At 40.3% G+C, this 72,089-nt stretch overlaps 2 protein-coding genes across 9 annotated transcripts; one reads left to right on the plus strand and one right to left on the minus strand.

Moving 5' to 3' along the window:
- Positions 1 to 12,894: 12,894 nt before the first annotated feature.
- Positions 12,895 to 47,485, minus strand: LOC145111908 (putative carbohydrate esterase At4g34215). 8 transcript variants are annotated; one of them, XM_079048318.1, is made up of 4 exons: positions 46,712 to 47,485; positions 25,637 to 25,842; positions 21,013 to 21,077; positions 12,895 to 13,094 (listed from the first exon to the last, which is right to left on the minus strand). In XM_079048318.1, exons 1-3 carry the CDS (start codon positions 47,300 to 47,302, stop codon positions 21,050 to 21,052), a joined length of 825 nt encoding a protein of 274 aa, XP_078904444.1. In that variant the 5' UTR covers positions 47,303 to 47,485; the 3' UTR covers positions 12,895 to 13,094; positions 21,013 to 21,049. The 8 variants fall into 8 exon arrangements, with proteins under 8 accessions (XP_078904444.1, XP_078904333.1, XP_078904517.1 ...); XM_079048207.1 differs by having other exon boundaries at positions 21,008 to 21,077; XM_079048391.1 differs by lacking the exon at positions 12,895 to 13,094 and adding an exon at positions 17,721 to 17,872 and having other exon boundaries at positions 25,657 to 25,842.
- Positions 47,486 to 66,606: 19,121 nt separating this feature from the next.
- Positions 66,607 to 67,407, plus strand: LOC145113250 (uncharacterized). The gene has a single exon (XM_079049364.1). The coding sequence runs from the start codon at positions 66,607 to 66,609 to the stop codon at positions 67,405 to 67,407; it is 801 nt and encodes a 266-aa protein (XP_078905490.1).
- Positions 67,408 to 72,089: the final 4,682 nt, after the last annotated feature.

Raw genomic sequence — 72,089 nt, forward strand, 5'->3', positions numbered from 1 at the left:
GCAGGGACTAAGAAGAAGTGAGAATGTGGAGCATGGAAGAATAAACTTAGTCATGGGGAATAGGAAAGCTTTACCTGTCACCAAGATTGGAGTTTATACTTTATTGCTAAGTAGTGGGTTTAGTTTAGATTTGAATAAGTGTTGTTATTCGCCTGAAATGGCAAGAAACGTTATTTCCTTTCATGCATTGTATAAACAAGGTTTCACCTTTTCATTTGATAATGAAGTTGGTTCGATTAATGCTTTCTTTAATAATGTTCTTTATTTTAAAGCATTACCTTGTGATGGCGTGTATGAAACTGTATCTGTGGTTGATAACTTAGGAAATAATCTATTGTGTATTGATTCTGTTAATAATAATAACTTGGATAAAGCATCATTATGACATTGTCGTCTTGGACATATAAGCAAGAAACGCATAGGCCAACTCCAAAAGGATGGAGTATTGGAGTCATTTGACCTAAAGTCAGATGATAGTTGCGAATCATGCTTACTTGGAAAAATGACAAAGTCACCCTTCACAGGTTCTTGTGAGAGGGGTGAAGGTTTGTTGGATCTTATACACACAGATGTGTGTGGGCCCTTCAAACATGCCACAAGGGATGCTAATCGTTATTATTTTGACTTTTACTGATGATTACAGTAGATATGGATATGTCTACTTAATCAAGCATAAGTCAGAGACTTTTGAGAGGTTTAAAGAGTTTAAACAGGAAGTCGAGAATCAATTGGGCAGGAACATTAAGATGCTTCGATCCGATCGAGGTGGTGAGTATCTTAGTTCAGAGTTCCTCGACTATCTTAGGGAATGTGGGATTGTCTCACAATTGACACCTCCCAGGACACCGCAGTTGAATGGTGTAGCTGAGAGGCGTAATCGAACCTTGTTGGATATGGTTCGTTCCATGATGAGTCGAGCTTCGCTACCAATCTCATTTTGGGGGTATGCCTTAGAGACTGCCGCCCATATCCTTAATCTAGTTCCCACAAAGAAAGTTGCCAAAACTCCTCATGAGATGTGGACTGGTAAAGTACCCAAACTAGACCACATTAATATTTGGGGTTGCGAGGCTTTCGTGAGACGCGAGACTCATGATAAGCTCGAACCTCGAAGTGAGAGGTGTATTTTCATCGGCTACCCACAAAAATCCTTTGGTTACCTCTTCTACAGACCTAGTGAGAATGTGGTCTTTGTAGCTAGGAGGGCTTTCTTTCGAGAGAGAGAGTTCATAAGCCAAGGAGACAGTGGGAGGCAAGTTGACCTTGAAGAAATTCAAGAGTCAAGTGGTGAAGAAACTTCAAACCCTAGCACTCAACTTGAGGAGGAAACTCCTGTTGAGCCAATTGACAAGTCTGTACCTCTGAGGCGTTCCACAAGGGTTAGGAATGCACCTGAGCATTACTATGGATTCCATATTACTGCGGAAGGTGATACACTTATCAGTGATGAGACACTGATAGGTCTGGATGAACCTAACAGTTACGCGGAAGCCATGGCAGGCCCTAAGTCAGCCAAGTGAAAAGAGGCAATGGACAGCGAGATACAGTCCATGTATGACAATCAAGTTTGGAACTTGGTTGAGAATGTACTAGGTCGTAAGACTGTAGGGTGCAAATGGATCTTCAAGAAGAAGACCGACATGGATGGTAATGTACACACTTATAAGGCACGACTGGTTGCAAAGGGTTTCTCACAAACTCCGGGAGTTGATTATGATGAGACCTTTTCTCCAGTGGCCAAGATTAAGTCTATTAGGGTTCTGTTAGCCATAGCTGCATTTCATGACTATGAAATATGGCAAATGGATGTCAAAACCGCTTTCCTTAATGGAAAGTTGGCTGAGGATGTTTACATGAGTCAGCCAGAGGGTTTTGTCAATACAGAGTACCCTAATAAAGTGTGTAAGCTTGAGAAATCCATTTATGGGTTAAAGCAAGCACCTCGCAGATGGAATCTTTGCTTTGATGAGAAAGTCAAGGAAATTGGCTTTTCTAGGAGTGAAGATGAATCTTGTGTATATGTCAAGGCTAGTGGGAGTATAGTTAGCTTTTTAGTATTGTATGTGGATGACATACTACTCATAGGAAATGACATCCCAACTCTGCAGGAAGTTAAGTCCTGGCTTGGGAAGTGTTTCTCTATGAAGGACCTAGGAGAAGCTGCCTATATTCTAGGGATAAGGATCTTGAGAGACCGGAGTAAAAGACTAATTGGACTTAGTCAGAGTACCTACTTGGATAAGGTGCTGAAGAGATTCGGCATGCAGGACTCCAAGAAAGGAGAGTTACCCATCCAGAGTAACGCCAGATTGAGTAAGACACAAAGCCCTAGTACTGAGGCTGAGATAGCAGAAATGAGTCGAATACCTTATGCTTCGGCTGTAGGATCGATCATGTATGCTATGACGTGTACTCGACCTGATGTAGCCTTTTCTTTGAGCATGGTTAGCAGGTATCAGGGGAACCCTGTCAAGGCACACTGGACTGCGGTAAAGAATATCCTCAAGTACCTACGGAGGACTAAGGACTGGGTCCTTACCCTCGGTGGGAGTGAAGACTTGAGAGTTGTAGGGTATAGTGATGCTAGCTTTCAGACTGATAGGGATAATTTCCGCTCTCAGTCAGGCTGGGTCTTTACGTTAAATGGAGGAGCAATTTCTTGGAAGAGTTCCAAGCAAGAGACAGTGGCTGATTCAACTTGCGAATCAGAGTATATAACAGCTAGCGAGGCAGCAAAGGAGGCGATATGGCTGAAGAACTTCATTGGAGACCTTGGAGTTGTACCAGCTATTAAAGAGCCAATGGAAATTTTCTGTGATAGTGAAAGTGCAGTTGCCTTAGCCAAGGAACCAAGGGATCACGGGAGATCCAGACACATCGACAGAAAATACCATTTCATCAGACATCGAATAGAAGAAGAACTCCTCGTGGCAAAGAGGGTATCATCGAATGAGAATCCAGCAGATCCCCTCACGAAGGGACTGACTCGGGTTAAGCATCTCCAGCATGCTCGGAGCATAGGGCTGAAGGATGATATTAGATTTAGTAGTTAGATAACCTTGAAATTTGTAAAGTGTAATTGACATTAGATGATGAATAAAAGGTGTTTTATTTATGAGTAAAGTGTTGCTATCTCTTGTCAATCGTTTACTATATTTCTTTTGCATGTTTTGACTTCCAGAATAATTATGTTTGGTATATCATATTATTCGAACCTCCACAGTCGGTCATATGTCGGAAGTAGGTATGAATCAAGACTGTCATGATTGGTTGTAGAGGTCTAAGTTGTTGGACATGGCTACAACACTCATGAGTGCTCATAAGTTCTGAGCATTGGACTCAACCCACGTTCACTGGAATCACTTCATGGAATTTATCTCGAGTGATCGTGAGACGGTAATATCATATAAGTCTTCAAACCTAGAGATATGATTTGTTACTTATGAGTTGGTTATGCATTGATTGTACGTGAACGCATTGGTAACTCGATGTTATAAAACATGCTTTTGTGTATAATTCAATGAGTGGTAGAACAAACATATGAGTCGAAGTTTATCTGTTCCTTCTTGGATTAGAAGCTGATATCTGGGCCCCTCGATGATTTTGTTTTGACCTATGTACCGGGCCCGGTCAGAACTAAGTTGATGTGTTCAATTAAGTTCTTTGTCAAACAAATCGGAAATCGGGAAACAAACTGCTGGACAATAAGTAAGACATTCTTCCATGTATTTGTCCGGCTGATATCTAGAACAGAGGATTATATGATCACTTATCTTAAATGGTGTATCATCATCTTCTCAGTTCCGAGAGACCTTGAAAGAGCTACGATTGCCGATCGGTTCCTGAAGTATTGCAGTTATAGTTATTAGACTTATCCAAGTGGGAGACTGTTGGATAAGGTGTATAAGTCTATAACTATTTCTGGTATGTACTTGACCCGACCCGGCATGGTCCATTTGGGTTGCATGGCACCATGCAATTGGATAAACTAAAATGAGAGAAATAACACTTATGGTTTATTAATATATTATAAGTTCTAATATATTAATAATATTATTTAATTAGTTTGATCAAGAATTAATTTAGAATTAATTAAGTGATCAAAAGATAACTAATTAAATATATGGGTATTATGTAAATCTTCCATATCTTATATAGTGGGCTAAGAGGCTCCATGGATTATCAAGTTGGGTTCCACCCATAGGATGCTCCATGGAGGCTCCATGGGAGTTACAAACCCATGGGTCATGGAAATGAAGAGTCATGCCACATTAGGGTTTACATGGTGTAACCCTAGATGTGACACACTATATAAGCAACATGTTCTCCACCAAAATCGGCGACACTAAGAAACAAGAGGGCTAGAGCCGATTTTGCAAGTGTAAGATTCTCTCAAAGTTTACTCCTTTGCATTTGGTGTTGTGTGAAGCATTTGAGGCATCACACTTGGGGTGCTAGGCTCACAAGGTTTCAAGGATCATAATCAACAACAAGGTAAGTTATTCTATCTTTCATTCAAGTTAAAAATGTTCCCCATGTATGCTAGATAGGAATATAACCTTGGAATTCAACTTTGCATGATTATTAGACAAACATAGATCCAAGGTTATTAGGGTTGCATGTACACTTAGGAAGTGTTAGAATGCTCAAAACCCATCACTAAGTTGGTACTAAAAGATATTAACACGCTCTAATACCTCTCGCTTGGCAAATTATCTAACCAAAACACGCTCTTTGACTAGACCTAGCTTTACTAATTCAACCTAAACACGCTCTTAGATTGTATTAAAAAACTGCATTAAGTTTTGTACAAGCTTCCCAACAATGTTCATTTCTTCTCATACGCTCGGAAGTATGAAAACATGTGATATATGTTTTACAATAAGAAAACTTATTGTTTGTTACCAATTATTAACTTAATAGAACGATTAGGTGCCCTAAAAGTTAATTAACTACACAAAAATTCAATTCATGAAAGTGGCCAATCAAACACAAATCAAATTCAAGGATTATAGTTTAAACAAAAACATAATCACTAGAATAGAATCACAAATCAAACATCAAATCATATGCTTCAAGTCAAGCAATCAACATGTTTTGAACAAGAACTATAAATAAGGGTTTCTTAGCCACACATGGCTAAGAACCAATCAATCAAAGAGAAAGATGGAATTGGAAATGTTTAATGCTTACAAATGGAAATCAAAAGTGTTTTCAATGATTAGAAATCTTTAAGAATTCCCAAAAATCTCCCAGAATCACCAGAGAAAGCTCCAAAAACCGTCTGTGTGTAAAGTGTGGTGATCCCTTGTTTTATTAATTGCTCACGTGCTTGCCATAAGACCATGCGTTTTTAGCATGGCCATGCCTTTTGCCCATGTGTTTTTGGCATGCCCATGTGTTTTTAGCATGGCGCATGCTTTTTGCTAAAAGTCCAATAAGTCTTCACTGTTGGCTCCATTTTCAGTCTAGCTTCACCACGAGTCATGTTGCTCAAATATAAGATGAGAAAGGACAAACACGACATGTGTCGGTGTGACAAGAACCGTGTTTCAAACGTAGTCCTTTGCTATGATGATAATGCAACAAGGACTCGGGTTATGTCTTCATGTTTTCTTCCATGGCATGACCGGTCCATCTTTTCTTCATGCTCTAAAGCTCCATGCTTCAAAGCTCCATGCTCCATGCTCCAAGTTCCATGCTCCATGCTCCATGTTCCATGCTCCATGCTCCAAGCTCCATAATGCCTGCAAAATTAATCAAAAACGGTGAAGTACCAGGCATTCTTAATGAAATATGCAACTGCCCAAATAATTAACTAAATGCAAGAATTATGAAGTAAAATGCTATGAAAGGACGGAAATAAACATGCAAAATAGGTGCATAAAATTCTGCTATCAAACCCTCCCAAGCTTGGACCTTTCTTGTCCTCAAGAAAGAACAAAATTAAGAATCGCCTTAGAGAAGACGATAGGTGACTAAAAAGAAACTAAGATGAAAAGAACGGAAGTAACAAAAAGGACCTAAAGGGAATTAAGAGTGAATGCATGCCATAAAAGAAAAACTAATGAAAATAACATATTTACAAAAAGATGCTTAAGAAAAATGAACCGAAGAAAAATTCAAAAACACAAATAAATTTTTTTTATACGATCAGACTTTACACCGATGGGGCTCCAATTACTAATACCTAGGCTACTATCCAGCTACCTTTCATGTATCACTGATTCCCAAAGTGAGGAAGACCACGAAATGGTGTAACCCAATAATCCAACCATAGTTTTATTTAAATTTTATACCTTAATTAGCTTTGTGAGCGAAAATAATACAGTCTAGGATCTCATGTCCTTAAGACTAGATAGTCAAAAATCAGAATCGACGCATCCTTAAGAACCCGTCATGGGAAATCAGCTTTCACTAAAGCAGTAAGCCCACCCGAAGGGGCCTAGCTCCTATGCTTTCACTTTTTCGAGAGCCACAAGTATCATATCACACAATTCTTCATTCGCCAGATTTAACTTTGAGATGGCTTCTGATTTGATTAAACTTGGATTTGTGTCTTCGTTTTGAGCTTGAGTTCTTCAATAAACTTTTTGAACTTCTTAAACTTTCTTTGATTGAGTGCTTGAAATTTTGATTTGGGTACTCGATATGACAGTTGTACCCTGTCTTCCTTCTTGAATGTGTGGATCTGATACTTAAGCTCTCTGTTACCGCGAGGGTAACGCATGTCAACAAATAGGTATGTGTTCTGTGGGTCCAGAGTTGTCGATAAAGATTCTTTTTAAATATTCAAAAGCAAATCATCACAAAGTTGTTATTACCGCTCACAAAAATGTTTCAATATGCTATTTTTTTATTATCAAAGGCAGGGGTCTCGAATTACGGTGTTTGGGTCCTCTAGTTATGACAACTGATTCTACACTTCCAGTAACGATCTGGTCGCTTAGGATTTTTTCATTTTGATTTTTCATTTTCCCACTTCACGGAGTTATCGTATGTAAAGATTGTCCTCATCTTGTATTATTTTAGTATTATTTTTTTATGAAATGCATGAAAATGAAAATGCATGGAGATGTTTTTTTTAAATGCATGTGGAAACTAGAACCTAATGTACAATGACCCCTCCCCAACCTTAAGATTAAGCATCGTCCTTGATGCTCGGAGAGGGTAGGGCAACCTATTGAGACACGAATGTATAACTATACAGAAAATATCAACATATTTTCAACAATTCTAGTCAAACAATCTTAAGATTAATGCATAAGACTTGAAATATGGAAGGAATGTACCAGTCAAATGCTTGAATTTGTGATGTCTGCTTGACTTTTTCACTTCATCTTCGACCTCAAGAAAAGCTTGTACACATTAATGGTGGAATGCACAATTAGAGATGCAAGCTTCTAATCTACTTTACAAAATACCTCCCCAAGCTTGCTATTGAAACCCTTGGAGCTTTAATCTCAAAGAAAATTTGAACAAAAATTAGAGCTTTTATGTTGAGAGAGGGGAGACAAAATCGGCGATGGGGTTTAGAGAGAGGGGAGAGCACGGTCGCGAGGTTTGTGGAACAGAAAAGACAAAAATTGTCTTTTTTTATATAGGGCAAAAAGCATGGTCTTAGAACAGACCATGTGTTTTTCAAGCTAGACCATGAAAAAAATTGGATGAAAAACCTCGATGCGACACATGGTCTTGGTAGAGACCATGCGTTTTTGGCATGACCATGTGTTTTTGAGGTTTTTCCTGTGAGTTTTTAAGCATGGCCTACACCAAGCCCATGTGTTTTTAGCAATTGACCGTGAGTTTTTATGAGTAGCCCGTGCACATTGTTTTTTTGTTCAAAAAGTTATGATCGAAAAGGCATGGGTGAACCCAGGCCGTGCGTTTTTCAGTACTTGCCCGTGCGTTTTCTATATATGCCCGTGCTCTTTTTTTTCTTTTAAAAACCTCGTCGGCTACACACGAGTCAAAAAATAGACCATATGCTTTTAGTTCAAGCCCATGCGATTTTGGACATGCCCATGCTTTTTTTTTTAACTGTTAACCTCACAAAAACATTTTTTTAACATAACTCCCTTTCAATCTTTTAGATAGTTTTTTTTTCATGGAACTCTAAAAAGACTAAAAAACATTTCAACACAAAAAAATAAAGTAAATAAAAGAAGAATGGAAAGAAAATACTCCCCGAGTTGCCTCTCGGTTAGCCACCCTTATTTCAAGTCTTTGGCTCGACTTGGCTCTTGGAATATGTGATTCTTCGAATGTTGGGGATTTTCAACTCAGTGAACTACTTACTACTTCCTCAAATGGGATACTTATCTTGTACCTAAATTTCTTTTTCCTTGGGAACCATACTGGACTTAGACCCTTGATGACAACAATCATCCAACTGACCCATTTCATGTACTTGTCCAGTAAGGTGGTTAACTCTTCCTTCTTTAATAGGGTGGTTGAGTTGATGACCGATTGGGTGTCTTCCTTCTCGGCATATGTATCCTTTAAAGGGTCCGACAAATTTATCGTTTTTGCTCTAGTGGTTGGTCTACCTGTGAAATGATTTTCTCATTGGTAGTGGGTGGCTCAGCCTCTCTTTCGTCAACCTCCAACAGCTCTTCTATAACTTCCATGTTATCCTTCTTAATTTCTATTTCTTCCTCGACAACCTTTTCCACTTCTACTTCTTCCTCCTCTTCCCCATCTTCAAATTGCAATCTTGGGACATCAAAAATTTTCCCATCATTCAAGGTGATGGAAGAAACGGTATGCATTGGGTCCTCTTCGGTCTGCGATTGTAATTTTCCTTGAGTTTCCAATATACTCACAGATTGAGTAAGCTGTGCAATTTGTTGCTCTAAGCTTTTGAGGGTAGTTGTGGTTGTTTCCTGGAAGATTTGGTTAGTAGTGGCAATGCTTTTCACAATGTCTTCCAAGGACATGCTCGAAGTTTCAGTTTGTTGGGGAGGTGGATGATATGGTTGTTGGAACTATGGAGTTAGTTGGTATTGGTCATTTCCCCAATCTTGGTATGGGTTTTGGCATTGGTTGTTTCCCCAAGCTTGGTTGTTTTCCCACCATTGATCATGTTGAGCTTGATCATAACTCCATTGGTTTTTGCCAGTAGTAGCTTCCCTTTTCATGCACTTCCTCCCATTCCCCTTGTAAATATGGACACATATTGGTATGATGTCCATTTTGAGTGAAAAAATCACAAGGAATAGGTGTGGGCTGCACACTTTGGTCATTTCCAATCATCATAACTATCTGGGCTAGCTCCGAAAGTTGGTCTTTAATGTAAGGAGTGTTCATTTCCGAGCCACACTTTTTTTTTGTTTTTCTTTTGTTTTGTTTTGTATTTTTTTAATAGATATGTACCTGCTTACAAATATGTTGACATAAACAACTAGTAACACTGTGTCCCCGGCAACGACGCCGATTTGTTAGGTGTGTCAAACCCAACAAATGATAGGGGTACAATAGACCCCAAATACATTGCTTTAATGCACTAAAAAGTAGTATAAGGCAAGCAGGGTCGAACCACAAAGACACGGGACAAAAGTCTATACCTTTTTGCGCAAGGTACTTTGATCACAAAACGGGGGTTTTGTTTGCAAAAGTAAAATAATAAAATAACAATCTACTTTAAAAACATGCAGAACATGAAATAAACTTGTAAACAATTTGATTGAACAGTTCTAGTTCTAGTTCTCAATGTTGTTGTTCAACTTGATTATGACTTAATGTAATTCATGATTGCTATTCTAAGTTGGTACTGAAAGATATTAACACGCTCTAATACCTCTCGCTTGCCAAATTATCTAATCAAAACATGCTCTTTGACTAGACCTAGCTTTACTAATTCAACCTAAACACACTCTTAGATTGTATTAAAAAACTGCATTAAGTTTTGTACAAGCTTCCCAACAATGTTCATTTCTTCTCATACGCTCGGAAGTATGAAAACATGTGATATATGTTTTACAATAAGAAAACTTATTGTTTGTTACCAATTATTAACTTAATAGAACGATTAGGTGCCCTAAAAGTTAATTAACTACACAAAAATTCAATTCATGAAAGTGGCCAATCAAACACAAATCAAATTCAAGGATTCTAGTTTAAACAAAAATATAATCACTAGAATAGAATCACAAATCAAACATCAAATTATATGCTTCAAGTCAAGCAATCAACATGTTTTGAACAAGAACTAGAAATAAGGGTTTCTTAGCCACACATGGCTAAGAACAAATCAATCAAAGAGAAAGATGGAATTGGAAATGTTTAATGCTTACAAATGGAAATCAAAAGTGTTTGCAATGATTAAAAATCTTTAAGAATTCCCAAAAATCTCCTAGAATCGCCAGAGAAAGCTCCAAAAACCGTTTGTGTGTAAAGTGTAGTGATCCCTTGTTTCATTAATTGCTCACGTGCTTGCCATAAGACCATGCGTTTTTAGCATGGCCATGCCTTTTGCTCATGTGTTTTTGGCATGACCATGTGTTGTTAGCATGGCCCATGCTTTTTGCTAAAAATCCAATAAGTCTGCACTGTTGGCTCCATTTTCACTATAGCTTCACCACGCTCCATTTTCACTATAGCTTCACCACAAGTACTGTTGCTCAAATATAAGATGAGAAAGGACAAACACGACCCGTATCGGTGTGACAAGAACCATGTTTCAATCATAGTCCTTTGCTATAATGATAATGCAACAATAACTTAGGTTATGTCTTCATGTTTTCTTTCATGGCATGACCGGTCCATCTTCTCTTCATGCTCCAAAGCTCCATTCTCCAAGTTCCATACTCCATGCTACATGCTCTATAATGTGCAAAATAAATCAAAAATGGTGAAATACCATACATTCTTGATGAAATATGCAATTGCCGAAATAATTAACTAAATGCAAGAATTATCAAATAGAATGCTATGAAAGGACGGAAATAAACATGCAAAATAGGTACATAAAATGCATCTATCGTATGGTTATAAAAACCTTTAAGTTAAAAAGTATTCGAAATAGATTATTTGGTTTAAAAAACAATAAGTTAATAAATTATAAGTTAAAAATATTTGGATCAACTGAATAGGTTTATTAAGGATAGAAATAACGTTTTAGGTGTATAAGTTATTAGTTTTTTCTTAAAAAGTCATAATTTTTCACTTCTATAAAATAAATTATTTAAGGGTGTTATAAAATGCATTTTTAAAGAGTGTTTATAGGCTTGTCAAATACTTTTTAAAACTTATTAGCTTTTTAAACAAATAAATCAATAAACAATTGCATAACTCAATCTGAAATACCCCCTAAATCACATATGAGATTGGAGAGGAAATCACAAATTGAACCCTAAAATAGTAGTCTAAAAGAGATTCCTACTGTTCTTCTTCTACCCTACATCCACCACCGAAGTGGGTGTATGCCCGGAGCAGACATCGGAGGTGGAAGCCCCCGTCTGGCCCCTCACTCTCTTTCCCGTTGAGAACCACCACAAACACCCCCTGAAGACCATTGTTGCTGCTATCCTTCCTCTTCCTTCTTCAATTTCAACCGAGAAAGACTCCAACTGAGGTGAAGCTTCTTCCGACAGCCAAGGGTTGAGGTTCAGAAAACCAACTGATCACAAAAGAAAAACCACTCTATTTCTTCTTTTCTCCTTCGATTGCTGCCCCTCCTCTCTATTTGTTCCATCGATTGAACCACTTTCCCTTCGAGTTTCACGCCGGAGTAGCTTTCCTTGCATTCCCCTTCATCCTTCGGTCGAGTAACGTTGCCAACACCCTCGTCTTCGTCGCTACTGCTGCTCGCGACGCCTTACCAGACTCCCTTTCCTTCGCAACTCGCATCCGGACGAGAAGAGCGCTCCTCGCTGGACCCACCGAGGCCACGAGCAGCCTCGCTACTTCTCCCTTCCTTCCCTTTGGCCTCGTCAATCCCGGAGACGATCTCTGCTCGCGAATCGAACGACGAAACCCCGTGCTGCCTGCGAGCCTTCGTGCCTCCCTCTCGCCGTCTTTGTTCGTCTGCTTTCATTCCTTCTTTTCCTTTGCCCGATCAACAAATGGAAACGGGCACTAAAAGCCCTAATTTCCTTTCAACTTTGATGAATTGACAAAATAACCCCCTACTGCAACATTCATTTTAGAAATCATTCCCAAACCCCCAAACATTGAACCCATTTATTCAAAATAGCCCCTCCTTTGGTTATTTTTAACAGAATGAATCCCAATCTTCAAACTTTGAATAAAAATAAGCATTTCAGCCCCTTCATTGGAAATTCTTAACAAAATCAGTCCTACCTTGATTAATTAAATTACCAAACAGCCCCTAATAGTTTAAATTCGTTAAGAAACGGTCCCGAAAGTATTTCAAAGTTCAAGAATCATGGCTTTGCGGTTTCTCACGACAAATTTCTCAAATAAACTTATTCCATACAAATCGAACTCACGCTTCAAGGGTGAGTTCTTAAGGCCCCTTTTTAACAATTTTTTTTTGGGGGAGGGGGGGAGGGGGGAATATATATGCATATATACTTTGTTTATGCAAATATATTATTCTTTATGGGAAAATATAATAAATCTAGTTTATAAAAATGTTATTTAACAATTTAACATATTGTTACAAATAAACTAGTATAAACTTTTCGTATGCGTATTATACTTATTTTATCATGAAATAACTAATCCACAGAACAAATGCTACATGATACAAAAATATATGATTTTTATGTGACATTGTATATCATAAAAAACACGTCATAAAACTTTGTATTATTTCAATGATTCAAGCTATTACTATGCATGTATATTTATATGTTTAAATACATAACGTTTATACATGTACATATGTTCATTACTTTGAAACATACATCTTTATAAAAGCGACTACATTACTGTAACGTCCCAAAAATATGACCCAAAAATTTCATTTTTAATTTAATAAAAACAATATTCCAAAAACATCATCGATACAATCCAAATAGAATAAGCGTATCAAACATCATCTCAAGTCAGAGTAAATCACAAAAGCGGAACTATGTAGTGTGTGCAATGCAGTCATCCCGAGCTCTTCCCGTTGGAACCAGAAGTACCTGAAACATAAACTGAAAACCGTAAGCAAAAAAGCTTAGTGAGTTCCCAAAACTACCCCATACCATACATAATAAATCACATATTGGGCCATTGCCCTCCATCGGGCCCTGCCCGGCATCGAGCCCCGCTCGGTATACATATCTGTTATTCATAGGTCCCGCCTGACATCGGCCCCCGCCCACTATATATATACAATATATATCACATTATCATTCTTACACATACAATGATCATAAAACAATAGCATATGATTTAGTCATCGGGCCTCGCCCGGCATCGAGCCCGCCCGGTATCCATAGTAGCACATAACACATGCAAGGATCATGCAGACTCCTAGCATCATAACATAAACAATAAGAGATGGAATTGGTGCCTTAGACCTGCTAAATCTAGTGAGGAAACTCACCTCAATCGACAGATAGAAGATCCTACACTCGCTGCTGATGCGAACCGACGAATCCCCAAGCTATCAATATCAAATAACATTCAATTAATAATTGGATTTCAAATCCATAGCTATCATTGCATAATTAGGGTAAAAATACCATTTTACCCCTGACCTAATTTGGACCAAGACTTAGGCCAAAACCTATAATCCAAAAGGCCCAAAATCCAACTAACCGTTCAAGGCCCATACTTGGCCTAATTTTCCAAATTGGTCCCAAACCCTTACATTGGCCTTACCCTAAAGCCCACCCATTCTCCTAGTCCAAAACACTTGCACTCAGATGGCCCAACAAGAACCCAAGCACTTAAGCCCAAAAGAAAGGCCCAACCTCGAAGCCCAAAACACAAAACCCAACAGACTGAGTATGCGAAGCGTACTCAGCTGTATGTTAAGCGTACATGCTAAATGGCTTGTACGCCATGTGTAAAGACTTGTACGCCCAACGTACTCACCCATTAAGACAAAACCCACTTTAAGCACTTAATGCTTAAGGCCAAAAGTCCAAACCCCAGATCTAATCCCTAATAAGTGTCTAGAACCATAAAGTCACTGACTTTGTGACTTTGCATGCCCCACAAGGACCCAACTTCAAGATATAGCACTTTACTTTCACTAAATGGACATAACCTCATGCATGGGTGATTCTAAACCCTAAAGGTGCTAACTTTATAGACTTTGAACCTCGGAAACACCAAGAGTGGCAACTCGTAGCTCCTGGAGTGGTGTCAAACCACTATATCTCATTGATGGGGCCAAAAAGGGTCCAAAACTCATATAAACTAGATCTAAGCTTCTAATGAAAAAGATCATAGCTTTTTACCTCAAACAAGCTAGAATTAGAGTAGAGAATCAGGATCCACAAGCTCTTCCTTGATCAACAACCTTGCACCAAACTCCTTCTTCTTGATAATGAACCAAAACACACCAAGAAGCACACAATGAGCTCAAAAAAACAAAGGAAAGGATTAGGGTTTTGAAATGAGGTTATAAGTTCAGTGAAGGATGCGAAATAAGGGTAACATGAGACATAAGTATGATTATATAGTGTCCAACCCCATAAATTAGGGTTTCACTAAATGACACATATGCCCCGTATACATGTCCGGAGTCCCGATCCCACCTCGCATCAGAAAGCTAAGCGTACCATGTGGTACGCCCCGCATACTCGGTTCATAGCTTGTACGCTAAGTGTACCATGTGGTACGGCCGACGTACTATACAAGGGCCAAAAATGCAACTTTTAAAATAACAAAGGGCAATAATGAAACATACAAAGATTCAAGTGTTACAATTCTCCCCCACTTGAATCAGACTTCATCCTCTAAGTCCGCTGCCTCGAACAACTACGGATAGTGTTCTCTCATCTCATCCTCGGGCTTCCAAGTCCACTCTGATCCCTTGCAGTGCTGCCATTGCACCTTCACCAGCTCAACAACCTTGTTCCTCAAAAGTTTTCCTCTTCTGATCCAAGGTAATTCAGGCGGTCATCCACCTGAATATCCTCCAATGGTACCACTGCGGATTCATCCACTAAGCACTTTCGTAGCTGAGAGACGTGTAACGTGTTATGAATATAATTGAGCACATCTGGAAGATCCAAGCAATAAGCAACCCGACCCACCCGAGCCAAAACCCTGAAAGGACCAATATACCTGGGGCCCAGCTTGCTCCGCTTCCTAAACCGGATGACACCTTTGCAAAGTGACACCTTCAGGAGAACCATATCTCCCACCTGGAACTCTAATTCTGACCGACGCCTGTCGGCATAACTCTTCTACCGACTCTGAGCTGTCTGGAGCCTGCTTCGAACCTGCTAAATCAGCTCAGTGGTCTTGAGTACCACCTCAGTACTCCCCATAACCCGCTGACCGACCTCGCCCCAACAAATCGGGGTCCTGCATTTCCTCCCGTAGAGCATCTCAAATGGAGGTCGATCAATGCTGACGTGATAACTGTTGTTATACGAAAATTCCGCTGACTGAAGATATGTATCCCAAATCCCTCAAAAATTCAACACGCACGCTCGCAGAATATCCTCAAGGGTCTGTATAGTCCGCTCACTCTGACCATCGGTCTACGGATGGAAGATTGTGCTGAAGTGGAGACGAGTGCCCAACTCCTCATGAAACTTCTTCCAAAACCTGGAAGTAAACCGAACATTTCTGTTAGAAATCACCGATACTGGCACCCCATGACGTGCCACAACCTCCCTGATATAAACCTCGGCCAACTTCTCTGCAGAAATAATCTCCTGAACCGGAATGAAATGCGTGCTCTTGGTCAAACGATCCACGATAACCCATATCGAATCCACTCTGCGCGCAGTCCTGGAAAGCTTTGTGATAAAATCCATGGTGATGTCCTTCCATTTCCATACGGGAATCTCCAACGGTTGCATCTTGTTGTGAGGTCGCTGATGTACGGCCTTGACCTTCCTGCAGGTTAAGCACCGCTCCACATACCATGCCACATCCCGCTTCATGCAGGGCCACCAATAATCAGGACAAAAATCCCTATACATCTTCTTCGCCCCGAGATGAATGAAGAACCTCGACTTGTGAGTCTCCTCCATAAGAATCCGATGTACACCTTCCCAATACGGAACCCAAACTCGCCGATGCAGGGTCAACAATCCACGGCTATCATAATCGAAGAAAGCCACCTGATCCACAATACGCTCGCTCTTTCGGTGCACTTCCTTCATAGCATCAACCTGTGCCTCACAAATCCGCTTCAATAATGTAGCAATCACGGTCATCCTCAAACATATGTCTCTGATCGGAGCCACGACTGCCTTGCGGCTAAGAGCATCAGCCACCACATTGGCCTTCCGCAGGTGATAAAGGATCTCACAATCATAATCCTTCACCACATCCAACCATCGACGCTGCCTCATATTCAGATTCAACTGCTCCATCAAATACCTCAAGCTCTTGTGATCCGTGTAAATAGTACAACGAACCACATAGAAGTAATGCCGCCAAATCTTGAGGGCGAAAACCACGGCCCCCAACTCCAAATCATGTGTCAGATAATTCGCCTCATGAGGCTTCAATTGCCTCGAAGCATAAGCGATCACGTGACCCCTTTGCATCAGCACTACCCCCAAACTTGTGATCGAAGCATCACAATAAACCACAAAATCGTCAACACCTTCTGGCAAGGTCAGAATCGACGCCTCACACAACCGCTGTCTCAAAGTCTCGAAAGCTGCCTGTTGCTCAGGGCCCCAGCGAAATGTAACCGCCATCTTTGTCAATCGGGTCAATGGAACAGCTATCTTGGAGAAATCCTGGATGAATCTCCGATAATAACCCGCTAAACCAAGAAAACTCTGAATCTCAGATGGAGACCTCGGAACCTCCCACTACATCACAGCCTCAACCTTTGCCAGATCGACCAGAATACTATTTCGGTTGACAAGGTGCCTCAAAAACTGCACCTCGCGCAACCAGAACTCGCACTTAGAGAACTTTGCGAAAAGTCTCTCCCTCTTCAAAGTCTCCATCCTTCCCTCAAGTGCTCCTCGTGCTTCTCCTGAGTCTTGGAATAAACCAGGATACCATCAATTAATACAATCACAGACCGATCCAACATCGGTCTGCAAACACGGTTCATGAGATCCATGAACGCGGCTGGAGCATTGGTGAGCCCAAAAGGCATCACCACAAACTCGTAATGACCATAACGAGTCTGAAAAGCTGTCTTCTTCACATCCTCATCTCTGACACACATCTGATGATAACCCGATCGCCAATCAATCTTTGAGAACCAAGATGAACCCTGAAGCTGGTCAAAAAGATCATCAATCATCGGGAGTGGATAACGGTTCTTCACCGTTACCTTATTCAACTCCCAGTAGTCTATGCACATACAATGAGACCCATCCTTCTTTTTCACGAAAAAGATCGGTGCTCCCCAAGGTGAACTGCTCGGTCGAATAAACCCCTTGTCTAACAGCTCATGCAGCTGTGTAGACAACTCCTGCATCTCTGGAGGAGCCAACCGATACGGTGCTTTGGCTATCGGAGTCGTACCTGGAACCAGATCAATCCTGAACTCAACCTGCCTCTCCATAAGAACTGTCACACCCCCAAACCAAGGATGGCAGAAACGTCCGGGGGTGGAGGACTTCATGTATAGTATCACAACAACGAGTATAATAGTGCCCAAAGTAAATACAACCATCATAAATATAATTGAAAAAGTTATACAATAGTATGTGTTTACATGTTTCCAATCAATTACACTTATGATGACAAAAATGAAATGTTTGACGATTTAACGTCCCATCCTCGAAAGCGGTTGATGTCCTGTTTCACTGAATTCCTGAGAATACAAGTAGTTTGAAAAAGCGTCAACAATTAAGTTGGTGAGTTCATAAGAGTTTTATTTGAGAAAGAAGCCGTTTTCCTTGTAACTAATTATCACGCTCTCCCTACAAGAGACTCTAGTTATAACTAATTCAGGATTTTCTGTGGTACTTAAGAGTACCCCGAAGGAGAATGTCTCACAACTTACGTTAACTAGTTTACATATAGTTTTGAGTATAAAGTCTCTTCCGTGGAGGAAGTGAAATCACCTTTTATGAAAATACATTTGTGATATAAATCCATAAACTATTACTATTATAGTTTATTAAGTAGTATATGAAAAACCCATTTGTTTTGAGAGTAAAACCTTTTCCATGTAGTATGCTTTTATCGAAAATTCATAAAGTATACTTAATGTAGTTTATTATATGTGTTCGAAATGAATGGAGGAAAAACCTTAACATGAATGACTAATTTCTGTTTATGATGATAAACTAACAAGAATGCATCCAAACATTGAGAAACTTATTGTTATGCACTTTGCTCAACATACTACAAAGTGTTATTAATAAGGTAAACTATGCAACTAGTTTTTATCCTTTCTGCACTGTTTTGAAATTATCATAGAAAAATCATACGGAGTCGAAAACTAACTCCGTAAACTCTGAGAGTTTAGAAAATGTGTCTAGTTTATTCATAATTTTTATTATGATTTTTAGAAGTCTCTAACTTATGTGAAAGTGTTCATAATCACAGACTGGTCCGAATTCGTTTCTGAAATGATAGGTAGTTTTGTAAAAATCACCATAAATCTTAGAAAAATCATATGGAGATGTGCAAGTAGTCATTTTAAAGGAATAAACCTGAACTATTTGCATATTATACAGTTTTGAAAGATATTAAGTTTAAGTTTGGTAAAACAGTTCGTGAACAGGTCACAACTTTTCTGTTGTAAGCTGTCAAGTTGAGTTTTGAATATGTTTTGGTGTTTTAACTTGTATTCCCCCCTGAAAACTGAAGAAAACTGGAAAATGTAGGAGTATGAACTCACCTTGAGTGATTTCTTGTAGAGTGAAAGGTTGAAGATGATGAGTTTCAAGTCTAGATCACTTGATGAACACACGAAGTTTTGGATGATCCTAAGAACGATTTTTGGTGTGAAGATATGAGTCGTTAATCCAAGAGTGTTATGAAAACATGTAATAACACTTGAGTTAGAAGGAAATACTTACCAATAAGTGAATAAATGACTCAAGAACACATCAAAAGTGTGGCTGAAAGTTGAGAGAAAAGAGGCCCTCTTGATGGTTTAAGAAGTGTATAATTTTGATGGTGAAGTAAAAGATCAAGGGAATCCCAGGCATTTCCTTATATGGAGGGTTGTTGGAGCAAGTGGCTAGGGTGAAGGGATGTTTGCCTTGGTTTGTGTGATGTGGATAAGGTTGGACCAATGAGAAAGTGACACATAGGAGGCAAGTGGGCACACTTGACCCACTTGTGGTGTAGAATACTCTTCTTATTGTAAAATAATGATTTATAATTAATAAATCCTTGAAAAATAATTAAAATAATAGTTGTGGGGGTTAAAAATGATAAAAATATGAATTTGGTGAAAAAATCCCGTCAAAAACGTCAAAAACGGGCTTAGGAGGCGAAAGTAGTCGAAAACCGGACAATAGGGACCGAACCTGCGAGGTTCGGCTCTTAGGAGTGTGAGAACCGAGAGGGAACCGAGAGTAGGAGGGAAGACCGAAGGTCCGAAGTGGGGGGGTGCGAGGGTCTCGCATGGGAGCCGAAGTTCGGTCCTCGCTGCTGAGCTTCGGTCTGCTGAGGTTTCGGTCCGAGAGGCTTCTGACACTTTCGGTTCTGACACTTTCGGCTCATAAGAGGTTCGGCTCCTAAGAGGGGTTTCGGTTCCTAAGAGGGGTTTCGGTTCCTAAGAGGGGTTTCGGTCCTATATAGCTGTTTTTCGAGAAATCTTTCCGTTTTGCGTGATTTTTGACCAAGTTAAGGGTCAGGATGACCCGGATGACTATAAAAAGTTCGAGAGAGATTTTGGGAGAGATTTGGGAGAGATTTCACATACTTGGAGAGATTTGGGAGAGATTTCACATACTTAGGGAGATTTGGGAGAGATTTCACATGCTTGGAGAGATTTCACATACTTAGAGAGATTTGGGAGAGATTTCACATGCTTGGAGAGATTTGGGAGAGATTTCACATACTTGGAGAGATTTGGGAGAGATTTCACATACTTGGAGAGATTTGGGAGAGATTTCACATACTTGGAGAGATTTCACATACTTGGAGAGATTTGGGAGAGATTTCACATACTTAGAGAGATTTGGGAGAGATTTAACCTTAGCCATTATTATCGCATAATCTCGCAAATGCAAGGTTCGCGAACCCCTTTATGCTTCGTTAATGATCGTTTTAAGTCCCCGAAAGGGTCCTTAGTCGTGTTTTGATGCGTTTAACTCCCTTTTTAAGGTTTTTACATTGTTAACACATAGATTCTTCGAGACACTTGAATTTTTGTCATAAAGATGCACATTTTTATACATAGAATAACTTTTAACATACAAGTACTAGTTAAGTTTGACCGGTTTGACTTGTTGACTTTGACTTTGACTTTGACTTGAATTTGACGGTTGTCACAAGAACCCCAGGAAAATCCTTCGGAAACACATCCGGGTAATCCCGCACAATCGACACATCATCCACGTTCGCCTTACCCTTATCTCGGGTATCCATGACATAGGCAACATAACTGGAACAACCCTATAGAAAATAGCATCTAGCCCTCGCCGCTGAACACAAAATCAGCCTACGCTGAGATCTCTCCCCATGAACAACTAACTCTCCCCCACTCGGAGCCCGAACTTGTACAAACTGCAGCTCACAATCGATCAATGCCCCATTAGGGATCAACCAATCCATTATGACATCCCCATTTTCACGGCCAGAAAAGACCGATTTTTTTATGCTTTGTGTGAAAATCAGAGTAACCTTTTTAAAGAAAAGTGTTGCGAAATTTGTTCCCAGAAAAACATGATAAATGTGTTATCAAAGCATTTCCGAAAAAATTTATTCCATTTCTTTTAAAACTTTGGGATGTCATTGTCAATACAGAAAATAAGCATAAACATACCTTACATTCATTTACACTAGTGATCTACATCTCTTTAATCGCTCAATGTAAAGTAGCTTCGTATCGACACCTGTGATACAAATAAACTTGAGTGGGTCAGGTTAGGAAACCTGGTGAGTACATAGGGTTTTCAACCCAAAAAAATATAATTATGTTTAATCATTAAACAATCAACCCAATTATCCATCCCGTTATCTTCTTTATTTCCTAAGGATCTATCCTAAGAATCATTTATCATTCACTCATTCATTCCTAAGGATTGTTTTAAGGAATTGGCACGAATTCCATCGTTTGCCTAATGACACAGTTGTCAATGTTATTTATTAATCGCAACTGCCAATATTATCATTTAGGCGCAGCTGCCAGAATTATGACATTCTCTATTAGGTGCAGCTGCCGATATTGTCCTTTGGGTGCAGCTGCCAGGGTTATGATGTTCTCTATTAGGCGCAACTGTCGATACTACCCTTTGAGCGCAACTGTTAGGATGTTTAGAGTACATCGTAGATCAAAACATCTACATGTTGTGGCACAGCTGCCAATGCACATCTATAGGGTACTAAGTCCATTGTTGCCAATGTTCACCTATAGGGCACTATGTCCATAACTGCCAATGTTCCTCTATATCAACTTTCATCCCTTATCATTCATCTACCCATGTTTTACCCAACATATTTTGTAGATATAAAATACATATACAATTTAAACCATTTAAAACATGTATAAGATCGTTCATCTAGCATAGATATTAAGTAAAACGATAATATGCACACATAGCACATAATTTATATAAAAATAATTCAAATCTATGTGTAAGTTGAAAGTAACTATGCACTCACTTGTTAAAGTGATGATTTCAAATTCGGGCAGCGCTTCGCTTCTAAAGATTCTATTTTCCTTCGACGAAACCTAGCATTATTATGGCTAAGTTTTAGTCTAATCTTTATTGCGACTAATTATTAGTCTAGATTCATCATTAACTCAAAGTCTACTTTCATGATCTATCAAGTAAGGAACAACCAGGGTAGGATCATATCGGAGGTAGGGTCTGTTTGGTATACAAAATATACTGTTTGGAAATCCCACTTTAAACACCTCACTAAATCACAACCTAGACATCATCCCCGTAAGTAGATCAAGTAATATAATGACTTGGAATCACTGATAAATCTTGTTTATAGGTCCATAATAACGATAATGAACTTAAACATAAGTTATACTTAAAGTACGGTAAGCATAACTTATCTTACAGGGGGGTTAGCGAAGAACCGGGCTCTGCGCGGGCAGAACTTCTGAGCCGAAAAGCTCTTTTTCTTGGAGCCTTTGGGTGCTCCGGAGCTTTCCTCTAGCACCTTGAGGTTACTAGGGCTTTAGAGGGTTTTTGGGAGGTTTAGAGAGAAGTTAGAATGAGAGAGAAGTGGGTTTCGATCAGCCACGTCACCCTCTTCGCAGCAGCACCCTGCCGACTTCTAAACCCCATAACTATCGCATACGAGCTCCATTTTTGACGTTCTTTATATCCACACGTAGGTATTGAAAATATGTACAACTCTTATTTTGACTCCATCGGCTAATTCTTGACCGATTTTAAATTTAACAGTATGAGAAGATTACACTGTTAAATGACCGTGTAAAATTCATAACTTCTACATACGGACTCCGTTCTCGTCTGTCTTTTTATCGTTGAGCTCCTATTAATGAGATCTTAATTTCTCATTTAGGTTGGGTCGGCCAAAAATCGATCGATCTAAAATTCGAATTTCAGGTTGTGCACTGTTATGCCAAATCTTAGAAAAATCATAACTTCCTCATACGCAGTCAGATTTGGGCGTTCTTTTTATGCACGCTCTTGGTTTAACGTATACTACGACTTTCATTTAGATCACTAAGGCTAAAAAGTAATTTATCAAAAATTCACTTTCTACGTGACGCGGTGCCGTGCCGGTTTAGCCGTAAAACTTTGACAGGTCATAACTTCTTCGTTATAACTCGGATTTCAGCGTTCTTTATATGTACGGAACCCTTGTGACATATACTATAACTTGGTTAAGATTTTTTATTCTAAATAATCTTCTATCAAAAAGTCATTTTTGATGTTTATTGTCTTTAAATTAACTAGCCCGAATCTGCGGGCGTTACATTCATGCCCACGATAACCTTGTTCCCACACAACAAAATGGGAACCAAATCCACCAAATACTGATCACTGAACAACTAAAGAGTACAACCCCGATGAACTCTCGCAACCCGGACAACCCTATCATCAACAATCTCAACATCAAGAGGACAATCCAACTCCCCCGGAGCTCCAGCAGATCTCTTGCTAAGCGCAAGCGACACAAAGGATCGGGTAGCCCCCGAATCAAACTACTCTCTCAATAGATCCCTCAATACACATCTAGGTATCTCTCCTAGATTACTCCTCGACTCAAAGCTCTCTCTAAAAGATTCCTGCTATGTACCCTTACTCATCACACACACAGAACAAATAGCAGATAATATCAATCAATAGCATCCCCCTAGGCTAAGGCATAATGAATTAGGAAACTCTAGCTCTAAATTCCTAAAATACCTAGCCTATCATCTAGCATGCAGCTCTAATATCTCATAAGTATCTCATCTCATAATATAAACAAGTAATGGTATTTTGGGAAATCACCGTTCGGGCTCTGGCTGATTGTACACACTGCTTCATCTCGTTTTCTCTTAAAAGCTTTTACTCGTTTTAGAAAATAATTTCTTTTTAGAAAATTTTCTCAAATCCTCAGTTTGAGTCCAGACATACCCGAGGGTACATCCGAATCCCTCAAACCAAGGCTCTGATACCAACTTGTAAAACTCTAAATTTTCAAATAAAATTTTCATTTTTAAAACCACCCCAAACACAGTTTCATATTTCTCAAACCCAAATTTATAAGTTGTTCAAAACACAAGATAACAAAATGTTTGACAATATCCCAGAATCCTCAAAACAAAATCTCTAGCTGGTGTGTACAATCATGTCGGTGCCTTCCAGCGATCCTGAGAGGTACCTGAAACACATTTCACACAACACTGTAAGCACGAAGCTTAGTGAGTTCCCCAAAATACCACACACAAATAATTAGCCTCTCATGGCTATATCTCGTTAAGGACCCCCCGATCATGTATCTCAGTGAAGATCCTCCGGTCTCACAGCTCGGGTCGGACCCTCCATTCTGGTATCTCAGTGAAGACCCTCCGGTCTCACAACTCGGTTTGGACCCTCCGGTCCTAACTCAATAAGGCACATAAATAATATACAACATAAATCACAAAGAAAAAATGCATGATATCACATAACTCAGTATAAGCACATAAGACCCTCCGGTCGATAACTCATATAAGACCCTCCGGTCACACAGTATTACCACTCAGGTAAGTATAGTGAGAAGACTCACCTCGTAAGTAAGCAAGTATGTCTCGTACTCAACGGTAGGTCTAGACTCCGCCTACATATATCATAATCATCTCTAATTAACAAGTGATAATAACAACTCCAAGATGTTAAGCTAACTCCTTTTTCTCGGAAAGGGTGAAAGACCATTTTACCCCTCCATGGTCCCCAAAATCCCTAACTTGACCCAACCCTAAAATTCAACGGAAGTCAACACTCGAGTCAACAGTCCATGCTGACCCAACTCGTCGAGTTCCTTCTGTCCTTAGAAAGTCGGGAAAAATCCAACTCAACTCCCCGAGTTGTCTCGCCGATTTTGTAACACGTCCAGACTATCGGGGAAAACCCTAACCAACTCGTCGAGTTGGCTCATCAACTCGTCGAGTTCCTTCAAGCCATTCTCTCATTCAGACGTCTTTAAGCAAGACTCAGGCCCCAAACTCTAGATCTAGCCTCCTAAGGCTGAAATACCACGTAAAGCTGCAAGCTTTACGTCCATGCATGGCATCTAGGGCTAAGTTTGCCAAACCAAAGCTCAACAAAGGGTTTAAGGCATGGAAGTTGGCTAAAGCTTGAATCTTTAGGCCTAAGGTACCTAATATTGTCCAGATCTGAAGCCTCGTCTTCAAGGTAAGCTCAAAGCCAATAAGGACCCAAGGGAAATGCTAAAAATGGGCATAACTCTCTAATGGAGAGATCTAACAAACATGTGATCAAGTTAGTGGCTTTATACCTCCAAATGGCCGCTAACACTGAAAGAATGTCGGATCCAAGGACTCCTTCTCGTTCCAAGCCTTTTTCTCCTCAAGCTCCTTCAAAGAATGCACCCAAAACACGCACTCTTAGCCTCTCTCTCTCTCTCACACACACACATATGATAATAGCTCGATTAGGGTTTCTCTCAGGGTGTTAAAGTGATGAGGGAGGTGGGGTAAAGGACTTAAGGTCCTTTAAATAGGGTGCAAACCCTGAAAATTAGGGTTTTCACGCTCAACTCCTACTCGTCGAGTTGGGTCCTCCAACTCGTCAAGTTTACTCTAAAAACAACGCGGCTATCTCAATCTCTACTCGACGAGTTGGGGCCTCCAACTCGTCGAGTTGTCCTGCCAAAATGAATATAAAACAATTTAAATTTGTACCTGGGAGTCAGGATGTTACATATTAACGGGATAATAATCAATAATAATGTTTAATTTGTTGTAAGAATTGTTTACAAGTGGTAGTAATGACAAACTTGGAGGAAGGCTTTAGTTAACATCTTTCCAAGAGATACTTGAGATGGTGTGGTAAGATGCAAATTTTCTGGTTGTTGCAAGCTTAAACCCATTGCATCAACAGTCTTTAGATTCGCAAGCTTCATTTCTAATTGGGCCTCTCTCACCACATTTGTGTATGGTCCAGATTCAGATGCCAGTGCTACCTGTAATTGTGAGTACTTAAACTAAGGTTAACCGTACACGCGAAACAGAAAACGATAGGTTAATTCTATACGTATTCTAGCCCTAGCGATGGATGTCTAGTGGTTGTGGTGTGGAATTGCATACATAAGCTCAAGGTTAAAATGGCACGTCCAAAATATCATTATTGTTTGAAGATCAACCTCCCGCATAGGTCTTGGGCGGATTAACATGAGGTTCTCCGATAATACGGTTTATATATATATATATATATATATATATATATATATATATATATATATATATGTGTGTGTGTGTGTGTGTGTGTGTGTGTGTGTGTGTGGAAAGTGAATATACCTTACAACAATATATAAGCTTAGATATCAAACACTACCATACTATGTTGTTTTGTATCATATTTGCATTGTAATCGTCCCAAGTTCTTAAACTTCAACCCCTAACTTGATTTTTTTTTCTAAGATTTTCAGGAATTCACCACCATCTTCCTCTTACATAATTTTTAATTGCAACTATAATATATATAGTCTGTAGGTTTTCGGTAGAAAGATGTGATGTATGAGAAAGATAATAGTGAAATTCTGAAAATCTTGCAAGTAAATCTATTAAGGGTTAAATTATAAGAACTTTGGACGTTTATAATGCAAATATTATTCAAAACGTTGTAGTTATTATAAGGTTGAGTACCTAAACTCATATACTATTGTAAGGTATATTCACTTTTCCCATATATATATATATATATATATATATATATATATATATATATATATATATATATATATATATATATATATTCTTGAACCCAAAATGCTTTGCGACTCATTCGATGTAGTAGATGATAGTTGCTTTATTCAACTATATTATTTAGTAAAAAGAATTTGGAAATATTTTTGTAACACCGGGTTCATGGTATGATTTTATTTAAGTTTTATTCTTATTTTTTTGCCACGAACTCGGCGAGTCTACGTCCCGACTCGCCGAGTAGCAGCAGGGTGGACACGGGATTTGAGCGGTGAACTCGGCGAGTCGATGCACGGACTCGGCGAGTCCACCCGTCTGAATGAAACTCTATTTTCAGACATTGCACCCTATTTTACCCATTCTAAAACACCCATTTCGTCCCATTTTCCTCCCAGAGAGCAGTAGAGAACAACCCTAGCTCCTTTAGTGTTCTTGAGTGATTTTGATCTTCCAAAGAAGGTTTTGGAGCTTAGAAGAAGAAGGAGGAAGTTGGAGTGTTCCAGAAGTGAAGGTAGAACCGAAATCTACTCTGGGGAAGGCATCAAATCAGGTAATAAAACCCTCACTTTGCTCATTAGCTCTTAGGTTCGTTTTTGTCCCCAATGGTTGATCTTCAAGCCTTAAAACCCCCAGATTTCGTGTGTATATGTGATAACCAGACCCTAGGAACTGAGACCCATGAGTTGGATCAGTTGCATGTCTCAAAATTGGCCAGAATGGGTGAAGAGTCGAAGGGTACTCGGCGAGTGCCAAAGTGCACTCGGCGAGTTCCATGAAGATGGCCTTAGACTCGGCGAGTTGGATAAGCAACTCGGCGAGTCCTATGAAGATTGTCTGGTACTCGGCGAGTCGTTCCTCAAACTCGGCGTGTCCTTCGAATATAGCCTTGAACTCGACGAGTTGTTCTTCCAACTTGGCGAGTCATATGATCAGTCACTAGGATAAGAAGGGTTTAAGCGTAGGAGGTCCAACCCACCGTAGTCACACGTGGAATTAGCAATTTAACGTGTAGCTATAGTCCCAGAATCTCCAAATCTCCAGGGTTGATGTTCCGATGGAAGATTGGAGCGATTTGTGAGATCTGTTCGTCGGACTCGGCGAGTCACCCCCTTGGACTCGGCGAGTCCAGTCGCGGGTTTGTTAGTTGACCCCGTCTAGCGAGTCAGGCTGACTCAGTGAGTGGGAACAGGGACCCGATGAGTCAGAGTCGGGCTAGATAAAGAAGGACTCGGCGAGTCGCCATATGGACTCGGCGAGTCCAGTCAATCAGAAGGTTGACTTTGACCAAGGAGTTGACTTTGACCAGTCATTTGACCTTAGGGGTATTTATGAGTACCTAATCCATGTTTACGGATTTATAGCCGGAGGGATTACCGGTGCGGCAGCCAGGCGTAGTCTGAGCAGGTTTTTCAGCAGCTACTCTCGAGGTGAGTTTTCTTCCAGTAGGGACGGGTCTAAGGCACCAAGGTCGGCCCGTATAGACGATATGTTAGTATCAGAGTGTGGGCGGGGCCCGTATCTCATAGCTGAGTTTGATTGTGTTATATGCCAGTATGATAGAATTGCTTATACTTGTTGTCTGTGTGATACTTGTATGTTATGGTTTAGTAGTAGAGTGTGGGCGAGGCCCGTATCTCTCAGAAAGCAGAGTATGGGCAAGGCCCGTATCTCCTAGCTAGTAGAGTGTGGGCGAGGCCCGTACCTCTATGGGTATGGGCGAGGCCCGTATCCCTTAGTTACTCATTATATGATTGCATGGTATGTGGCATTATGGGGGAACTCACTAAGCTTCGTGCTTACGTTTTATAGTTTTGTTTTCAGGTACCTCTTCAGCTAGGGGAAAGGAGCCGGCGCGGTAGCGGCATATCACACACTCTCATGTTTTCCGCACTATGGATTTCCTAGGATGTACTCTGAATATTTTACTATGATGTTACCGGTTCTCAGACATAAATTAATATTATGAATGTTTTGTAACGATGTTTTTATGAATTAACCTAATTTAAAAATGAAATTTTTAGCTGGTATTTTTCGGGACGTTACAAGTTGGTATCAGAGCCCTGGTTTGAGGGATTCGGGCACACCATCGGGGGTGTCTGGACTCAAATCGAGGGAATAAAAAGATTTTTATAAAGAAATGATTTTCTAAAGACTAAGAAAAAGGGGTTTCTATAAAGAAAAAGGTGTGTGATGTGCGCGACCGGCCGAGCTCAAGTAAGTTTGCCCCAAAGTACCCATACAAGTTTACGTTATGATTATCAGTTTCAGTTTCAGTAGAACAGCATGCTAGAATAGGACTAAGGATCTAGGAATGATACCTTATGTGCCTGCTTTATGTGTTTCGGCTTTTTGAGAATTGCATGCTAGTACAGATCAGTCAGTATGATAGCCAGAGTAGTATATACTTGATTATGTGTACTCAATGCCCGAATGCTGCTTGCTTTGTGCTATTAGGAGTTCCAGTTGTCTTTCACTAACTAGTGAACGAATATGCTAAGTTACATATTGCAAGGATTAAATAATTTCAGAAGGTTGGGTCTAGCCCTATTTCGCAGCTTTTGTTTGAGTCCAACCGTTGTAGGGTAGGACCTCTCATTCGAATAATTATCTAGTCTGAGTAATATGTAATAGTATTCGCGAGCTAGTTAGGGAAAGAAAGCAGGGACACTTTGTGCAGCTGATGGCAGAGAGTGGGATGGCGATTACTTAGGGCGAGAGTAGCATGAGATTTCTCGTTATGAGGATAGATTTGCTTGAGTAGTTTACTGTGTCCGAATGCTGCTTGCTTCGTACTTGTAGGGCTCGGAGTGATGGGAGTTAGCCATTAGGTGAATACGTCACGTCACATGCGATCAGGGTTGAATAATCTAAGAGTGCTGGATTTTGACCTATTGCGCAGCTCTCGTTTGAGTCTAACCGTTATAGGGACGAGTCTCTTACTCGAAGGATTATCTGAGCCTCGTCACATGTGATGGTATTCAGGTGATGGCTAATTGGCATTACAAGGAGGCCTTCAGCAGCTGAGGACTGGTTTGGGTAGAGTCAGAGATTTCCCTAGGGCAAGCCTAGGGCGAGAGTAGCACGAGAACCGCAGTATTAGTAGAAAGGACTTGGTTGAGTTGAGGCAATTTTTGAGGAAAGTACGGATAGACGTGGAAGGTAGTATGGGCCCGTACTACTGAAAGCGGAGGATCCGTACTCGATTCAAAAAGGGCCTAGACGAGACCTGGAACTTGTGATATGAATGTGAGCCTCGTTAGTGGAATATAGTATAATGGTGGTTATGTTATGTTTTGCAGCATGGTGACCACACGACAGGGAGCGGGAGGCTCAGGATCAGGATCGGGTTCGGGTTCAGGGTCCGAACCAGTTGATGAGGGTCTACGCGAGTTCATTGCGTCAGAGATTACCAGGGGCATCCTTGAGTCGACTCCCATCATCTTCGGGTCGATCAAGGAGGGTATTGTAGAGTTGATGGAGGATCGTCTCAGGGCGTTCAGGAATGATATAGCGGCTAGCCAGTCAGGACCACGCACACTGTCCTTTAAGGACTTCAGGGGCAGTGGTGCATCAGATTTCCATGGGGCGAAGGACCCCATTGCTGCCAGACGATGGATTGCAGACCTTGAGTCTGCACAGCTGATCAGCTTCTGCCCCGAGGGGTCGAAGGTACGATTTGCAGCAGGGTGTCTACGTGACAGAGCTAGAGATTGGTGGGAGTCGGTTTGTGACTCTTTGGGAGCCGCGGCCATTGAGGTTATGACATGGCCGGACTTTGTGACACGATTCAGGGCGGAGTTCGCGCCTACGGTGGAACTCCAGCAGTTGGCACGGGAGTTCTTGGATATGAGGCAGACGACAGAGACAGTGGCGGAGATCACTGCCAAGTTCCGGGAGAGGGCGTTACTGGTGCCCCAGTATGCAGGTGATGAGGATATGAGGAGAACCCGCTACCATGACATGTTGCGAGCCGACATTCGGGAGCATGTCAGTTTTTCAGCTTGCCCTACCCTGGATTCTATGATCGCTAGGGCGAGGGAGAGGGAGATAGATCTGGAGCACATTCGGAAGAGGAAGGCAGAGGAGGGACAGACGATAGGGGCTTCGGGAAAGAAGCCCAAGGGATCAGATGGTAGGCCGAAAGGCCATTCAGGACCGGGTCGCTGCAGGAAGTGCGGCAGGTCGCACGAGGGAGCGTGTAGATTAGGATCGACAGGCTGCTACAGGTGCGGCAAGACGGGACATTTCAGCAGGGATTGTACTGCCCCTGCTCCGGTTATTCAGACATCTGAGTTGCTGTGTTTCCACTGCAACCAGAGGGGCCACAAGAGGGCAAACTGCCCCCAGTTGACAGCAGCAGCGTCAGTACAGGCGCCAGCTCCAGCGACCCTGCGGATTACAGATGGCCGGCAGGGCAAGGCAGAGGCTCCGGTGGTGAGGAGCCGGGCATTTCAGCTGACAGCCGAGGAGGCACGCGCTGCACCCGATGTGGTGACGGGTATGATTCTTTCCCTCTGACCTATTTATATGAGATTTACGATATTGACATGTGCTCTGTGTATATACGTTTAGGATCGTTCCATGTGAACGGTATTCCAGTCCAGGTGTTGTTTGATTCGGGGGCTACCCGATCCTTTGTTTCTCTTGCACTTAGCAAGAAGTTTCCTGAGTCCTCGGGAATGTTGGAATACCCTTTGGAGGTCGAGATTGTGGACGACCGGTCGGTGCGAGCATCAGAGGTCTTCCGAGATTGTGTGTTAAGGTTGTTCGAAGAGCGGTATTTGGTTGATCTAGTTCCCATTCCATTGCGGGGAAACAAGGTCATTATTGGTATGGATTGGCTGAGTCCCAATGGGGCAGTGATAGATTGCACGCAACAGTTAGTACGAGTCAGAGCCCCAAGTGGGGGAGAGTTAGTAATTCAGGGTGAGAGATCACAGCGAGGGCCAACCTTCTGTTCGGCAGCAAGGGCAAGGCGTTACCTTCAGCAGGGTTGCGCAGGATATGTCGCATATGTCATGGACACCCGGGAGGCGGGTAAGGCGACGATGGGCGATGTGCCCGTAGTACGAGAGTTCGCGGATGTATTCCCCAAGGAGCTACCTGGGATACCTCCAGAGCGACAGGTGGAGTTCAGGATCGACCTAATCCCTGGTGCGGCTCCGATAGCCAAGGCACCGTATCAGTTGGCTCCTCCCGAGATGCAGGAGTTGTCTACACAGCTTCAGGAGCTGTTAGACAAGGGATTCATTAGACCGAGCAGTTCACCCTGGGGAGCCCCGATTCTGTTTGTGAAGAAGAAGGACGGGTCGCATCGGATGTGTATCGATTATAGGGAGCTGAATAAGGTAACGGTGAAGAACCGCTACCCACTCCCGAGGATTGACGACCTCTTTGACCAGCTTCAGGGAGCATCTTGGTTCTCCAAGATAGATTTGCGTTCAGGGTATCACCAGGTGAGGGTCAGAGAGGAGGATGTGCAGAAGACCACATTTCAGACACGTTATGGCCACTATGAGTTCGTGGTAATGCCTTTCGGGCTCACCAATGCTCCTGCCGCGTTCATGGACCTCATGAACCGCGTGTGTAGACCGATGTTAGACCGGTCGGTGATAGTATTTATCGATGATATCTTGGTTTACTCCAAGACGCGAGAGCAGCATGAGGAGCATTTGCGGGAGGTTTTGGAGACCTTGAGAAGGGAGAACTTGTATGCTAAGTTCTCCAAGTGTGAGTTCTGGTTGCGCGAGGTGCAGTTTCTTGGGCACCTTGTCAACCAGAACGGGATTTCGGTGGATCCGGCCAAGGTGGAGGCCGTGATGAGATGGGAGGTTCCGAAATCTCCATCTGAGATTCGGAGTTTCCTGGGATTAGCTGGCTACTATCGGAGATTCATCCAGGATTTCTCCAAGATAGCATTACCCCTGACCAGGTTAACGAGGAAGGATGTGGTCTTTCGTTGGGGGCCTGAGCAGCAGGCAGCATTTGAGACACTGAGACAGAGATTGTGCGAGGCGCCAATCTTAGCCTTGCCAGAGGGCATGGAGGATTTTGTTGTATACTGCGATGCGTCCATCTCAGGTTTGGGCGCGGTATTGATGCAAAGAGGGCATGTCATCGCCTACGCGTCGAGGCAGCTGAAGCCTCACGAGGCGAACTACCCGACGCATGATTTGGAGTTGGGGGCTGTTGTGTTCGCCCTCAAGATTTGGCGTCATTACCTCTATGGGGTTCGTTGTACGATTTACACGGACCACAAGAGTTTGAGGTACCTCATGGACCAGCCAAATCTGAATATGAGGCAGCGTCGGTGGCTTGATGTGGTAAAGGATTATGATTGTGAAATCCTTTATCACCCGGGGAAGGCCAACGTGGTGGCCGATGCGCTTAGCCACAAGGCGGCGCCGATCAGGGATATTTGCATGAGGATGACAGTGGTGACTCCGCTTTTGGAGCGGATCCGGGAGGCTCAGCAGGAGGCTATGAAGGAGGAACATAGGAAGAGTGAGCGGATTGTGGGACAGGTTTCCTCCTTCGACTATGACAGCAGAGGATTATTGACATTACACCGCAGGGTGTGGGTTCCATATCTCGGAGGCGTACGCCAGGTTCTGATGGAGGAGGCGCACAAATCCCGATTCTCCATTCATCCAGGGGCAACGAAGATGTATAGGGATCTTCGTCTGGACTATTGGTGGCCCTGCATGAAGCAGGATGTGGCATGGTACGTTGAGCGGTGCCTGACCTGCAGGAAGGTCAAGGCCGAACACCAGAGACCGCACGGCAAGGTGCAGCCGTTGAATATCCCGCTGTGGAAATGGGAAGACATCACGATGGATTTCATCACCAAGCTTCCCAGGACCGCGCGGGGAGTGGATTCGATATGGGTCATCGTCGATCGATTGACCAAGAGCGCCCACTTTATCCCGATTCAGGAGAGCATCTCGGCCGAGAAATTGGCCGATATCTACATCAGAGAGGTGGTGGCACGGTACGGGGTGCCAGTTTCAGTGATTTCGGATAGGGATGTGCGGTTCACTTCCAGGTTCTGGAAGAAGTTTCATGACGAGCTGGGTACTCGTCTGCATTTTAGTACAGCCTTTCACCCGCAGACGGATGGCCAGAGCGAGCGGACCATCCAGACTCTGGAGGACATGCTGCGGGCGTGTGTTTTAGACTTCGGTGGTAGCTGGGATACCTATCTTCCTTTAGCCGAGTTTTCATATAACAACAGCTATCACGCGAGTATTGACCGTTCTCCCTTCGAGATGTTGTACGGGAGGAAGTGCAGGACCCCGATATATTGGGGCGAGGTTGGACAGAGAGTCATGGGGAGCACCGAAGTAGTGCTCAAGACGACAGAGAAGATTCAGCAGGTCCGGAGCAGGCTTCAGACTGCTCAGAGTCGGCAGAAGAGTTATGCCGATAGGCGCCGATCAGACCTGGAGTTCCAGGTCGGGGATATGGTTCTCCTGAAAGTGTCGCCGTGGAAGGGCGTCATCCGATTCAGGAAACGGGGCAAGTTGGGTCCCAGGTATATTGGACCGTTTAGGGTTGCAGCCCGAGTGGGCAAGGTGGCATATCGGCTGGATCTGCCAGCCGAACTCAGTCAGATCCACAGCACTTTCCACGTCTCCCAGCTACGGAAGTGCCTGGTGGACGATTCAGCAGTGGTACCTTTGGAGGACATCCAGATTGATGACAGCCTGAATTATATCGAGCGGCCTGTGGCTATCCTAGACCGGAAGGCGAAGGAACTGAGGAACAAAAGGGTGGAGCTGGTGAAGGTGCAATGGCAGCATCGGAAGGGCTCGGAATGGACTTGGGAGCCCGCGGATGAGATGATGAAGCATTATCCGGAGCTGTTCTGAAAGGGAGCGGCAGACTTCGAGGACGAAGTCTAAAATAAGTGGGGGAGAATTGTAACACCGGGTTCATGGTATGATTTTATTTAAGTTTTATTCTTATTTTTTTGCCACGAACTCGGCGAGTCTACGTCCCGACTCGCCGAGTAGCAGCAGGGTGGACACGGGATTTGAGCGGTGAACTCGGCGAGTCGATGCACGGACTCGGCGAGTCCACCCGTCTGAATGAAACTCTATTTTCAGACATTGCACCCTATTTTACCCATTCTAAAACACCCATTTCGTCCCATTTTCCTCCCAGAGAGCAGTAGAGAACAACCCTAGCTCCTTTAGTGTTCTTGAGTGATTTTGATCTTCCAAAGAAGGTTTTGGAGCTTAGAAGAAGAAGGAGGAAGTTGGAGTGTTCCAGAAGTGAAGGTAGAACCGAAATCTACTCTGGGGAAGGCATCAAATCAGGTAATAAAACCCTCACTTTGCTCATTAGCTCTTAGGTTCGTTTTTGTCCCCAATGGTTGATCTTCAAGCCTTAAAACCCCCAGATTTCGTGTGTATATGTGATAACCAGACCCTAGGAACTGAGACCCATGAGTTGGATCAGTTGCATGTCTCAAAATTGGCCAGAATGGGTGAAGAGTCGAAGGGTACTCGGCGAGTGCCAAAGTGCACTCGGCGAGTTCCATGAAGATGGCCTTAGACTCGGCGAGTTGGATAAGCAACTCGGCGAGTCCTATGAAGATTGTCTGGTACTCGGCGAGTCGTTCCTCAAACTCGGCGTGTCCTTCGAATATAGCCTTGAACTCGACGAGTTGTTCTTCCAACTTGGCGAGTCATATGATCAGTCACTAGGATAAGAAGGGTTTAAGCGTAGGAGGTCCAACCCACCGTAGTCACACGTGGAATTAGCAATTTAACGTGTAGCTATAGTCCCAGAATCTCCAAATCTCCAGGGTTGATGTTCCGATGGAAGATTGGAGCGATTTGTGAGATCTGTTCGTCGGACTCGGCGAGTCACCCCCTTGGACTCGGCGAGTCCAGTCGCGGGTTTGTTAGTTGACCCCGTCTAGCGAGTCAGGCTGACTCAGTGAGTGGGAACAGGGACCCGATGAGTCAGAGTCGGGCTAGATAAAGAAGGACTCGGCGAGTCGCCATATGGACTCGGCGAGTCCAGTCAATCAGAAGGTTGACTTTGACCAAGGAGTTGACTTTGACCAGTCATTTGACCTTAGGGGTATTTATGAGTACCTAATCCATGTTTACGGATTTATAGCCGGAGGAATTACCGGTGCGGCAGCCAGGCGTAGTCTGAGCAGGTTTTTCAGCAGCTACTCTCGAGGTGAGTTTTCTTCCAGTAGGGACGGGTCTAAGGCACCAAGGTCGGCCCGTATAGACGATATGTTAGTATCAGAGTGTGGGTGGGGCCCGTATCTCATAGCTGAGTTTGATTGTGTTATATACCAGTATGATAGAATTGCTTATACTTGTTGTCTGTGTGATACTTGTATGTTATGGTTTAGTAGTAGAGTGTGGGCGAGGCCCGTACCTCTATGGGTGTGGGCGAGGCCCGTATCCCTTAGTTACTCATTATATGATTGCATGGTATGTGGCATTATAGGGGAACTCACTAAGCTTCGTGCTTACGTTTTATAGTTTTGTTTTCAGGTACCTCTTCAGCTAGGGGAAAGGAGCCGGCGCGGTAGCGGCATATCACACACTCTCATGTTTTCCGCACTATGGATTTCCTGGGATGTACTCTGAATATTTTACTATGATGTTACCGGTTCTCAGACATAAATTAATATTATGAATGTTTTGTAACGATGTTTTTATGAATTAACCTAATTTAAAAATGAAATTTTTAGCTGGTATTTTTCGGGACGTTACAATTTTACACATTAATATGTCTTATTTAAATATATATTTTATATCATTTTCTTAATAAATTAATCTAAAATGTTATAGTTTAAGATATATAATATTTAATATGCTTTAAAATGTTCATTTATAGTTAAAAATGGGAGTTAGGATGCAAAAGGATGAGAACGGAGCTGAAACGAAAAAAAAAACGAACAAATCTATAAATTACATGTTCGTGTGCGGCAAGGAAACTCAACACCACGATGTAATGAGACCTTTACCACGTCGTGGTGACGTAAAATCTATAAATTATGAGCTTTGCAGCCCTAATTCAGATGCCAACTTCCACCAACTTGGGGAGCAAGTTATTAGTTGATCTTAGACGTATTTGAGAGCCGAAGAACACCCTTGAAATATGTATTTGAAGATCACGATGAGAGTTGGATTATGTGAGTTGGATTTTAACTTGATATTGATTGGTTGTTTATCTTTCATGTTAAAGTGATGATTTTTATTACTTATATGTAAGTTGTTATGTGTTGTTTAGATGACGAATCTAGTTACATTGGTTTGATTCTTAACTGTTTATGATCATTAAATTGTTAGGACTAGAGATTTATCAAATCTTAGGATTAGGTAATAATTAATTGTTAATTTTGATTGTGTTAGAGAATTATAGTTATCCATGTTATGCTTGATTTATTGTCATGACCATTGATAAGAATCGTTAGATTATATCGTTCATAGTTGAATTTATTTATATGGTTTTGTGTTCACTAATTGCATGATCATTAAAATTAGATTTTCATTAATCATTGGCACTTGGAATTCCGACCAAGATAACTAGTCATAAAATTCGGTTACCAACCCAATAATCCATTGCATTCTAACGAGTCACATATTGAAAACTAAGGGGATTCGTATTCTGGTGGAAATACTTCAAATACACTACTTAAAAATCACATTCTTTGCTTTTTGTTTGATTAATTGTTTGAAACTGATAATTTAAGTTTCTTAACTTGTAAAATAAGAACAACCCCAATTTATAGTATTTTCTTTAGTTTGATTATTTGTTTATTTATTTGATTCAAAATCATACATGTTCCCCTTGAGTTCCACACACTTTCTTACTTTACACTATATTACTTCACGATTATGTACATTGACTATTTTGGTTTTAAAACTAGTTAAGATTCGATAGGATTTTGTAAATTTAAAACCGATAGTAAAATAAACACATTATACATAATGACTTATCTAACTAAAATCAATTACTATAAACTCACTTATTCATCTAAAACTATAATAGATAAATGAAAAACAAAACCAATCGTCAAAGAAACCAAAAGATTATTTGCATAAAATTGAGAATGAATGATTGTGTTAGGGGTTTAATTAGGCGAGATCTACATGTCATACGTTTCATTTTGACAAGATTTATGCAACATAGATATAACAAGTGGGATGGGCCATGCGTTGCACCGTTTTATTAATCTTATATTTTCGAGACAACTTGTCTAATGTTATCTTACACCGAACATTTTATAAACTTTCTAATAGATAGTCTATTTCCGTAAGTTTGTGAAACGTAGAGACAACTTTCATAAATTTGTCTTTTACAAAAGGATTACTTTTGTAATGTTGTGAAAAACAAGGAACAAATATGTTATTTTTTGAAACCTAAGGATCATTTCTATAAATCTGCTAATAGGCAAAGACCAATTCAACAATTTTACGAAGCACATAACCATTTCTATAAATTTGCTATAGAGAAACCATTTATGTAATTTTTAAAATGCACGAACCATTTCTAAAAATATAAATAAATATAAAAAAAAAGGTACAGGACCTTTTCTATAAATTACCGGGATCATTTTTACAATTTATTTTCCATATCCTTATCATTTATGATTTTTTCTATTAAAACGCTAGCTTATAACCCGTGAGAACCACGGTTAAAAAATTAATTAAAATTTCTTTATAAAAATTGATAATTATTTATGAACTATTTTAAATAAGTAATTAAAAAAATTATTAATTAATAGATATTTTTTAATTATGTAAAATTATAATCGTTGATTATAATAAATATATGAAATTCAAAAAGTTATTTAATCAGCTATATGACATTTTTTGTTATGTAATCGTGTATCTGTTATGTAATTATATATATTTATAATATAAAATAATATGTTTTAATTATAATAATGTTTTAATTTAATGTAATTATTTAATTAGTTTGTTTTAAATACAAAGTAAGCAAAAAACTCCATGAAGTTAGCATGTTTATCTTTATTCACACCAAAACATTAATTTTGTGTATCCATTGGAGTTGGCATTATTTTTTTTTATTTTTTTATTTTTTTGCTTTTTTTTTGCATATGACCGACATTTAGAAAATTTGAAAATTTTCAAAATCGATTTTCTTTTCTCTCATTTTTGTCTGCTATTTTCTTCCAAAATCTTAAAGTTTAATAAATAAGATATTTTGTTTTCTTCTCTTTATTTATCATTTTGAAATATATATGTGTAACGCCCGTAGATTCGGACTAGTCAATTTAAAGACGATAAGCGTCAAAAATGACTTTTCAATAGAAGATTATTTAGAATGAATAATCTTAACCAAGTCATAGTATATGTTACAAGGACTCCGTACATATAAAGAACGCCGAAATCCGAATTATAACGAAGAAGTTATGGTCCGTCGAAGTTTCGCAACAAAACCGACACGACACAGCGCGACGTAAATAGTGAATTTACGATAGAGCGATATTTGGCCTTAGCAATCTAAACGAAAGTCGTAGAATATATTAAACCGAGAGCGTGCATAAAAAGAACGTCCAGATCTGACTTCGTATGAGGAAGTTATGATTTTTCGAAGTTTCGGCTTAGCAGTATGCAGCTCGAAATTCGAATAATAGATCGAGCGGTTTTTAGCCGACACAACCTAAACGAGAATCGAAAATCTCGTTAATAGTAGCGTAACGATAAAAAGACAGACAAAAACGGACATCGGATGAAGAAGTTATGAAATTTTAACGAACTTTTCCTGTCCCGGCCCGTTAAAAATATAATATAATATTAAAAATAAAGTCAAAGTTAGCCGACGGAGTCTAAATGAAAGATGTAGAGCATAATCTCACCTACGCGTGGATATAAAGAACGTCAAAAACGGAGCTCGTATGCGAAAGATATGGATTTTTGAAGTTTAGAGCACAAACTTCGAGAATTTGACTACATTCACGACGTGAACACAGTGTTCACGATGTGAACTCAGTGAACGACGCGTTTCGAGCCTAGAAGACACACGACAAGCCTAGGGGATGACTAGGATCAAAGTCACGACGTGAACATACATGGTTCACGACGTGAGAGTTGATTTTTCAGCCTATAAATAGAAATCGAGCCCTCCGGGTTTATGTTACCAATTCTCATTTCTCTTTCACTTTAAACACTCTTTTAGCCTACTTTCAACCCCCCGAAGTCCCGGTATCGTCCCTAACACCCGAAGCAAGTCCCGACGCCCCGAAGTTTCCGAGAAAAAGAGTTTTTCGAGCCGAAGCTCTGCCCGCGTGAAGCCCGATTTTTGAAGAAACATCCCGGTTTCATCGAAGAATATTGTTTTAAGGGACGAAGTGTTGTTCAATCGTCGTCTTATCAAGTGAGTGTATAGTCACTTTCATCTTACACATAGATATGAAGTATTTTATATAAAATAAGTGCTATGTGTATATATGTTGTTTGTTTATTTGAGATGGATGTTGAATGAATGTTTTATACATGGTTAAAATGATTTAAAATATATATATTTTTTTATCTACAAATATGTTGGGTAAAACATGGGTAGATGAAAGAATGTTTTATACATATTTTTGAACTGTATATGTATTTATATCTACGAATATGTTGGGTAAAACATGGGTAGATAACGAATGAGGGATGAAAGACGGAATAGATGTACGTTGGTAGCTATGGATTTAGTACCGTATAGATAAATATTGGTAGCTATGGAATTAGTACCTTGGCAGCTATGGACTTAGTGCTTGTTGTATAAATCTTGGGCAGCGATGGACTTCGTGCCTATTCCTTTGGTTACCTTGGCAGCTATGGACTTAGTGTTTGTTGTATAAATCTTGGGCATCGATGGACTTCGTGCCTATTCCTTTGGTTACCTTGACAGCTATGGACTTAGTGCATGTTGTATAAATCTCGGGCAGCGATGGACTTCGTGCCTATTCCTTAGCTCAATCCTTAGGAATGAAGGATAGATGATTCCTAGGGTGGATCCTTAAGATTAAAGAAGATAATAGAGATGGATAACTGGGTTGATTGTTTGATGATTAAATACAATAATTATATTATTGTGGGTTGAAAACCCTATGTACTCACAAGGTTTCCCAACCTGACCCACTCAAGCTTATTTGTATCACAGGTGTCGATATAAAGCTACTTTACACTGAGAGATTTAAAAGAGATGTAGATCACTAGTGTAAATGAATGTAAGTTCTGTTTATGCTTATGTTTCTGTATTAACGACGACATCCCAAATGTTTTAAATGAATAAAATACATTTCTTCGGAAATGCTTTGATAAAGTATTTATCATGTTTTTCTGGGAACAAATTCCGCAACATTTTTTATTAAAAGAGGTACTCTGATTTTTATAAAGCATAAACAAAATCGGTCTTTTCTGGCCGTAAAAATAGGGATGTCACAATATTTAATATGAACATTTAGGTTGAAATTCATGAACCAATTCAAAAATCATAAACAAATTCGAAACTGAACCTAAAACCATAAAGAACAGTCCGAAAATCATGAACACATTCGAAGTTTTCGAACTAGATATTTTCGAACTATATATAGATTTTCGAACATACTGAATCTATAAAGCTCTCTTTTGCTTTAAAAAATTGTTTTTTTAGATCCTTATCACCAAAAACAAAAAATGTTTTCTTGAGAACAAATAATGATTTTTGTTAAAAATATGAGAAATTGTACATTATATATATATATATATATATATATATATATATATATATATATATATATATATATATATTCACAGTACATGAAATGAAATTTGCAGTAATGTTTTCTTTCTCGCAATGGGCAGTAGTGTTTTACAGTCAAAATTATTTTGTAGTACATTCTCTTTTCTAAGACTACTAGGTGTTATTACATGTTATCACACCCAAATTGTTCACCTCATCATCCTAGTCACAATTTGGTGTTATAACACCAAAGGTGGAAATGGGCAACACCAAATAACATGGGATAACACATTCAATTTTCTATTTTTTTTAATGTTTTTAATTTCTATTATTCTAATTTGTTTTATTTTTTATTTACTTCATATATTTCTAATTCGTTTTATTTTTTTTTATTTATGTCATATATCTATAAAAAAAACATATAAATTAATAAAACATAATTTCATTAAATAGTAAATTAAAAATACCATAAAAAAAATAATAAAAACATTGAAAAAAAAACACACGATAGTCCTAATAATTTAAAATAAAAACACCGACAAACTATTCTTCGCCCAAGTATTTGCTCTCGATCTTTGCCTTCATCCTCCGTATCACTTCAGCCCGTTGCAATTCATATCTTTTATTTGCGATTTCCGTGCGGGCGTCAAATTTTTTTTCATTTCGTCGTGCTCTCGAAGCTGACTTTCATTCTCCTGTGCATGTCGTTGCGCGCGCTTGACTTTGTCGCGCCCCATCGATCGTCATGGCGGAGAGATTTCCTCGATGTCATCAAACTCGTCCGGGATCTCATCGCTGTCCGCGTTGAGGTCGATGTTCGTGTGTTCGTCGGAAACGTCAACCGAACCCGAACCACGAGACCTCTTTGATTGTTGTTCCGATGATGTTGGCGTTTTCATCCATTTTGGATATTTCCTCACTATGTCCCATACTTTTTCATACTCAAATACGTGCCCCATTTTGCACGTGATATTCCTCCCTCGCGGCTCTAAACACATCGAAATCATTGACACCACTTTGACGTTGCGAAGAAAGTTTGTTGTCTATGGAATTGAATTTGGTGCACTTCCGGCTAATTTGAGTCCACTTGCCACTAAGCATATCATTATTGCGATATGTGTCACCGTTGTTCAAAATTGTGCGGAATTTGACAATTGCGGCATCCCAAAAAGCAACTCTCTTCATATCGTTCCCCACAGTTGGTTGTTTTGAAGTACCGCACCAAGCCACCGCCAACGCATGCTCTTCCTCCGCTGTCCACCATGTTGGAGGTGCTTCTGTTTCTTCCGCCCCGACCACGACCTCTTTCCCTTTCTTTTTTGGTCTCCCTTTTTCCTCGATGCTTTATGACTACCCCCGGCTTGCGTCTCGACAACGGTTTCTTGCATGGGTGGGGGTTGTGTGACTGTTTGGCGCATAGGACCGGATGTGTTAAAAAGGTTTTGTTGAATGTTTGCATTTTGTTGCATAAATGGCGAGGTAGGGAATTGTAGTGGGGGTGAGGCGGGATTGAAAAAATTACCGGAATAAGGAATTTGTGGTGAGTTTTGGGAGTTTAGAAGGTTCATGTATCCCTCATATCCCGCAAAACCTAATGGAGTGGATGTGTTTGTCTTCGGAGGAGGGGTATTCGGGTTTTGATCCATAGTGGTTTTTTTGTTTTGAATGAAATAGAGATAGATATAGAGAAATAGAGATAGATATAGAGAAATAGAAGTGTAATAAAATGAGGTATATGTATTGATATAATTTAATTTTTTAAGTAGTAATTTTATTTTTTTTAGAATTCACCGTATTAAACGGTAATATTACCGTTTTTCAACCGAACAAAATTTGCAACGGTCAAAAAAATGGCGTTACCATTCGTTACCATGGTAACGGGTAATGGTGTAACGTCCCATAACGGCTACCTGGGACGGTGTTCCGCGTTATGGCGCCGTTAAAGGCGCGTGCCACGTCAGATAACGCGATGTCCGCGTTGCCCACACCCGTCTGTCTAAAAGAAATCTTTTTGGGCATTTCGTAGTGGGCACGACGAAATTAGTGACTATATGCGAAATTTTCTTAATTTTTGGTTCATTTTTGGAAAAAACTCAACAATTTGGGTTGTTTCATTTTTTTTTAGAAAATTATGAAAATAGCCAAAAATCTTAAAATTTTAGTCATCTTTATCCAAAACATCTATTTCAAAAACAACCACTCGTTGTGATCAAGACACCTATTTGGCTATTTGACTTGCGATTTTTCTATGTGGGATAATAAATCGCCCCATTTCCAGCCCAATAATATGTAATTATAAAACCCTTCAATTTTCTAAAAAGGACTATGGAGTGATGAAGTCGCACATGGCATAGAATCTACGATTTCGTCCTACTTTACCTGCGATTTCAAGTCAATTTTAATATGTACCGGTTGGTTATCAATTTTAATATATAGTATGATCCAATTTATAATTTGAATTTTAAACAATTGTATTGATAAAAGGTAGATACTATTGTATTTATAAGCAGAAAACATACAAGGTCGGTAACGTCCATTTACAAAAAATGTAGTTTTTCAGGGTAAAAAATAAGTTGATAGGCTGCAAATTTACTATATACCAATCAATGATTGTATTGATAAAAAACAGGTAAGGTTGCATTTATTGGGAGAAAAACATACAAGTTTGATACCACTATTAAGGGTGAGCAAACCCGAACCAAGAAACCGAGAAACCGATCAAAACCGAAACCGAAAAAACTGAAACGGAAGCAAAACCGACGGTTAGGGTTTAAAATTTTTAAAAACCGAAAAATCGGTTTCGGTTTCGGTTTTTATCCAGAAACCGACTCATCAAAACCGAAAAACCGACCCACATGAAACCGACCCGTGACATTTACCTATATATATATATATATATATATATATATATATATATATATATATATATATATATATATATATATATATATATATATATATATATATATATATAAAATAAAGGTATGTTTTTTGTACTCGGTTAGCTACGTGTTTATGTGAAAGTATTATAAACAGTTGTTCCCTTAATTTGATTATAGCTCAGATGTAGATTAGTATGTGATGGTATTTTTTTTTTATACTTGTTTCTTTTAATCTGCCTAATTAAGAATATCAAACATAACTACATAAGACCCTATTGACAGCCTTTACTTTTAATCTTTATTAAGAATATGTGTTGAACCCAAGAAACCAGAAAAGCGTTAAAACCGACTACAAAACTCAAGAAACCGAACCATCTCTATTGGGTTTTGAAAACTAGAAACCGACCATTTCAGTTCGGTTTGGGTCCAAAACTACCCATTCACAGTCCACTATAGATACCTTTATGCAATGTGTATTTACAAAAATATATTATTCAAGGTAAAAAATAATAAAAATGAAATATCAACATAAAAAAAAGGGGGGGGGGGGGGTGGGTTGGGGATGGGAGAGAGAGAGAGGTAAAAGATAAAGAAATACTAAAAGATTGCCTAATGGGACTTTTTCGAGACTTTTTTGTCAGTTTTCAAGACCTTTTCGTTCAAAAAAAAAAATCTTGGAACTAAAGTGTAACTTTTTCGAAAATATTGACACTTTTCTGAAGATTTCCCTTGAAATTAATTAAGGGCGTTAAATATAAGAAAACTATTATACAAAGTAAAATTACCAGTTAGTCCCTAATTATATTAATATAATTAGTATTTAATTATAAATTATTTATAATAAATAAATACATCATCTACATTTTGAAATTTCTCGTTATTTTCGTAAATTATTTGTGTTTTCATATTAAATGGTTTATATGAATATATGTATGTACAATATAAATATGTATTATGTATGTATGTTAGTGCTCTAAATTTTGTTAGAAAGTTATCATAAACCAAAGTTGATGCATCTAATATTATTTAAGGATTATTTTATAATTTTAAAGACCAGCCAACCATTTAATTGCATCATAAGTGTAGTAACTCGTCACGTAACATGATTTTATGTCATAATATATATATTTATTATGTTTGTTTAATCTTTTTTAGGTTTAAGTAATAAATAATTTTTTTCTCGCAATTTTAAAATTGTTAATTGGATTTGGCTTTTTTATTGAAATTCCGGAGTGTTTTTGTTCTTCCGAACTCCGAAATTTTTCGAAATCGGACATGTCGGTCCTAAATATACTTTTTTGTCATAAATTTTTAAGAAATTAAATTGTTTCCTACCTATTATACCTACAAATATTCATACTCATTAAAATTATGATGTGTCACCGTTCCATATTTTTTAAATATCTAATTAAGAGTATATTAGAAATTTATCAAATAAAGTTAAATTGAATTGTGGAATGATGACAGGTGTCATAATATTAATGGGTAGAAATATTTATAGACGTAAAAGTAGGAAACAATTTAATTTCTCTAATTTTTTGTCTTATTCCGGAATGTCTATTCTAGACTTAGATGGTTAATTTTGCAAAACTTTTTTTTTTGTTTTCAAGTACATTATTGTTAGATAAGTTAATTTTCTTTTTATAAAACTGAATATTTAGATAAAAATGACTAAATACAGTGAATTGTTAGGAATTTTGGCTATTTTAGTCTATCCTCTTTAATAAATGAAAGTTTTTTTTTCCCATTTGTCATACTCTCATTTAATTTGTCAAATATTATTTTGTGGTTATTTTAAATTAATTTTTTTTTCACATGTCATTTTATGAATATTTCTATGTTATTAAATTCACATAATCTTTTAATATAATAATTACAATAAATGTAGTAATAAATTGATACCAATTTCATTAATAAATTTACCATTTAATTTCAAAATTTCTAAAATTAAAACTAATTAGTTTCTTTTTTTATTTAAATTATTTGTTTAAATTTAAAAAATAAAAAGCTTTTACATTATAATAATAATTCATTATTTTTCTTATTTTTTTATAAATTTAAAGTTTTCAAATATTTTTACCTTTATATTTAATTTTTTTTTTAAATTAACCCGTCATATTTAAAAAAAAATATCAATGGATAACCTCAGTTTGACATTTCCATAACGTCACTAGTCGGATTATCGATCTGGGTAAATCAGAGTCAAAATTGTTTTGTCCGGCAAGATTGAAAGTCGAACCAATTTCTTAATCTTTCCTTTTTAGTAAAACATTCAAACCAATTATTATTTATTTAAAAAAAAAATAGAGTGGGTCGGGGAAAGCTCTGACTTATGGTTATGGTGTCAAGGGGGTGGAATCAACAGCCAATCAGAACCACAAAACACAAAAGGATTGAAAATTTTGTGTTTGAACCAATCAAATGTCTTTTTATTTATATTATGGAAATTTGTGTAGGTTCAAGGTTGTATGGTATTAGTAGTAAATTAAAATTTTAAAAACTGTTTACTTCTATTAAGATAGGAACATGGAGTTACCTGAACTATGGGAAGAACAGGTAAATGAAGATCCTCACGCACATCAAAGAAAAAACGACGCAATCTGTTCTTGTACGCTTCGGCATCTTCAAGAGTGAGCGTATCACTTTCCCCTTGATACCACAGCAACCCACGGATGGTGCCTCCTCCGGCAACCGCCGCCGCCGCCCGCCTCATCATCTGCTTGTAAAGATACCCACCACGAACCCATTCGCTGATATTCGTCCCTCCAATCGCACAAGGAACCAGCCCCACCACTCCAATGCTCGGATTCTTTCTCAACAAGTAATTCGCGAATGCCATTCCAGGACCAACACCGCATACTTTTGCAATGTCAATGTCTCGGTGGAGAGGCTCCGCCGCTGGTACCCATGTGAGGTTAGCGGTGAGACGGAGGATGGCGGGGTTAGGTGAAGATTCAGGTGGGATGTAGCCGTCCCATGTGGAATTCACGACCCCACCTCGACCAGACATGTTGCTCTGACCGGATAAGAGGAAGATGTTCTTGCCGACGGCGGCAGATGCTAAGTGAACGCCGGCGTAGCAGATCAGTAGATAGCTGTAGGAGAGATACAACGGGAACACGAACATTTTTTCTCTTCTTCAATGGTGTTGTGGATCTCGCTCTGCATATTTTTTTTGAAGTGATAAAACAAATGGATCGATTACTACTCCTCAATTAAATTAGTATTATTTTGGGGGAAAGCAGTTGAGCTGCGTTTTAAACTGGGAGTCTCTTTCATGGAGGTTTTGGTTGCAGGCATGAGGATTAATTAATGAAAGTAGTTGACTCCGATTTACATAAAATACTACTTTTCAACATTATTTTTATATTATTTTAACTATAATCATAATATTATTTGTTGTGTTTATATATATATTTTTTACATTGTATTTGATTTTATACTTAATACAACTTTGTGCTTCAATTTTGAAATTATAAATTTATATTGTTTTATCTTAATAGATATGTTTTAGACAAAATTAAAAAAAAATGTCTATGTGGTTTGACAAAAGTCACAACGTCAATCCTTGCTATTTTTTTGCGAACATGGTACCTGTGGACTGTGATTTCCAAAACTTGCATGAATGGCCATTTTTGCTGACGTCGTTACTGTTCATCCGTTAGTGAAAGAGTATTTTGGTCTTTTCAAGTAGTATGGACTAAGTTTGTGACTATGGGTAAACCATAGGGACTATTTACGTAATTTTTTCTATATTTTATGCTTATGAGTTTGTGGCTTTTCCACCTCTTTACTGTAATGTCCTGTTTCGAATCGTTTCCCATTTCGGCTTGGTGATCAGGGTGTGGGTATTGTCAGGCTTAGGACCCTTGAAGAATTGAGTTTTGGGTTCTTTTGGAGGTGGATGATGTAATTTGGATGATCTGGGTGTTCGACTTGTGTTTTGGGACCAAAGGGGCATTTTGGTAAAATGACGGCTCGAGTCTTTATGGAAATTGGATTTTTGTTTGGGAAATATTAAAGCAAGTATGAGTTGATAGAAATGTAGAGCATCTCGTAACCTCTTCGTGGATATAAGGATCGTCCGATTCGGGTTTATAACGAAGGAGTTATGGCCTTCGGAATATTGCAAGGTTTAAGGCAAAAACCTTTGTACGCAGGGCGTACATAGGAAGTACGCAGGGCGTTGGTGGGATGTCAAGTCCACCGAGCAAATTACACCCTTTGTTTGCAAATAAGATGTAATATAATGGTAAAAAGGGGTATCGATCCTCGGGGAAATGGTTGTATTGAATCACCAATGCAATCCAATAGAACTAGTGTAATAAAGCTAACTAACTACAATTAAACTAAAAGGGGGGTGTTGTGATTGCTTGAAAACTAAAAAACTCGAATAACTAAAAAGCTTGCAATTAAGCAAGATGGTGAGATGCTCAAATATTGGAGAGAATTGGTCAACCAAGGCAATTCAACACAATGAACATTTGTGTGTTTATCATTAGGATTCAATATGAAGTTTATCATTCATCCCAAATTGGTTATAGCAATCATGAAGCATGATATGCCAAGATTCATCATAGGTAGTATGGAGGTTGGGGAAGTCCACAACGCACCTTCTTAATCAAAATCAAGGATTCAATTGAAGCAATTGAACCGAAGAAAGTTGATTAGCCTTAAGAATGAAGGAATCCCAATTCCTAGAGGATGGCAATGCTTACACATCCTTAAAGGAGTCATGATTCATAAGCTAGAGACGATTTCTACCATCATAACGCCCTTGTTATAAGTAAATTCAATGATTCAATGCTAACCAAAGAAATAAACCAACAATTGCTCATTCAGGTACCAAGCTCATGATCAAAGTATTAAACAAGCATAAGAAATATGAACCAGAATCATAAACATAAGATAAATGACAACTAAGCATGAATCCTTCAAAACCCAAAAATATCCAAGGGTTTTAGCCAAAGTTAACCAAAATAGAGAAACTAGCCACTCATGGCAACAAAATAACAATCACAAAAGTGTTTTTGCATCAAGAAACTAACAATTACTTTGAAATATGAGAAGAATGTGTATCAAGCTCCCAAAATCGCCTCCAATGGTCTCTAATGGTGTACAATCGAAGTGTGTGCTGCTAGCCCTAAACCCCAAAGTAAATGGTGAGCAAAACTGTAACACCCAACAATTCAAGCCAATTTAAACTTTTAAAAACATTTTAATCCGTTACGTCATTACATAATTTGTTTTCAAAATACAGTTATCAGAGTATCCCAGTATCAAATCATAAAAGTCATAACAGCGAGAGGAGCGGTACGATTATGCCTTCGCCTTCCCGCGATCGCCAGAGGTACCTGAAACAACAACTGAAACTGTAAGCCTGAAAGCTTAGTGAGCTATCCCCCAAAATACCAACCACATAACCATGTCATATAAACATCTAACCAAACAGCAAGCATAATGAGCCTTCAGCCTGACTGGACCGCCTCGCAGGCCTTCAGTCTATCTGGACCGCTCTCCGGGCCTTCGGCACGTCTGGACCGCCTCGCAGGGCCTTCAGCCTATCCGGACCGCTCGTCGGGCCTTCGGTCTGACTATCATACCCTCTTGGGTTTTATAGTCTATCCGGACCGCCCTGGGTATGTTGGCCTTCAGCACAAAGCAGGACCGCCTCAACCCAACACCCAAATCAAACAACATGTGCATATACATTCATAGGCTATCATAATAACAAACAAACCGATCTAACAGACCAAATAGCATAGCAACGTCCTAAAACCAGGACACCGACCTACCCAAGTCATATCATAGCATAACCCTGTAACTAGGATATCGACCGAACCCGGTCACTAAGCGTAAGCATATCACCATCCTAACTAACAGGATGCGACACAATGCACATATCATGTAATAATCCAAATACAAATCCATAAGGGTCGGCCTTGGTGCCTTAGACCCTGTTGATATAGTGAGGATAACTCACCTCACAACTGACGTCTGAAACTAGAAAGCTCAACTCCCGGATCACCAACACGAACTCCACCACCTATAGTTACCATAAAACCCTTTTTCATAAATTTCCAAATTACCAGAATACCCTTAGAAGTCAACTGGTCAATTCTTGGTCAAAGTCAAAGTCAACAGTCCATGTTGACTCGACTCGTCGAGTGTAGTTTACCGACTCGTCGAGTCCTTCCTGAACTCGAGAAGTCGTGAAATCCTTGATTGGCTCGTCGAGTTCCCCTTTTACTCGTCGAGTTCATACGTGTCCAAGAATTGGGAGAAACCCTAGCCGACTCGCCGAGTCTTCGAACGACTCGCCGAGTTTGTTCATCAACTCGACGAGTTCATGACCATCTTCATAAGACTCGCCGAGTCCTTGCAGACCTTCATCCATGCATACACTTATTAATCCATGCCAAGGTTCCAGATTACAGATCCAAGCTTCTAAGGCATGATTAACACGTAAGGTTGCAAACTTTACACACATGCAAGGTCCTAAAGGCTCTAAATGACCAATCTAAGCTTCTAATGGAACTTTACACCTTAGGAGAGTCTCATCCTTGCAAGAGCTGGAAACTTTATGGACTTAGGACTCAAAAGAGGTTTAGATCTGAAGTTTCAACTTCAGATCTAACTCCCAAACCATAATCCCTTCATAAATAGCTAAAGAAAACCCTAGTCTTCACCTATGAATGATTCTAGGAGAAAAGAGGTTAAGGTGACAGCTGGTTACCTCTAAAACGTGCCCAAGCTGAAGTAGACTCTGGATCCACACAAAACCCTTTATGCTAGCCTCTTGATCTACAAGTTCCCTTCACAAAATCACTTCTCAAAGCTCCAAAACACCCTCCAAGCTCACACTCATGGAAATTAGGGTTTTTGGCTCTCAAAGGGGTGATAGAGGACAGTGGGAGGCGCTAATGGTCCAATATCTAGGGTGCAAAAACCCTGAGAATTAGGGTTTCCATTGCCAGCTCCTACTTGTCGAGTCCCCCATGCCGACTCGACGAGTCACTCATTAATTGACGTGTCTTGGCCCGCTGCTACTCGACGAGTCATAGCGTCAACTCGTCGAGTAGACCTTAAAACATGAAATCTAAATGGAATAATAAGGATACCTGACGGTTGGGATGTTAAAATTCTCCCCCACTTAACTTAGACTTCATCCTCGAAGTCTGCTGTAGCGAATAACTCCGGGTAATGCTCCCGCATCTCAGCCTCCGACTCCCATGTCCACTCGGATCCCCTCCGATGCTCCCATTGTATCTTCACCAACGGAACCTCCTTGTTGTGCAGGACTTTCACTTTCCTTTCCAAAACAGCAATCGGCCTCTCAATATAATTGAGGCGCTCATCAACCTGAATGTCATCCAGAGGCACCACTGCCTCCGGGTCCGCAATGCACTTCCGCAGCTGCAAAACGTGGAAAGTACTGTGGATCCGACTAAGCTCCTCCGGCAGCTCTAGCCTGTAGGCCACCTTGCCAACCCTGGCAACGATCCTGAACGGCCCAATATATCGGGGACCCAATTTCCCCCTCTTCCTGAAGAAGATCACACCCTTCCATGGTGAGACCTTCAGGAGTACCATGTCACCCACCTGAAACTCCAACTCAGACCGATGCCTGTCGGCGTAGCTCTTCTGCCGACTCTGAGCGGTCTGCAGCCGCTGCCTAATCTGCTGAATCTTATCGGTAGTATGCAAGACCACCTCTGTCCGACCCATCACCTTGTGACCAACCTCACCCCAACAAACCGGGGTGCGACATCTCCGCCCGTACAACAACTCGAATGGCGGGGCGCCAATGCTGGAATGATAGCTGTTGTTGTAGGCGAACTCTGCAAGCGGTAGGTGGGAATCCCAGCTCCCACCAAAATCAATGACACAAGCCCTCAGCATATCCTCGAGGGTCTGAATGGTCCGCTCGCTCTGACCATCAGTTTGCGGATGGAATGCCGTGCTGAAGTGCAACCGCGTGCCCAGCTCCTCGTGGAATTTCTGCCAGAAACGGGAGGTAAACCTGAGATCCCGATCGGAGACAATGGAAACGGGAACCCCGTGGCGAGACACGATCTCGCGAACGTACACGTCGACCAACTTTTCGGCCGACGATCTCTCCTGAATCGCCTAGAAATAGGCGCTCTTGGTCAGCCGATCCACGATGACCCATATCGCATCAAATCCCTTCGCCGTTCTTGGCAGCTTGGTAATGAAATCCATCGTGATCTGTTCCCATTTCCACATGGAAATCTCTAGAGGCTGCAGCTTGCCATGCGGCCTCTGATGCTCGGCCTTGACCATCCTACAGGTCAAGCACCTCTCGACGTACCAAGCGATTTCTCGCTTCATGCACGGCCACCAATAGCTCAAACTCAAATCCCGGTACATCTTGGTGGCCCCCGGGTGAATAGAGAAATGAGACTTATGAGCCTCCTCCATAATCGTCTGCCTAACTCCACCAGACATCGGGACCCAAACCCAACCGCATCGGTTCAATAATCCCCGACTATCCTGCTCAAATCGGGTATTCTCACCCTTGATCCTCTCCAGTTTCCAATTCTCTGGTCGCATGCCCTCAACCTGGGCATCTCTGATCAAACTCACAAGCGGAGAGTCCACTGCTATCCTCATACATACCGCTGGGGTGGAAAACCCAACTGACTTGCGGCTCAAAGCATCCGCAACCACATTCGCTTTACCAGGATGGTAAAGGATCTCGCAGTCGTAGTCCTTGACTACATCCAGCCACCTGCGCTGCCTCATGTTCAGGTTTGGCTGATCCATGATATGTCTCAAGCTCTTGTGATCCGTGTAAATGGTACATCGAACCCCATAAAGGTAATGTCTCCATATCTTGAGGGCGAACACCACCGCCCCCAGCTCCAAGTCATGCGTAGGGTATCTCGTCTCATGTGGCTTCAACTGCCGCGACGCATAAGCTATTACTCGCCCTCTCTGCATGAGGACCGCCCCTAAACCTGTGATGGATGCATCACAGAACACCACAAAATCCTCAACTCCCTCCGGGAGTGTCAAGACTGGGGCCTCGCACATCCGCTGTCGGAGGGTCTCAAACGCCCTCTGCAGCTCAGGGCCCCACCGGTAATCCACCCCTTCCTCGTCAGACGAATGAGGGGTACTGCAATCTTGGAGAAGTCCTGTATGAATCTCCGGTAGTACCCTGCCAATCCCAAAAAGCTCCTGATGTCTGAGGGAGATTTCGGAACCTCCCACTGCATAACCGCCTCGATTTTGGCCGGATCGACCAAAATCCCCTCCTGGTTAACGAGGTGGCCGAGGAACTGGACCTCTCATAGCCAAAACTCACACTTCGAGAACTTGGCGTACAACCGTTCTCGTCTCAGGACTCCCAATAATTCCCGTAGATGCTCCTCATGCTGCTCTCGGGTCTTGGAATACACCAAGATATCGTCTATAAACACTATGACCGAGTGGTCGAGCATTGGTCTGCAGACCTGATTCATCAGGTACATAAACACTGTTGGCGTGTTGGTGAGCCCAAACGGCATCACCACGAACTCGTAATGTCCGTAACGAGTTCGGAACGCGGTCTTCTCCACATCCTCCTCTCTGACCCTGATCTGATGATACCCAGACCTCAAGTCTATCTTGGAAAACCAAGATGCGCCCTGCAACTGATCGAAGAGATCGTCTATCCTCGGGAGTGGGTAGCGGTTCTTCACCGTTAACTTATTCAACTCCCGGTAATCGATGCACATCCGGTGCGAACCGTCCTTTTTCCGGACAAAAAGGATCGGTGCTCCCCATGGAGAACTGCTAGGTCGAATGAACTGCTTGCCCAACAGTTCCTGTAGCTGTGACGACAGCTCCTGCATCTCTGGCGGTGCCAATCGGTACGGCGCCTTAGCGATAGGGGCCGCGCCTGGCACCAAGTCGATCCTGAACTCAACCTGCCTCTCCGGAGGTATCCCTGGCAACTCCTCCGGAAACACATCTGCAAACTCCCTGACCACCGGAACATCAGAAACCGAAATCTGATCCCTGACTCATGTATCTAATACATACGCTAGGTAACCTGCACCCCCGTGCTGTATATACTGTCGAGCCCTGGCGGCTGAACAAAACACTGATCCCACTCTGGTGCCCTCACCATATACAGTCAACTCTCCCCCACTTGGGGTTCGAACCACTACTCGCTGACCCTCGCAATCAATCATGGCACCGAAACGACTGAGCCAGTCCATCCCTACAATCACGCACACATCCCTCATGGGGATCGGAATCAGATCTATCGGAAAAGGTACCCCGAAGATCTCCATCTCGCACCCTCGATAGACCGAAGAAGCAGAAACCCCGTGTTTGTTGGCGATAGAGACTCGCAACGGACACTCTAGCTCGCCTATTGGCACTCTGAACTCCCTACTAAATGTCTGAGATACAAAAGACCGACTCGCCCCCGAGTCAAATAAAACCAACGCAGGTAAGGAGTTCACTAGAAACGTACCTAGTAACAGGCACAAAAGATAAGCATACAACAAATATAGAAAATGAGATAAAGAATAGAAACATACCAGCAACCACGTCCGGTGCTGCCTTGGCCTCCTCGGCCGTAAGCTGAAAGGCGCGCCCCTGAGCCTTCGGGGGCTCTGCCCTACTCTGTCTCCCATCGGTAATCCTCAGTGTAGCTGGCGCTGGAGCCTACGCCGGCTTGGCCGCCAGCTGTGGACAGTTGGTCTTCACATGACCAACCTGATGACAATGATAGCATATCCTCATATCCGAGGCAGGGGCAGACTGACGGCAGTCCCTAGCAAAATGCCCCTCCTTGCCACACCTGTGGCACCCGCTACTAGCTCGACAAGCTCCAGTATGACCCTTGCCGCACTTTCCACAAGTGCGGCCCTGCTGACCCCCGGTCCTGGAATCAGTGGTCTTAGACCGCTTCGGCGCCGGCTGCGACTGCACCGGGGCCGGCCGCTGCTCCCTCAACTGCAGCTCGATCTCCAACTCACGCCGCCTAGCGGCCTCCTGCAAATCCAATAGAGTATCACATCGTTGTGTGGCAACAAACTGTCGAATATCAGTCTTGAGCATGCTCAGATAACGTGTCATCTGGGCCTGCTCAGACGCGAACTCAGGGCGGAACATCGCCCTCTCAGTGAACATGCGGGTGATCTCCGTCACCGTCTCTCCATCCTGTCTCAGACTCAAAAATTCCTGTGCCAAATGTTCCCGCTCGACCCGCGGAATGTAACGGGCACGGAACATGTCCCGGAACTGCTCCCAAGTAACCGCAGCTCTCTGCTCATCCGTGTATGACCCTGTCGTCAGTCTCCACCAGTCCTTGGCCCCGAGTCTCAGCATGTTCAGGGCGCACCTGACCTTCTGGTCAGTAGGACATGAACACGTGAAGAAACAACCCTCCACGTCGGATAACCATCTCATGGCTCGAATAGGGTCCTGTGTACCGTCAAATGTCGGGGGCTTCGTGTTATCGAAGTCCCGGTACTGGAAACCCCTACTGACTCCTTCCCTTGTCGCGGATACAGCTGAAGCAGCTGCTGCGGCAGCTGTCTCTGCAAGAGCCGCGTAGCGCTCATCAAAGTAATCAACCATGGCGGTCTTAATCGACCCGAACATCTCTGGCAGCTGTGCCCGGAACATAGCAGCCACCTCATCATGCAGAACCTCCCGAATCCTGGCATCCAACTCGTCTGTACCCATCTGTACCACCGGCTCAGGTGCTGTTGGCCCCTCCTGGCCTCCGTCCCCTGATCCTTATCCCGAACCGGATCCAGCCACAAAGCGCCTCGTCATCACCATTCTGAAACATAGCAAAAGGTATCAGATAATCCAACTGGGAGTCAACTCCCTACTAATCCCTAGGGATTGTGACTTACTTGACACGCGTATGGGTCTTGTGCTTTCAGTAGTACGGGCCCATACTACCTTCCACACCTACCCATATTTGCCTCAAACATCACCATAATGCCCTAACTGAATACACAACATGGCGAGCGCTCAATCCTCACTCTTAGAGGAAATGCTAAATATCTCATAACTGGCCTCCCGGCCTCACACAACCCACCCGTCCATGGAACTTCCACCAACCCTGCAGCACTAGTGTATGCTAGTCATACATAACGCTGGACCCTATAGACTTTCGAATATCCAATCCTACCCTAAGCTCCCAATCAAACAAGAACAGAACATAAGGCCAAATCAAACATTCTCAGGCTATAAGATCTTAGTTATGTATAGTCGTGATGCATACACTAAGCAACTACAGTAATGATGTCAATCCCATATAAAGATAACCCTAGGCTAGCAGGCATCATGTAATCAGGAAATTCTATCATGCAATTCCTGAAGATCCCTAGCCTAGTACTAACATGCTGTTTTAACATATCACATATTCAAATAACTGCATGGTATTTTGGGGATACTTACTGGCTCCGCCTGATCGTACATCCTGCATCCTCATTCGCTTATTTTGAAAATCATTTAGAAATTATTTTGAAAACCTTTCCTTGGTTTGAGACTGGATTCACACGCATGTTCCTCCAATTCACTCAAACCAAGGCTCTGATACCAACTTGTAACACCAAAAAATTCAAGCCAATTTAAACTTTTAAAAACATTTTAATCCGTTACGTCATTACATAATTTGTTTTCAAAATACAGTTATCAGAGTATCCCAGTATCAAATCATAAAAGTCATAACAGCGAGAGGAGCGGTACGATCATGCCTTCGCCTTCCTGCGATCGCCAGAGGTACCTGAAACAACAACTGAAACTGTAAGCCTGAAAGCTTAGTGAGCTATCCCCCAAAATACCAACCACATAACCATGTCATATAAACATCTAACCAAACAGCAAGCATAATGAGCCTTCAGCCTGACTGGACCGCCTCGCAGGCCTTCAGTCTATCTGGACCGCTCTCCGAGCCTTTGGCACGTCTGGACCGCCTCGTAGGGCCTTCAGCCTATCCGGACCGCTCGTCGGGCCTTCGGTCTGACTATCATACGCCCTTGGGTTTTGTAGTCTATCCGGACCGCCCTTGGTATGTTGGCCTTCAGCACAAAGCAGGACCGCCACAACCCAACACCCAAATCAAACAACATATGCATATACATTCATAGGCTATCATAATAACAAACAAACCGATCTAACATACCAAATAGCATAGCAACGTCCTAAAACCAGGACACCGACCTACCCAAGTCATATCATAGCATAACCCTGTAACTAGGATATCGACCGAACCCGGTCACTAAGCGTAAGCATATCACCATCCTAACTAACAGGATGCGAAACAATGCACATATCATGTAATAATCCAAATACAAATCCATAAGGGTCGGCCTTGGTGCCTTAGACCCTGTTGATATAGTGAGGATAACTCACCTCACAACTGACGTCCGAAACTAGAAAGCTCAACTCCCGGATCACCAACACGAACTCCACCACCTATAGTTACCATAAAACCCTTTTTCATAAATTTCCAAATTACCAGAATACCCTCAGAAGTCAACTGGTCAATTCTTGGTCAAAGTCAAAGTCCACAGTCAAAGTCAACAGTCCATGTTGACTCGACTCGTCGAGTGTAGTTTACCGACTCGTCGAGTCCTTCCTGAACTCGAGAAGTCGTGAAATCCTTGATTGGCTCGTCGAGTTCCCCTTTTACTCGTCGAGTTCATACATGTCTAAGAATTGGGAGAAACCCTAGCCGACTCGCCGAGTCTTCGAACGACTCGCCGAGTTTGTTCATCAACTCGACGAGTTCATGACCATCTTCATAAGACTCGCCGAGTTGACTATGCAACTCGCCGAGTCCTTACAGACCTTCATCCATGCAGACACTTATTAAGCCATGCCAAGGTTCCAGATTACAGATCCAAGCTTCTAAGGCATGATTAACACGTAAAGTTGCAAACTTTACACACATGCAAGGCCCTAAAGGCTCTAAATGACCAATCTAAGCTTCTAATGGAACTTTACACCTTAGGAGAGTCTCATCCTTGCAAGAGTTGGAAACTTTATGGACTTAGGACTCAAAAGAGGTTCAGATCTGAAGTTTCAACTTCAGATCTAACTCCCAAACCATAACAATCATAACGAGACTTAACGAGCTTTACAAACCTTGCGTTACAAAGCCAAACACTCAAAAAGGTCACAAAAGAAGTCTCTCCAAATCTCTTTCACTCTATCTCTCTCTACCTCAAATCTCTCCCAAATCGCTCTCAGTATGTGAAATATCTCCCAAATCTCTCCATGTATGTGAAATCTCTCCCAAATCTCTCTCTGTATGAGAAATCTCTCCAAGTATGTGAAATCTCTCCCAAATCTCTCTCTGTATGTCAAATCTCTCCAAGTATGTCAAATCTCTCCCAAATCTCTCTCAAAATCTCTCTCAACTTTTTATAATCACCCGGGGCATCCCGACCCTTAATTTAGTCGAAAACCGCTCGAAAACGGAAGTCTACGCGAAAAACAGCCTTAAGGAGCCGAAATCTCTTAAGGAGCCGAACCCTCTTAAGGAGCCGAACCTTCTTAGGAACCGAACCTTCTTAGCAACCGAACCTCCTGAGAACCGAACCTCCTGAGCCGAAACTGCTAAGGAACCGAACTGCACCTTCGGTCCGAGAACTTGACCTTCAGTCCGAGATTTTGACCTTCGGTCCGAGATCTTGACCTTCGGCTCCAACTCCACTTTCGGTTCCCTCTACTCTCGGTTCCAGCACACAACCGAACCCTACCTTTGGTTCTATGCTCCTAAGGAGCCGAACCTTCGCACCCTCGGCCCTGAATTTCAGATTTCAGCATTTTCTACCCGGTTTTCAATATTTTTAGCGTTTTGAGCCCGTTTTTCGTGATTTTAACGTGGGATTTTCACCCAAACTCGTATTTTAACATAATAAACCCTAAATATTCATATTTTAATTATATTTTGGGGAAAATCCTTGCCTAAGAATAAAATCTAGTAGGTAAGATTTATGGGTGGAGTGTTGACTTTGCCATAGTGTGTGACACAAGCAACCACCCCATACCTACTCAATGACCAGCCCTTGTCCTTCCACCATACCTGGTCATTTCATTGTCCTTTCCCACCATTTTTCCAGCCACACTCTTGGTCAAAGGCTAACTCCCTTCTCTCCTCACACTTCTCTCATTTTCCCCCCAAAGAACAAACTTCATTCTCTCTCACCGTCTCTCTCTAAATTTCGAGATTCAAGGCTATTCTCCAAGCTTTTCTTCTACTTTTGGTAAGTATTATCATTCTCTATATGATTATTTCACTCCTTTCTACTCAAATCATAGGTTTCTTACACAAACTTCATCATATTTGTGTTAGAACTTCGAATCTTCAAGCGATCTTCTAAGTGTTCTTGAGTTGAACACTTCCTTTCTTCATCATCCATCCACTGAAAATCACTCAAGGTGAGTTCATACCCCTACATTTTCATGTTCTTCTTAAGTTTTAGGGGGGGAATACAAGTTAAAACACCAAGAACACAACTAAACTCAAACAACAGCTTTCATCAGAAAAGTTGAGTCTTATTCACGGACTATTTTGACTATCTTAAACTTAATATCTTTCAAAACTGTTTAATATGCAAATAGTTCAGGTTCATACCTTTAAAATGAATACTTGCACATCTCCATACGATTTTTCTACGATTTATGGTGATTTTTACAAAACTGTCTATCATTTCAGAAACGAATTCGGACCAGTCTGTGAATATGAACAATTTAACACAAGTTAAAGACTTCTAAAAATCACAATAAAAATGATGAATAAACTAGACACATTTTTTGAACTCTTAGAATTTACGGATTCAGTTTTTGACTTTGTATGATTTTTCTATGATTTTTCTAAAACACTGTAGAAAGGTCAAAAACTAGTAACAACTTATAACTTTCATCACACTTTGTAACTTGTTGAGCAAAGTGTTAATCTTTGAGGATTTCATATTTTACATGCGTTTCTTGTTGTGGTATAATTATATAACAGAAAATACTCACTGAATTGTAAGAATCCTCCATCATTACCATTAGTACAAAACAAAGTATGATAAACATAGTTATAGTTTTGCTATACATTCGACTTACATAGAAAAGGGTTCTTATACACCACAAGCAAACATGCTAAACTATAATAGGTATAGTTAGGTTGCATACACATTACAAACATTTTGATAAATTATAATAGGTATAGTTTAGGTTCATTTACATTACGAACTCATTACAAAAGGTTTTTATACAAAAAGGGGTACAAATACAAAGTACCGGATTTTCATACAAAGAGGGGTACAAATACAAAGTACCGGATTCATACAAAAAGGGGTACAAATACAAAGTACCAGGTTTTCATACAAAAAGGGGTACAAATACAAAGTACCGGATTCATACAAAAAGGGGTACAAATACAAAGTACCAGGTTCTCATACAAAAAGGGGTACAAATACAAAGTACCGGATTTTCATACAAAGAGGGGTATAAATACAAAGTACCAGATTTATACAAAAAGGGGTATAAATACAAAGTACCAGTTTTTCATACAAAAAGGGGTACAAATACAAAGTACCAGGTTTACACAAAATGGTTTTATGATATTAAAACTACATGTCGTTAGAATTGTTAGTTTTCAGCTATAATTGCTAAGTGTACATGTTAGAGTTATATAAAATTGAATTGAAATCGACTTAGAATTGGTGGGCCCGCCTTATCTCATGTTCCTTGTTTGGTTGTGGACCTAGGGCAGACCCATTATATTCAACGGTTTATTTAACTTAAATTTTATATAACTTATATACGCTGAGTGATTATAGAAGGAATCTATGGTTCTTTCTAGGGTTCATTATCGCATAACATAGGAGCATTCATTTCACACTTAACTAAGAAAATATTGGATTTTCTGGAAATCATACTCTATCGCTTTTACAAGGAAAACAGTTTCTTCCTCAAACAAAACTCTTATGAACTCACCAACTTAATTGTTGACACTTTTCAAAACTACTTGTATTCTCAGGAAATCAGTGAAACAGGAAAACATCAGCACTTTGAGGATGGGACGTTAAATCGTCAAACAATTTATTTTGTCATCATAATGTAATTGATTTTGAAACATGTAAACATATACTATGGTGTAACCTTTTCAATTATATTTATGATGGTTGTATTTACTTTGAGCACTATTATACTCGTTGTTGTGATACTTTACATGAAGTCCTCCACCCCCGGACGTTTCCGCCATCCTTGGTTTGGGGGTATGACAACTCGACTCGTCGAGTGTAGTTTACCGACTCGTCGAGTCCTTCCTGAACTCGAGAAGTCGTGAAATCCTTGATTGGCTCGTTGAGTTCCCCTTTTACTCGCAGAGTTCATACGTGTCCAAGAATTGGGAGAAACCCTAGCCGACTCGCCGAGTTTGTTCATCAGCTCGACGAGTTCATGACCATCTTCATAAGACTCGTTGAGTTGACTATGCAACTCGCCGAGTCCTTGCAGACCTTCATCCATGCAGACACTTATTAAGCCATGCCAAGGTTCCAGATTACAGATCCAAGCTTCTAAGGCATGATTAACACGTAAAGTTGCAAACTTTACACACATGCAAGGCCCTAAAGGCTCTAAATGACCAATCTAAGCTTCTAATGGAACTTTACACCTTAGGAGAGTCTCATCCTTGCAAGATCTGGAAACTTTATGGACTTAGGACTCAAAAGAGGTTCAGATCTGAAGTTTCAACTTCAGATCTAACTCCCAAACCATAATCCCTTCATAAATAGCTAAAGAAAACCCTAGTCTTCACCTATGAATGATTCTAGGAGAAAAGAGGTTAAGGTGACAGCTGGTTACCTCTAAAACGTGCCCAAGCTGAAGTACACTATGGATCCACACAAAACCCTTGATGCTAGCCTCTTGATCTACAAGTTCCCTTCACAAAATCACTTCTCAAAGCTCCAAAACACCCTCCAAGCTCACACTCACGGAAATTAGGGTTTCTGGCTCTCAAGGGGTGATAGAGGACAGTGGGAGGCGCTAATGGTCCAATATATAGGGTGCAAAAACCCTGAGAATTAGGGTTTCCACTGCCATCTCCTACTCGTCGAGTCCCCCATGCCGACTCGACGAGTCACTCATTAATTGACGTGTCTTGGCCCGCTGCTACTCGACGAGTCATAGCGTCAACTCGTCGAGTAGACCTTAAAACATGAAATCTAAATGGAATAATAAGAATACCTGACGGTTGGGATGTTACAAAAACGACCAAAATGCCCAAAAGTGTGCAGTTGCGCGGGTACCCTCGCTAGTGTTGCGCGACTGAGACTCCACCCTATCAAACGATGTTGGAATGCTATTGACTCCTTTTTTCTCCACTACACCACTCCACTACTCACTATTTTCTTGGTCCCCTCCACACCTCACATGATTCAAATTTGGCCAATCATCTTCAAGCTTCAAATGTGGATAGTCCAAGCCCAAAATAAGAATCCAAGACCCATTTTCATAAGCCCACTTCATCCAACTCTTCAACCTTTTAAGCCTAATTCTTCTTTTATGGATCCATAAAGCCCAATAATGCCTCGAAAGCCTACAAAGCCCATCTCCAAGCTAATCCATAACCGCAACGAGCTCCAAAACCCTGCAAAATACCTCATACAAAATAGAAAGTACCCGATGCGATCCATGATAAAGAAAATAAAAAATATACAATGCAATACTAATAAAAAGAGATAAAAATACTAAAATAAACTATAAAAAATAAGGAAATAAAATAAACTACCATGCGTACTGATGCGAAGCTATGTACGCTGGGCGTTCCTCGGAGTACGTTGGACGTACAAAGGCAAAGGATCGGGAAGTTGGGAAGAGTATGCTAAGGGTACTAGGAGTATGCGGGGCGTACTCCAAAATCATGCAAACCCTATTTTAGGGCTTTGGACCCTAATTAAGCTCTTTATCTCATAACCTAACCCTAATATCTTCAGCCTCCATCCCTCTAAACCCTAGAAATCGACCCTTAGCCTCATTTGAGTGATTCTTGAGCTTGGTATGTGCTTGTTGGGTGTCTTGAGAAGGAGAAGAAGAAGAGAATCATGTGGAGTTGTGGTTTGAGCTTCTAGATCTAGGGGTATATTTCCATTTGTAAGCTTCCAAAGGTTAAAATCTTTGACCTTGATGATCTTTTTGTTTGGATCTATTTCTTGGTGTTCTTTGGCATTGTTAAGTCCTTTGATGAAAAGGTGAGCTTTTGATCTACTCCAAAAGTAGTGGAGGTTAGATCTAAGTTCCACCAAGGTCCCTTGTTCATAAAAATGGAAATTTTATGAAAGGTTTGGTCCATGCATGTATTAAGCTCTTATTTAGTTCCTTCTTTAAGTGTTGAGTCCATTAAGTTGTGTTTGTGAGTAAAGTTGGAAACTTTACTGGTTAAGACCTTGGTTAGGGACCAGATCTAGGTGTTGGACATCTTGACTTAACCCATTAAGAGCAAAGTAAAGATTTTTGGACTCCTGACTAGTACGTTGGGCGTACGAGGAGGTACGCTCAACGTAATGTAAGGTTTGTACTTCAGGTGGTTGTACGTTGCGCTTTATGGTCGAGTAGGTGGGGCGTACGTCTTTAGTACGCTGGGCGTACTCCCCACTCCCCAGAAGGGCATTTTGGGCTTTTGAGGTTTGGGTAATTGTCGGGTTTTCATAGTTTGGGCCTTGTTGGGCCATTAGATCCTTTTTGGACTTCTGGTTGGTACTTTTTGGGCTCCTTTGGATGTTAGGCCCATAAAGGGGTATTGGGGGGCCAATTTGGAAAATTGGACCATAATTGGTCCTTGGGTGTATATATAGAAGTTGGGCCCTTTGGATTAATGGTTTGGGCTTGGGCCTTGGGCAAAGCATAGGGAAGGGTAAAAAGGTCTTTTACCCTAATTTGACTCTTAGGGTGAGCCGTGACCCAGTTATTAATTTGATGTTTTTTTTGGGCAACTGATAGCGCGAGATAGTTAGTGGATCTGCAGTCAGAGAGTATCCGTGGGTTTCAGCTAATTGAGGTGAGTCTTCTCACTATATCCATGGGTCGAAGGCACCAATGTCGGCCCATTACTCAATATGTGGTCTTAATAGTTGGTATGCAATGGTTTTGTTAGTTGGTATGTAATGACTTATGTGGAATGCTAGTTGTCAAATTAATACTTACATGAAAGACCATGGGGGTAGCCCATGACATTTGGATATCAGACCATGGGAGAAGCCCATGGAATTCCAGGTAAAGACCATGGGGGTAGCCCATGACACTTGGTTATAAAACCATGGGGGGAGCCCATGACATTCTAGGTAAAGACCATGAGAGGAGCCCATGACACATGTATGTACGTCGCATGATATATAAGATTTTTTCTTCTTATAAATATACTTCTTGATTTGTTGGAAAAAATTATAACATTCTAATAGTGCATGAAAGATACGGTTATAATATAATACGATTATAATGTAATTAATACATTTTCTTTTTTATAAAGTTGGTGTATCTTAATTGGATTATCTTTTCTATTATCCCAACTAAATATTTTAACTATTATACCACATTTATTATGCATTTTTATGAAATTTCCATGTTTATAAAGTAGGACGCTTATTATTTAGTGAAACTTTTATATTTTATTTATTTTCTTACATATACTACTCGATTTCCATTACACTCGTTCTAAATTTATTTACTTCCGTCAATAACTATATAAAGAACATTGTCTAACATAAATTTAATTAAATGACCAATATAAATAATTTTTACATTTTTGACCAATTTCCCCCAATTTTAATTTTTGGAACCAAAAAAATGGAGTATCACATCATTAAAACTGAACAAAAGTAAGAAAATTGATGTTCGATTTGGAACAAAAAAAACTGAGTGTCAAAATTGAAATAAAAATAAAACTTTACTGTGAAAATTGAAATAAATGAAAATTTAATGTCTTTTATGACATATTTTCCAATTGTGACTCATCGGCATGACAAACAACGTGGTTTATTGGTTAAGTGGTCAGAATTATAACAAATTGGAAACACAGTGTCCAATTTGAGAGAAAGAATAACGCAATGTCAAAATCGAATTTCCGTATAAATTTAGTAATTTTTGTGTCATTTGCCTTATGTTATAAATAATAATAACATGATAACTATGTCAAATTTAGTCCCTCAACTATAAAAACTTATATCTACACCACCATTTTGACTTGAAAATCAACTAGCACATTGATATTTCTCTAGATAACCACTTTGTGTATAATTTATATAATTATGACTTTCAAAGTCTAATTTGGTAAACAAAAGTCAGGTCTTAATTCTCATGATTTGACAACTTTGTCCATTTAATTATAATTTTTGTTTACAATTCTACCCTATTAAACTTAGTTTATTAATATCATTATACTTATCATATATTTTATTTTAATATTTTAATTATTTATCTTTTGTGATTCTAATTAATTATCTAAACTTGTTTTATTTTTTCTCCAAAAAAAATTATTATTCACTATAAAATGCATAAACTTCTAGTCTCATTTTGAGAATGTTACATTAAAACAAGTTTATAAGAATTTGTGTGTTTCTCATTACTTAAATAAATTTATTTCTTCTATCTTATTACTTATGATTTAGTAAAGCTCATTTTTGTAAATATTTTTCCTTTTATTTATTGTTTAACATCATTTTATTGTTCATTTCAGTTATCTGTACCTTTATTAATATTTGTGGTATAAATAACAATAGGAAAATAATATCCTATGGTTCATATACTGCATTTTATTAAAAAAATTATTGGACACATTTATGAAAACATGGTATTAATTATGTAATTAATTACAAAGTTCCATAGAATAGTCAAAATGCCATCAACTCCTAGTTTCACCACACTACAGGAGGCAAAAACAAAAATGTAACTTTCTTATATGTATTATATGATACATATAATCACATATGTATTACATAAATATCCTCTTATATATTACTTGTCGTTTAATACGATCAACAAATATATATATCTTTGCTTTTGGCCATATTTCTTAACACTTTCAGTCCGAGAGGAGCAGTCCTCAATCTTCAGGTTTGCGTCTTACTCTCTTGTGCTAAGGCTCATTGAGCTTTTCATCTATATTTTTGTTGATGTAGATGTCGCCCACCAAATCTAAACCGGTGAATAACCGATTTTATGTGCGGTTTAATTTGTGTGCGATATGTCGTTAAAACGATCTGTGTATTATTTATTTATTTTTTTGAAACGGCGCAATCTATATATTTTAACTGTAACACATATATCTTCTAATCAAACTCGATTTAATAAATGTAGCTTTAACTCGTTTATATATCATTGTATTTTCATCGTTTAACCGTTTCTGTATTTCTTGGTAACAGGTATTAATGTGTATCGGATCTCCTATCGGTCATGCAGATCGAGGATTATCGAAACCGAAGGATGACTGTAGCAGAGTACAATGACTTTCACTCGATTGACAGGGAACTGTATGCAACTCTTGTATACGATCTATGGCGTGACCCCATTGAAGCTATACAAATGATGGCCATATGGATATGGTTTGAGAGGATGAGCATCGGGTTTCCTAACTTAACTCGGAGGATCCTAACTCTCCCTTTTCAGTGGATCGACAAGATTGGAGATGAAGCCTTGTTGTGTTGGGCATGCATTGATAATGTAGCTCTCTTGTTTTCCGCTTCAGTTATGGATTTTCCTTTGACCAATATACTCCTCAAAAAAGAGATGCCCATTGAGTTCTTACGCAAGTTTCGAGACGTTTCTATTGCTAGTATCAATGACGTGATCACTATTGTTTGTGCTACTTGCTTCAAGGATATATGGGATGGAGCCATTGCTAGAAATGCCCACATGGATCTACTTCAATGCATGAGTAGCGTTGAACCTGTAACTCCAACCAAAACGACGAAGACCCAACCAGACGATAGGACTTTGTTTGTAACCTTTTCGAGAGGGTACCCTGTGGCTGAGTGGGAAGTAAGAGAGTTCTTTAATGGACTCTTTGGAGATTGTATTGAGTCGTTTTACATGCAAGAAGCCGCGGCTGGTGAGCACGCTTTGTTTGCTAAGATTGTGTTGAATCACATATCTTTCATTCATGCAGTTCTCAGCGGTGGAACAAAAGCAAAGTTTACCATCAATGGAAAGCATGTATGGATGCGACAGTTCATCCCCAGAGACCAGAGAGGATGATAAACTAATGATTTAAGATGTAATGCTCGTTGTGGCTTCAATTAATCTAAATAAAATAAAGCAGTTGGTGTCTAAATTGAAATCTTCACGTTTTAGTTTTTGCATTTTGTTTTCCATTTGATTTTAATTTACAAGTTGGTAGATAGTAAAATGAAATTGCATAATGGCAAAGGATGAGTGACTGTGGAATTCCGAATTCATGTCAGCCTTAACTCACTACTTACTTCCAAAAGTATGAGCGACTGTGGAATTTCGAATAATCAAATTATTCAGGAAGTAAAGCATGCAAAGTGAAACACAATAATAACCTAATTAACTATGGTCTCAAAACTATTGAATATCAATAAAACTCTTCTTATTTAATCACCATAATAATTAAGACTTTATTCATTGTATAATGTTTCGAGTAATCAGCTAAACACTTGAATTAAACATCAGTCATGCCATGTTATGAACATGCATACTATGTTTCTCTATGGTCCTTCCTTTGTGAACAGATCGACTGGACACTATTCCAATGATGCTCATTTCACAATTCCATATTCTTGTCACTACTTAAAATGTGTTAGAATTCCAAGCTTACATGCATTGTCCTTCTGTGACGTCGAGGCTTCAAAGTCACAGAGACATAGCCAACGCTATTACAGAATGTTCCATTGGAACTTTGTTACTAAAAACAATTCCATGGTAATGAAGTCTCAAATTCAGGGTACACTCCTTGAACATCTTTCTTGCATTAAAGTTTCCAACTCACATGGAGGAATCCCTGAACTAGTACTATCAGCATAGATGGTCCTTAGGGTAGATCCCTAAGATTAAAGAAGTTAATGGCGATGGGAAATTGGGTTAATTGTTTGATGATTAAATATACTAATTATATTATTGTGGGTTGAAAACTCTATATACTCACCAAATTTCCTAACCTGACCCACTCAGTTTATTGTATCACAGGTAGCATAGCGATATAAAAGATACATTCTGCTGAGAGATTCGAGGAGTATTAGGCCACTAGTTTAATTACTGTAAAGCTTGTAATATTTCGTTATGCTTATGTTTATGTATTGACGATGACATCCCAATGTTTTAATATAAATAAAATACATTTCTTTGGAAATTCTTTGATAATATCATTATCATGTTTTTCGGAACAAATTTTGCAATATTATTCCTCATAAAGGATACTCTGATTTTTAAATAAGCATAAACAAATCGGTCTTTTCTGGCCATGAAATTGGTTATGTCACAGTTGGCATCAGAGCATTAGTTTAAGCGAACTAAGCATTTTTAGGATTTCTGGACTTAAACTTAGAATGCTAAGCGATGATCGTGAGGAATGTATCTATTATATTTTAGGTAGTACACCTGAATTGACACAAACACTAGCTTACTTTAGGATTAGATACCTAATTTGCTTATTGTGCTAAATGAGTTTTGCAAGCTATATCTATAAGATGCCTTGATATGCATTAGGAATCCTATATAAATTGATATTACTAGATTTAAGTTCCATTGTCGACCTAGAGTTAAGAAATTTTATGTGTTCAGGTTTCTAAACGTTTAATTACGGTATTAGAGCTGGCATATAACTTTTCGGAGTGATAAGGAGGATTAAACGCCTAAACCTTCTCTATCTATATTCTCATCTCGGTACACCGAACACCTGCTTTGGTGTACAGAACGTCATGATAAGGACTCGTAGCGGACTGAGAAAATGGAGGAAATGAGAAGGCTTACGATAGTCATTGATACCTATCAGAAGATATCATAAGAGCAGTTTCTTGCCTTTAGAATGCATAATACGTTTGGTGTGGGAGAAGTACACTTTCGATTGGCAGAAAGAAATAACTTTTGGTATAATCCCTGAAGTTATCCCATCATCTGGCATTTCCACCACTAACCAAGTTGAAGTAGAATTATTGTTGAAGATACGCATGGAAGAAGTCGTAGGGAAATTTTATGATTGTTTGGACACATTCTGTAACGTCTGGTTCCTGGTACGCATTAATTATAATTTATTCACTTTTGTAGAGCAACTCGACGAGTTAGGAGCCCCAAACTCGTCGAGTAGAAACCAGAATTGACGCAGATTTTAAGTCACCTACTCGACGAGTTGAGAGCCTCAACTCGACGAGTAGGGCTGCCAGGATGAAACCCTAATTTCGGGGTTTTGCACCCTACTTAAGCATCCTAATCTCCACTTGTTGTCCTCATTTCCAGCGTCCAAGTCCCAAACCCTAGATTCAGAAACCCTAATGCATTTGTGAGCTTGTGAGCCATTTTTGAGTGAATCTTGGTGTGTTTTGAAGCTTGTGAAAGAAGGAGAAGCTTGGGGATTCAAGAAGAAGCTAGTAGATCCAGAGACTCCATTTCATTCTCATCATTTTCTGGTAATCAAGTCTCAAACTTGCTTAGTAGCTTCTTAGATCTCTTTATTATCACTTTGTTGGGTTTTTGGTCCAACAAGCTTAATCTTTGGGATATGGACGTCCCAAGTGAGTAAACCTCCAGATCTGGAAATTATGGAGGGCTTCATGGCATAAAGGTGCAAACTTTATGGCCATTGAAGCCCCATGCAAGCCATAGGGTGTCATTTTGGCCTTTTAAGCTCCAAAAGGCCATGAACGTAGAGAAAGGTGGAAGCTTTACGTGTTCATGTAGTGTTTAGGGTCTAGATCTCTGTTTGTAAGCTTTAGTTTGGAGTCTGGATGGCTTGTGGACCAAGATCTAGGTCCTAAGGAGTTAGGGTTTGAGCTAAACCCATTAAGTAAAGGTATTAACGGGTAAAGTTGGAAACTTTACCCTTAAAAGGACATTTTCAGTATATATGAGAAGCATGAAGCTTAGATATGAAGAGTAGGGGCTTAATCCATTAAGATGGCCCAAACATACTGAGGAACTCGTCGAGTCCATAGAGGAACTCGTCGAGTCCATAGAGAAACTCGACGAGTTGAGTCGATTTGTCCCGATTCTGAATAGGGTAGAACTCGACGAGTCCGAGGAGGGACTCGACGAGTTGACTCGTTCTATCACGACTACGAGTAGAAAGGGAACTCGGCGAGTCAGAGGGATGAATCGACGAGTTGAGTCAACTCGGAGTGTTGACTCTGACTTTGACTGAGCGTTGACTTTGTCTTAGACCTTGACTTTGACCAAGAGTGACCCGTAAAGGGGTCTTGATGTAAGGAATGGTATCTAAGGGGTTGTTTTGTATAGGGTGTGAGTAGAGCCGGTTGCAGGAGCAGAGACGTTCAGCTACTTCACTCGACATTTGAGGTGAGTTTTCCTCCAGTAGGAACGGGTCGAAGGCACCAATGCCAGCCCGTTTATGTATGTTAGCGTATGCCGGACTTAGGTCTGATGTCGGGGTTAGCCCGATTTAGGTTATATGTTTCCAGACTTCAGTCCGATGCCGGGGAAAGCCAGAGGAATGTTTGTATGCTTGATGTCTTCGTGACTCTTGCATGTGTATGTTTATATGTTCCGGGATTCGGTCTGATGTCTGGGCAAGCTCGAGGAATGTTTAGCTTATATGTTATGTGTTATATATATATATATATATATATATATATATATATATATATATATATATATATTGAAAGAACCCTTTATAATATTTACAATATTACTCCAAACATGCTACATGCATATTCATAAAAATATATTTACATATATGGTTTTATTACAAAAGACTGGATACAAACCGACTAACGAGTTTTTACAAAGTTGTATATATATTACATAATTTCCAAGGGATTAATACATGAAATACAAAAGCTATAATATTATCTATTCTACATCTTCTACCAGTACATGACTATACTGGATGCTTATCACCTGCAATAGTTTAAACATTGAGAGGGATAAGCAGGTGACGCTTAGTGAGTTCAATAACAGTTACAATATAACGTTATGCCATATACATATCAATATGACAGAAGCAAAGAGGGACAAAGAAAAACAAAGGCATATGTGTATCATATGACAGACTTTCCATATCAACCAACAATCTGATTCAATGATTTACAATCAATGAGACATAACAATTTCAACTTGATATACATCAATAAAGCTTCAGCCCAAATGGCACAGAAAATACAATTTCTGATTATCATTTTGCTAGAATATACAGGCTTTCAGCCCTACATAGCCCTATGCTAATACCAGAAGCTATACGAGTCATGCTCTACATGGCCAAAGGCACAAAGCCAATACCAGAAGTTATACGAGTCATGCTCTACATAGCCAAAGGCATAAATACGATATAACACAGGAAAGCACATTGAACATATAACACATAACATACAATTGTCCCTATATTGAACTCACCGTGAATTAACCGAATGATAAAATGAAAATTTGGGCAGCACTTCGCCTCTAAAAATAACTTTCTTTGACGAAACTGGGGATTTTAGTTGAAAACCGGGCCTTGTGCGGGCAGAGTTTCAACTTGAAAATATTATTTTCTCGGGTCTTCGGTGCGTCGGGACTTGCTTCGGTTATCGGGGATGTTTCCTAGGCTTCGGGGGGGGGGGGGGGGTGTTAGGGTAATTTGAGAGGGAATAGAGGGTGAGAGAGAATCAAATTTGTAACCAAAATTCGGTCAGCCTCGCACCCTATTTATAGTATCCGAAGCACCTGATTACGCTGGGCGTAATTTCATGTACGCGGTGCGTACTCCCTTA

This window comes from Lactuca virosa, chromosome 1, assembly GCF_052849685.1.
Source record: "Lactuca virosa cultivar CGN04683 chromosome 1, Lactuca_virosa_CGN04683_v6, whole genome shotgun sequence".
Taxonomy (NCBI): Eukaryota; Viridiplantae; Streptophyta; class Magnoliopsida; order Asterales; family Asteraceae; genus Lactuca; species Lactuca virosa.

Bases quoted from the DNA above. Each gene is read 5' to 3' on its own strand.
- LOC145111908 (XM_079048318.1), bottom strand. From the start codon at position 47,302: ATGTTCGTGTTCCCGTTGTATCTCTCCTACAGCTATCTACTGATCTGC. The intron at 25,843-46,711 runs GTAACTCCATGT...TCACAATTACAG, and splicing joins CTGTTCTTCCCATAGTTCAG to GTAGCACTGGCATCTGAATC. The intron at 21,078-25,636 runs GTAAACAATTCT...TTTGTATCACAG, and splicing joins GTTTGTCATTACTACCACTT to GTGTCGATACGAAGCTACTT.
- LOC145113250 (XM_079049364.1), top strand. From the start codon at position 66,607: ATGCAGATCGAGGATTATCGAAACCGAAGGATGACTGTAGCAGAGTAC.